The following is a 72089-nucleotide window of genomic DNA, read 5'->3' as shown; positions in this document are numbered from 1 at the left end:
TTCCAGCTCTCTGAGCCTTTTCTCATAGGAGAGACACTCCAGTCCCTTAATCACCTCTGTGGCCCTCTGTTGGACTTTATCCAGTATGTCCATCTTTCTCTTGTACTGAGGAGCCCAGCACTGGACACAATACTCCAGGTGTGGCATCACCAGTGCTGTGTACAGGGGAAGAATCACCTTCCTTGACCTGCTGGCAGTACTTTATCTAATGCAGCCCAGGGTACCATTTACCTTCTTTGCAGCAAGGCCACACTTCTGGCTCACGTTCATCTTGGTGTCCACCAAGACCCCCATGTCTTTTTCCACCAAACTGCTTTCCAGCTGGGTGGCCCCCAACATACATCGGTACATGGGGGTCTTCCTCCCCAGGTGTAGGACTTTGCACTTCCCCTTGTTGACCTTCATGAGGTTCATGTCAACCCATTTTTCTTCCTGAAGGAGAACCCAGAGACTGCTGCAAAAATTCCTGCCTTGGCTGGCTGCCTCTGTTACCTGTGCTATTACAGAGATACCGCTGAATAACCTGCTACAGAAGCAAGACAGTTGAATTGTTGCAGTACCCTCCACAGGTTAATTAGTTCTGATTAGAAATAGACTCTGTTAGCTTTGCTGCATGTTCTTGCTAATGTGGCCATCCTGCTTTAGAGTGCACTGTGTAGACATATAAGATTTCTCAGTGCTAGGTTATATTTCTGCACAATAACTCTATCAATGTAGAACAATATTATATGCAGATTACATAAAAGATCAGCACCTGCCTCCCATGTTCATTCAGCATTCATTCAGCTTTTTAACAATCACTTAGAATAACCAGTTACTAACTGTAGGGAGCAGTTTGATTCTGTTTTTTTTTTTCTCTTCTTCTTTCTTTAGGGAAGGAACAAATAACTACTGTAATTTTCATGTATGGTCATGTATTTTGCATTTACAAACAACTAGAAGAAACATTATCCATAACGCACACAAGGGTATGAAAATAAGCAGCTCCTTAGATTTAAGACTTGTAACAATTGTTTGGAGTATGGCAACCTGATTCTTAACAGTATGAAAAACACTTTTGAAAGATTTGGTTCCTTATTTGTAAACCTAGCTTTATCTAGTAAACATAAGCATCTAATTATAAAAATCAGCATGAGAAAATCTTAAAGGTCTTTAGTGCATTCTAAAATGTTTCCTTTCATTATTATTTCCACAGTAACAAGAAAAACTTTTACTTATATAACATCCCCACTTAGATCAACCAATATATTTCATAGTTTTATTTACATGACTTGGCCAGTAGTTCTTGTTCACACTTCCTATTTCCAACTTTCTGTAACTGTTGTCTCAACTCAGGTCTTTACTGAGAACTTAGATAACATCAATGACTTCAATGGAACCAGAAATCACACGCAGATTTAACTCTAAACACAAATATGTGCAGGCCTGTAACATCTTTCTCTTTTTAAAAAGAGAATGGTTCCTTTATTTATTTCAGAAAAATTAGGAAGTCTGTGCCATTCCTTTTTTATTCCAAACTTCTGAATTCTTTTTTTTTAACCTTTTTAAAATTGGTGAGGTTTGATAGTCAAAATCTTCCATGGAAACAGACCCCACTAAGAAGTGTGTGTTTTAAGGTTATTTTTGTAAGGTGGAAAAAAGAAGACAGAGAATTTATTTGATCTAATCTTCCAAATTATGCAAGTAGTAAAGATTCCTGACCCATGGCTGCAGTGAAAACTGTAAGGAATAATGTTGCTGAAAAGTAATCAGGGCACCTGGGGGCTGGAAAGACTTATAAAATGAAATGTGTTGTGAATGAGCTCCTAGACACTGTCAAATGGTTGGAAAGAGCTTTGCTTCAGCATTTCTCCTAAAACCCTGCAAAGATGACCAGCAAAAAAAATGTCTCTCCTTCACACCATATGAGCTGTTTAGGAGTTAGCATTCAGGCAAAAGTACTTCTTGGTTATAGAATCATCCAGTTGCAAGCCTGAATGGGTTTTATATTCCTAATGAATTATAACTTACTGTCCTTCTCTTACAGCATTTATCATAAACTGACTCTTTCCATCTCCTTGCTTCTCAAATATGAAAGGGAAAAATCCTTTACTAAAAAAAAAAAAAAAAATCCCACAAAATTGTGGAGCCAGATGTTAATGGTGTCCTAATCCTTTTTTCATATAAGAACTGTAATATGCTCTTCACTTACATAATCAAATGCTCCTTCTCAAGTAATTTATTCTTTCTTAAAACCTTAAAAGCTCTTGAGTTTGATATGTTTCATCCTTTTTTTCACATAGAAGAGTTAGTGCTTTTAAACAAGTGAGCATTGGCTGTATTCTGATATAGCTAATATTTTTTCTTTGCTCTTCTTTGTATTAGAACTCCATGTTGTTGTGTATTCAACATCATAAGTAACTCCACCCTTTTAAAAGTACTCTTCCTTGAAAAGAGATGTTCAGATAAGCACTGTCTTCAGATAGCCCCTATAAAAACAGGGGGAGAGTAGCCATTACCTAAGTGAACTTTTTGTTTTATTACCATACACGGAGTCTTACGACTGATGAATTGTAGATGCTTTTGAGGATAACTTAGATGTCATAGGTATGAAATATACAGCAGTAAATTATTTAACTACACTGCTGGAAAAATAGTTGTCTAGCTAATGAATAATATTTTTTCCTTTCTAGGCAAGCAGAAGACCCATACTTTTATTCAGGTACCAGCTTTCCAAGTCAAATTTTGGGACTTGTTAATTACAAGATATTGCATATCCTCCAAGGTATGAGCCTGAATTTAAGATCAGTAAATGAGTAATCTACTTTTTTAAAAAATTTCCTTCAATTAATATCCCTTCAGAAAAAAAATAAGTAAAGATGGAAGTTCATTTTAGAGGCAAAGTTAATCTTTTGTTGGACCAAAATAAATAACTATCTCTCATTCTTCACTCTTTAAGAAGGCAAAGATCTCTTTAAGGTTATGAGTAAAGGCTACAAAACTGGGTCAAAGAGTCTGTGAAGGGAAAATAGTTAATCCATTCCTGTGATGGACTGTGTCTTCTTTAGTAACGCTATTTGTAAAAATTTAGTCCAGAGTTGCCTATAGTCTCAGGCTGATATACACTGATCTGGTGATGCAAAATAAATGTAAACCTGCACAGAAAGAAAGGTGAAGTCAGTGAACTACATTTTGACACCTTTTGCCATAGCCAATGGTTGCTTATTCCAGGAGTGGTTTCACTCAATTCGATAGACGTCATACTAGTAATATATGCCTGCTTTCTGCTGGTGTGCCTCTTGTGCAAAGTACTTCCTAGTCAGAGTGACAGCAGTTGATACATGCTTCACACAGGTGGAAACAACTACACAAGAGAATCAAGTCCTTAATGTATAAACCAAAACGTCCAAAGCAGTTACCTGCAACAACACTTATCAGAGGCATTGTTTTCCCTCCTGTGAATTTTGGTAGAAATTTTAACAAAGAATTGGGAAAACTGAATAAAGTATATCTAAGTATACGTTGAAGACTATGTAGTTTAAGCATTTTCTATTACAAATTTCAGAAACCATTATTGTGCGTATCAGATATTTGGGTCACACTTCTATTTGTATTCTCTAAGTAACATGATAAAGGCTACAGACTGGTAAATATTCCAAAAACTAGTAGAAAGCAGATAACTGAAGCTACCAGAAAACTTTGACTGAAATACAGGACTACTTTTTAGAAGATTTCTCTCAAACTTCTGGTGGGAAAACCTTAAAAAATCACTGTAAGCAGAACTCGGTGATACTTCTATCTACTTAATGTGTAAGTTTCACGTGGCATAGAAGTTTTAATAGCTTTTCTCCTCTGTTTCTTAGTTTATATAATTTATTAATAATATAGCGCAAGTTTTACAAAACTAAATGCACCAAGGAACAGGAACAGAAGAGTCTGGCACAGCATCCCAAGGGAATCTTGTTTTAAATGCTGGTGGGCCTTCTAAGACTCCTACATTCCCCTTTAGGAAGAAGATTTCTAAAGCAGTAGATTCAAAATGCATTATACTTTTATTTTAAAACATGGCCCTACAGTATTCATTTTAACAGAATTTCTTGTCTTTCTAACCCTGGCAACCCTATCAAATTACACTGTAAACAGCTGTGTTGTACCAACAGTCTTAAAAGGAAATCCTGTTTCTTGTCCCATATGAACAATTCTATGAACAGTATTTTTCTGTTCTTGTTTCATTTCTGGAATGCAGTATGACAGCGTGTTAGAGACAATTACAAGTCATGATTAAGAGTATTCTGCATGATTCCCTCAGAACTGCTTCAGATTATTACAACACAAATGAATGGTGCCATGGAGAAGATGAAGGGTATTTTAATCCTTCATTCCAAAGCAATGAAATAACTGTGAAGCCTGTAAGGAGCATAAACAAATCTTTTAGCAGTGATGTATAAAAAATGTATACTTAAGTCCTTGCAGTTTACTAATATTGACATTTCAAGGTCACAGTTCTTTCTAGTAGGGACAGATCTTGCAAAACACAAACACATGAATGGACATAAAAATTTGAAGTGCAAACCTAAGAGCAAATTTTCAACACAGCGTACAGAAAATACACATGCAGTTACAATAAATAGTGAGAATTTCTGTTTCAGTTTTCTGAGTATTTTAAGAGTTGACTCCACATCTAATTTTCCTAATGAATTGTCAAAAAATATTATTTTCATTCTATTTCAAGAATATCTGCATTTTTACCATGTTAAAGGATATTTTTATGAGTTTAATGAAACTTGATGAAGCCTTACAAGTTCCCTCAAAATGACACATGAAGGCTAGGAAAGCCTAAATGCTATATCTAGTTCCAACCAACAGTTAGATCTTGTATCAGCTGCGATAAGTACTACCTTTCACATTACATCTTGGCATTCATTTCTCTGACCTTTTCATCAAATATCATGTAAAAATTACTTCTCTGGTCAGTGGAAATGAGCAATTGAGGTGTAAATCTGAAAGTGTCAAATCTCTTGAGAGGTGCTTCTCTCTCTCCAGTGCCTATAGAGAGAGCCTGGCTGCCGATTTTTTTTTTTAATTCTGTAATTAGGTGAGATGAATCCCCATGCTTCATATGATAGTATGATATATGACCAGTGAAACATTCCAAACAGTAAAGCAAGTAGCTTCAGATCTCTGCATCTTCACATAGTATGTGTTATACAACACAAAAATAAGGAGCTTTTCCTAAGAAACACAGCATGTTATTAGGAAAACAGTAACACAAAAGGTGTATCTGAGATTGTTATAAGGTGATCATAAATGGTCCATGAGTTGAGCACCAGTTTTACTTATGCTTTACTTTGTCATTAGTGGTGATTAATGTAAAACAATAAAGCAATGAGAAAATTGTAGAGTAACAAGGTTTGGGGACAACTGCCATAGACCACTGCACTAGAAAGTTCAGATAAAAAGACTTTTCAGACAGCTGGGAAAATATTTTTTAATATATAGCAATAACAAGGAGATAAGTAATATCAACATGATTTGTCAAGAACAAATTATGCCAAGTTAATTTAATTTCCTTTCATGAGAAGGCAACAAATCTTTTAGGCAGAGAAGAAAAAGTTGTCATGTATTTTGAATTTCAGATCTATCCTGTGTTAAGCCTTGTAAGCAAGTGAGGGAAACAGAGAAGAGTTACTAATCACTCACTGTAAAACTGAAAGGATGTACTGAGTGATGCTACTCAAGGTTCTGTCTTGGATCTCATTTTGCTGGCTTTATCTCTGACTTGCTTTCTGTTGCACTAAATTTCTAGGGAAAGGCAGACTAGGAAGGACAGTAGCAATGCTGGAGGACAGGATTGCAATGCAAAGAGGCCTTGACAGATGTAAGAAAAAGACTGGAAACAAAGATTAGGAGGCAATTCAGTAAAAATATATGCAAAATTTCACACTTTTGTTCCCTGTAAATGCAGCTGAATGAACAACAGGCTGGATATCAGTTGCAGGACATTTGAACAGATGAGGAACAATTGATGGCAATGGCATTATTTAGCCTAAAGAAGAAAAGCATGAAGGGAAACATAACATATTTTGGATATTCACAAAGTAACTACTTATTCTTGATGACTACTGCTGCTGTGACAAAAAAAGTATAGATCAATTTGCAGTGAGAGAAACTCAAATTACAAAGAAGAAGAAGAAGAAGAAGAAGATGACGATGACGATGACGATGACGATGACAACAACAAAGGAATAACTTTCCAATTCTAAGGATAGTGATACCTGCGAATTTCATGGGAACTTGTTGGTCAGGGAGGAGTGGACAAGTCTCATCTTAATTTTTTTTCTAAGCTTATGTGATACCATGACTCTTCAGTTTGGAAGCAGAACTTTGTGAGTCATTTCTCTTGCTTGTTTCTTATGATGGAAATGGAGTTGCGCATCCTCCCAAAATATAAATTGACTGGCGAAAGAAAGTCTTTAAATTTTGAACTATGCTAATGTGATGATCTGCCCTCCTGTTATCTTTTGTGTTGGTTAAAGCTGGATCATTAAACCCAGAGGAGATAGACCTTTTGTACCTCTTTATATTACTATTTCTATAGAGAGTCATGCTTTCCTTGCACTATAAAGGAATATGTGATGACCTATAGCACCTCCTTTTTAATGTTGATCTGGGAGGAAAAGGACTGCTTTTTTTGGCTCTATTTTAGAAAATACTATTTCTAAATTAAACACAAACACATTTTAAAAAAGAGAAAAGCCAGGAAAGCTTCCTTTTTTGGACTTAATCCTACCCATAATTATGTTGGTAATGATTTAATGTTGACTTTGGCAGCAGTATGATTAGGCCTATTATTTGTTATTTCTGAAGACAATTTAATAGGGGTAATGTGCAACTGACAACAACTCATGCTGTGGCACTACCACCACTAACAAATGCAAAATCAAATCCATAGTCTCAAATCTGGCATAAGCCTGTCTTTTACAAGCACATGCAATGCTTCTACTCATTTAAAAGGAATCATATAAACATAACTAAGATTAGATTTTGTTGCAGACAGCAAAGAAATTTCTTGTCTTTTAGGAAGCAAAGTCTTTATTATGGATGGTTTTTTTCATGCTCTCTCTGTGGATAAGCACAGTGACTCCAGAACTATATGGAAATACGACACATTTCAGAAATGGCATTATAGTGATTGCTATCCAGTGGTTTAAAATGTCTGTTAAGATACTGTTGCTTCTTCTTATAATTGTGAAAAAGTCACTGCAAATTTTAGTTCTGATACATAGCTGTGTGAAGTGTTCACAACACTTTCTTAATTATAGTATTGTATTTCAGTAAATAATTAGAATATAGAAAATTCATAGAATTGTCCATTTTATACTCCTTCCAGTACACCTCCCTAATTCCACAGAATCTGCATTGTGCTTCCCTGTGTTTGAGGTGACTAACTAATGTGATTGACTAAAGAGTATAAAATGTTGGACTGAAATGTTTTGTGTGACCAAGCTGAAGTGGCAAAGATGGTTAACATTTCTTCCTTGCTCTGTCACAAAATAAAACTCTAGGAAGCACATTTCAAGGCACAGCCAGTTAGTTGGCAATCACACAAATAAGCACCTAAGATACAGGCAGGTACTACAAAGAGTCAAGCTCTTCTGTGATTTTATTTATTCATCTTTGCAAAATCTACATCTTTAAATAAATAGTTCAAGTTCATTGATTGTGACCAATGACTTCAATACAAAATGATGCTCGGATAAGGTTGGAAAATTTAATCTTTAATTATTAAATTTAATAAGTTCAGTGACTTACTTGGAAAGGAGTACAATTTTTTTTTTTTTTTGTCCTAAATCTGACAAGGGTGAGAAATTTAGGACCTGTCAATAGTTTATTTTGCTATTGCACTTACGTTACTATACCTTAGTAATCATTAATGCTCATTTCCTGAAACAGTTCATTTCAAGTTGTATGACTGTAATCCAGTAACCACAATACTGTTTTCTGCTGAATAAATAATGACAAATATATATACAAATATATGAACATGTATACACATATATGGTCTCCTACTAAAGGAAAGTAAACTTCTCCATTAATTATAAACAGCAAACATGTTTGGTGCTATATCATGTGGCTGAGCATTTGGAACCTGGCCATGTGTAATCTAGTGGCTGTTTAAAAAGAAAATGGAATAAATTAGTTTTATTCTGTCACTTCTTTGCCTTACATCAAAAGTTTAAAATCTCAGGGTCAAAGACTGTCTCTGTGGTATGTATTTATGCTGTTGCTTTCTTAGACTTTGTGTTCTCTTTGTGTCACTGAGAATAAAGAAGATTCCAAGAAATAGAAAAGTATAGAAGAATATAGAGATGTGTAAAAGCAGATTATTTATTGGTAACTTAGCAGTAGAAAAGTTCTATGTACAGCAAATTTTGAGAGAAAGAAAACCCTCATGACAACCAAGTCTTAGGTATAAGCAGAGCTCAAAAGCTACAGCAGTGTTGAAAGCTGGTTGAAACAATGCAAAGTGCTATCCTGGAGGTTGATCTTGTGTGTTTAATTGTATGCATTCTAAGTACTCCCAGCAAAGTCATTGAGACTACTTGGAGTGCTTGAAGAATGTGCGTAAATCTTTACAATAGCAGGGCTCAAAAATCAATATGGTATGCACCTAATCATTTTATATTAAGAAAATACTGGTGTAAAAATATAAAGTGCCTCCTCTGTCAAAATATGAGGCATCTATTTTCTTGATTAAAAATGACTACTTACAGGGCATGACTCTCCAGCCGAAGCAAGCCATCTCCTTGATCACCAAGTAGCTGATAGAGAACAGATTTTAAAGCTTCTTTTGCTTTTTTTGTTTTGGTTAGTTTCCTCTACTATTTTGGAAAGTAGGAGAAAACAACATGTCTTTCTTCTCTGGGAAAATAGTGACAGCTTCAACATTTTGCAGAAACTGAGGGGACAGAGCAATGCTTTACTTTGGCTATGACAAGCTCAGCAACCTGTTCATTTTCTGCGGAAAGAAAATATGAAAAAATGTCAGAAAAACTTGCTAATGATAATCATTGAATATCATCTGTATGTCTTTTAAAAAGGAACTTTTAAGTAACATTTAGAAAAATATCCTGGTTTGGTTTTATTTTTATTTTTGTTTAAATCAGCAAGGATGAGATTATATTTCAGTTTTAAAACAGTTTATGGTACTGGCCTAAACTTGCCACAGTTTGTTGCAATGGTTTAAGTATACAAAACTCTGACTATGCTGAATGGTGAGTGATCTTCAGAGGTGTGTGGGTGGGGTTATGTATCTCTAGGGATCAAACACCTCTAATTATTGAGTTCAAGCTCTGAAATGCTGTGTATTTCTACAAGAAAATTACAGTAAAATATCAGCATTTCTACAGTTGAGCATGAAACCACCTCTCTGTATCAAGGTCAAGTCTTCTATCTAATCAGATATTACCATATTCATTCAGATTGTCTTGAAATCCGTTGTCCCTCAGGGACTGTAGGATAGGCTTAGTGACCCTTAATTATTGTCACAAAGAAAGAAAGTCATTAATGAGATAGTGCCCTTTGGCTTACATACACAGAGCAAAAAGAAAAAAAAAACGAAACCAAGAACAAAACAGCAGCAACAACAAAACCAAAAAAAACACCCAATGCCTCCAAACTGCTCCAAATGCAACGAATTTGAGCCCAACATTTACAACATTTGGGAGTATATATATCAGTCTAATAAGGCAGTTGTCCCTCCCAAGTTCTATTTTGTTCTGATTTTGGGTTTTTGAAAATCAAGGAAATTGTGTGATTTAAAGCAGCAGGGAAAAAGACACATTGTGGGGACCCCAGAGAAATGCCAGGAAGTAAGACGAGAAACATAGCGGGGTCATAAATTTCTGCTAAATTCTAACAGAAACTGGGAAACCATTGGGTAGCCTATGGACTAATGATGAATAGAAGAATTTATAGTGTTAAATATTATCCTCAGTGTAAGGGAAAAGGGGATGAAAAATATAACACTCATGGTACTGTCCCTATAAAATAGCCAAGTGTTTGAGTTTGGAGCTTATACAGGTTGCTCGTGGTTAAAAGTGCTCACAAGGTTTGCATTAGCAACCAGAAGACACCATAGTCTGTCCGTAAGTGGCCATTTGCCATATTTCCAGAGTGTTCTGCATCGTCAGGTGATGAAAGGACAGAATTCAGTTTGGAGTGATATATATATTAACCCTGTTATTGTCTAATTTCAAGTGGTAGGTTGAAGAGGCAATTATGACATGTTAGCAAAGGTGTATTTTATACCTTACATATGTATTTATATATATTTGTATACATATGCACACACATATGAAGACACATATGAGGACACTTGTGTATGCATATATATATATGTATATGTGTGTGTACAAAAAGAATAGAGTGGGCCTAATTTAGAAGCTTGACGTGTACTGTCACCCTGAAATATAATTGTTAAAACAAAAAGTGCAGTTCAGTTTATCAGCCATAGCTTCCTAAACTGAATGAGAGAGAAGTAGGCATCCCTGAAAACCTACCAAGACAGATCAAGTTGGAGACCTCCTTCTCTAAGTTGACTAGTGATTGTGGAAAGAAGGTCAACTAAATTACTGTAAAGACCATAACTGGATTTAAAGCAGACCTGGAAGTGGATTCCATTCTGGTTTTATCATATGTATCATTGCTCTTAATCTTTGTAATAGCTGCTGAATGCTTCTGACGCACATCCCAAATTTGGGTTATCTACAGAGATGGTGGCTTTATCCCAGTTAAGTGTCAGAACTCCCATTAAAGTAAATCAGAGTCAAGGGTTCAATTCAGATTGTCCACACACAGGTATCGAGTGCCCTCTAAGGACATGACACACAACTGGAAGGTAACTTATACCTTTCTGTAAGTGAACCTGACCCCCAAATAGGGCAATCAAAGTCATCCCAAACCACACTAAATGTTTAGATGTGGGCAAGGAAATTAAACCTCCCCCCAGGTCTGTATAGTTATATGCAGTCCAGAAAATGGTTCCATTGACCATGAAAGGATCTTGAACACATATCTCATATATAAGTATCCCCATATAGACTTCTAAATGTAAGCATATGAATTTGAAGTAAATATCACTGCTAGTATCATCTTAAGCATTTTCTAAATGTCAGTATTTTTCACCCTCATATTACAGAAGAGGTATATTTGCAATTACTCCTGCTATACTCCAGCAGAGATCTACTTTATTCTAGCAATGTATTCATCAGTCATTTAACATTCTTTCAAGTTTTGGGTTTAGTAAGTTATTACAGCTAGCTATAAAAAGATATTTCTTGAGTACAAATTCAATGGCTTTTTTTCAGCATTTTCTACACTGAATTTTAATGTCTGTATAAGCACAGCTTGACATATATAGTATGCCAATTAATATCATTTAGTGTATTCTAATATAATGAAAACCTAAAGAAAATAAGAATCTTGTTTAAACACCCAGCTGCTGTTGACTGATGGGCACAGTACTGAGAGGGTAACATACTGCAGGCAATGTCACACTTGGTTCTTTTTGATGGCTTCAGTTTTAACTGATGTTAAAGCTTGAGTTAAGCAGTTTTAACTTCTCTTGCTTGTAAGCAATTTTTTCTCATAGGACAGCATGTTGCCTGTGGCCATTAAGTGAGGTCACTGATTGATGAAGGCAGACCTTTTGATTAGCAAAATGGAAAATTACAATTATCAAAAAAAACCCGGAGAATTATAAAACTCTCAGTCAATGTTGTAATGAATATATAAAGAAAGAAATAAGCTTTGAGGAATACAGCAATTCATATAAATAATTTATCAAGAGTATTTTCCTCATCAGTGATAATTTTACTTTTGCTGGGACAAGTGTTCAAGCTGATGTGAAGGTTTCAGTCACCTTTGGTGAGCAATTCTCAGTGATTCAGTGTCAAGAACGGGAATTAAAATCCTTGTCCTTGCAAGATGCTTGAGGTAGATGATGGCATAAGTACCCATTGGGGTACACAATATTTTTTTGCTTACATTTGCTTATACAAACAGGCCATAAGGAAGAACCTTAGTATTGGTTAGATAACTATGTAAGGAGAGAATAAAACTGAAAAACTCCTGAAAGAGACAGAGGGTAGGAAATTGTTTCGTACCAGATACATTTGTTGTGAAAATTGTATGCTATATAAAACATAGTACAGATTTGAAATATGTCTCTACAGACCATCCAAGAACTATTGATTTTCAGTGATTACAACATATGTAATAAATCAATATTAAAAAGGATACAATCAACTAGATTGAACAAGTACTAATTCCATCACACTGAAGAAAATAGTATAGGGGCAGAGCTTTATACAAGATACGGGCATTCATAATTTGTCTAAATGTATATCTTCATGCAATGTACATATGCACTGGATCTGGTTAGGAATCTTCTTGAAGGACTAAAGAATCTCTGAGCACTGAACACTTCCAGAAATTTAGCCTGTCAAGAATGATCTTGAGTGTGTATTTGGAATTGAAGCAACATGTACTTTTGAATGATGATTTTGCCTTTCTCTTATCCTAGTAAAGTTTTTATAAACTGTAATAGGAACTATGCTTGTCTAACCAGGAGTAGGGTTTGCCTCTACACTTAAAATAATCATTCTATCACGTCATAAATGTTTGAACAAATCAGTTCTGAGAGGAGTAGGAAAAGTAGACATCTAAGGCAATTGAACTGTACAACCTCCTTCTTCTAGGATTGATATTTTCATGCTCGTGTTCTGAGCTTTAATATCAATGCACAACAAACCAAAATCCTCTTACACAGTAAAACTGAAAATGCTATTTCAAAAGAAAGTAGAGGAGAATATCAAGTATTTTAAATGTTACAGGGCTTGCTCATGAGTCTTGAATATCAATAAATCGGATCCTGTAAAACAATCTTGACTGTTTTTCTAATTTTCAGCAGAAGTTGATAGAATAATGCTTCAGTAGTTTTTCTGTTCTTTCTAATTAAACAAACAAACAAAAACACTCCCAAGATTAAAATGCATACAGAGCTCAAGAGAAATTTAATTTAAAACAACTTTACAGGAGGGACATAAAAGTAGTTTACTATCTCGGCTTAAATAAAATTGTATACAATGAAGAATATTACCAAGAGTAGGAGGAAAGAAAATTGCATCCACAAGAAATGAGTGTGTGCCTTGCTGTGTTTCTCTCAGAACCTACGGGAGTGAGTATGGTTGGGGAATGTGAGAAGGATGACAACAAACTACCTTCCTAATTTCAAGAATCCTCACAATGACATCCAGAAAATTTCCCTGCAAGTAGACCTTTATCCTTTCTCTTCTCATGTGCAAGTGTAAAATAATCTTTCCATAAAAGATAATCTCAGCAAAGTTTTCCACTTCTGAAAGTATATACTGGTGTGCATGACAAGGGGACGTTTCATGAGTGGTTTTGAATAAACACTGGGAGAAAACCATGTCAGGCGAGCACCAGACAAAAGCATAGATATACCGTTAAGGGCTAAATAAATGAATGACCTGCGCTGCTACACAAATGTTTCTTCAAGTGGTCCTATTTCTTTGCAGAAAATTAATCAACGTGTAATAGTGAAAGGTTTTCCATATGATATTTTCCTTTCTGTTGAGTACCAATTTAAAGGCTACTACAGCAATAATCTGCAAGATATGGTCTACACTCCATAGGGTGGTAGCATAGTTTTTTAACATAACAGGATCTTGTAAGAAAGGATGAGATGAGAATTAAAATGCTGGAGAGGAATTTTTTAGATTGGTTTTTTTGGTAACACAGGGCATCACATCAAAACCTAGAACTCTACACAGCATATGTTCAAATTCCAACACAATTTTTCTCTGAATTATTTTCCTGTTCAAAATGAAATTTTGGATAGAAAGAGGTGGGCAACAAGAGCTAACCTAACCTGTCACTAACCCAAAGGTGTGAATGTCACTCACCTAGAACACTGATGACCTAAGTTTGTCTTCCTGCTCTGTCTGATTTCAGACAGTAACTTTCAACCTGCATCTTTTATATTCAAGGTGAGTGCCATTACCAGTAAGCTGAGAAGTTAGTCTCTTTCTCTGACCTAATGAATATTCATTTGTATAAACAAAATGGAACAGTCTCAGTAAGAATGAATGAAAGAGAGAGCAATTTTGATTATTCATATGTATTATACTGATTACAGAGGCCAGAAATTCAAAATGAAAGCTAACATTCACTCATTCTGCCAAAAGGGAATCACAAAAAGCATGCTAAATGCAAATAGGCAAACAAAAATGGTAAATACTGATAAAATTACATGTTTTAAAGACTGTGGATGTCTGTAAGAATGTCTTGTTTCAGTAATAGCTTAAGCAGATAGAATTTGTAATTTCCAGCGAATAGATTCTTCTGTAGTCCTTATGCTCCCTCCCACGCCCTTCCTGTTAATTTAAACACTGCTTGTGCTGCTACCGTCAGCTCATCACAGCTGCAAGATCAGCCCTTAAGAGAGCCAGGCAAACTGGATATACCTTTTCCAGGATGCATGTTATATCCACTCATTTGCCTTATATTACTTATTTAGGAAAAAAAAATTACAGCCTTTGTAAGTCTCACAAATGTAACTTCTTGTGCCACCCAAGACATCAATCCCTACTGCTTTACAAGCTGCTTTTGCATGTCTCTGTTTCTGTTTTGGATCTAAATGACTCTCATTACTATTCAGATTGATTTAACCTTTCTTCATAAGCTATCATATCCATTTTAAAGAGGAAAAACTGTGATCCATATATACTACAGTTATGATGAAGAACTGCCAAAATGAAAAAAATAGTGGCATAAGTGAAAGTTTCAATGTTTGATATTGCTAAAAGTCATAAGATTAAAAAAAGTTTTGAAAAAGTAAAAAAAAAAAAGTATTCAATTTAGATATGAGTTTGTTAGTGAAATGTCTACTCTTTTTTGTAGAAACTTCAAAGCAATGAGGAGGGGAAAAACACTTCATTGAAGAACTTTTAATATATACTTACAAAGCATACTCATATACTTATGTCATAACCTGGCAAGAAAGAAATATTCTTAATGTTTATCCCTAGAAAATGCATTGAAGTGCATAATTTTAGGTTTTGAAAATCAATATCTGACTTTAAAAGCTCCCATATTCTATTATGTCAAGTCTCAACTGAAGGCCTGCTCCTTTTCTGTGTTAGTTCCTAGCATTTAGAAGCATAACGTTGCTCTTATTGTACCCAGTTGCAAAAAAATTAGTGGCTTTCCACTACAATGTCACATTCATATTCACCTAGCAATATTCGTTACCCCTAACCTTTCACCTTTGTGGTTCTTATATGTTAAATCTACATTTGTATTATTTGATGTAATACGTAGCCATTAATGCAGTTCTGCTTTAAGGGCCAACCAAAGAAAGTACGTAAGCTAAAAGGAGAGGGTATAGGACTATAAACTGTTCTATGTTAGTTGTCAGTTTTCAAGTCAGAATACTTTAGACACATTTGTAGTCTTTTCCATCACAGTAAATGAGTATTAAGTAGGTCAGATGGGTTCTCAGCGTAAGGGAGTCTGTCTCTGTGTAATGTGGTTCAACTGGCTGTAGGGGGGCGTGATTCATTGTACATTCCACATTGCTTCCAAATATAACCCTGCATTTTTTGTGGGGAAATCACTGTATAAAGAAGTTATTTAAAGAAGATTTAATAATATTGATGCCATATATTTTTCTGCATTGTGTTATATCAATTTCTCCATATTAAAGAATAATCACTGTTTATTGAGATGATGTATTTTTTATAGATTGAATTTATCACTCATTATTATAAACACATAAAATAGATTACTTAAAATCATAAAAAAATACTATAACTAACATTTTTCTCAATATCTAGTATTTAGAATGCATGAGTTTGTATATACATATATGTGTGCTTGTGTGTATGAAAGAGACATAAACAATGAGATACCAGGCATGTGGGGAAATCAGCTATTGTGTTCACACATGCCTGAACAGCAACAAATTTTCTAAGCTAATTGGCAATGTGTGGTGCATTTCAAGGGCAGGAATGAACATTATTAATAAGCTGAGAAGAGACACAGATATTTCAAAATAATAAATTTATTTAGTTAAGCAGATGTTTGATATTAAGATTATCCACAATATGAAGGTATTAGTGTAATTGATAATGTGATTTTTTTTTGAGTAATTACTATTTCAGAGGTACTAAACATTTAAATTGATAACAGTAATTTTTTAATTTTTTTAATGGCATTTTTGCAAGGGAGGTGAGACTATTCTTAGGGGAATGTGAAGAACTACCTGCCCAGCTGGGAACGAGAGGTGGATGTCATCTTTGTGGGTAATTTCACACAGAATTAGATAGCTGAAGAAAGAAAAAAATGCATCTGGCAATAGCCGTCCATGGGGAATGAGTGGATGATTATTGTGTTTGGCTTTTAAACAGTTTTTACTCAATAACTGGTTGTGTCTCAAATGGCTGTGGTCTTCATGCTGAAAATGTTTACTCAAGAAGGGCACCTAAAGTTCCCTGGCCTACGGCTCTATCTCCAAAAGCAGTCAACAACCATTGCCTAGGCAGAGGAACATAGAGCAACACAGTGTGATTCTCCTCTTGTACGTTCTTCCCATGACCTGTCAATCAAATATCTAAGCAATTCCTAAGCGAGTGTAGACATCCAGACAGTTGCGGTCCTTCAGGACTTCTTGTAGTCTTCACCCACCTAACAATTTTTTATCACAAGTCACAGTGAGTTTGTAGTTTATAAACTACATGAGTTTTTTGCTTAAGTTAAGCTTGATAGATTGGTTCTTCTTACGCTGGAGAGAATGCTTATAACTTACAGGCTTAATGTTATTGCATGTAGAGTTAATACATAGCTCTTGCATCGCTGTAAAGAAGGAGTAACTTCATTGTAATCAATGCTAGGAATTTAAAGAGTTTCTATATTTTTATTCAAATATAATCTAACTCAACACGCTACTGGGATCAATATGCCTGTGAAAATTTGAAATGTGTAACTGAACTATACTACTGAACAATATTAGTTTTTTGATCATTTACAGAAAAGTTCTGGGATGTCAAACCATGTGGTAAGTCAAAATGAATGTTAGGGCTGCAGGTGAATGACGAGGTCAGTACTAGGGTCTGGCCTGAGTTAAACTGTAACTGAACAGGACATTGAACAGGACATAGAAAATGACAAGGAGAGGAGAGGAGAGGAGAGGAGAGGAGAGGAGAGGGGATCAGAAGTAATGCAAATCAAGTGATGGGTGATGTCCTGGGGTACCCACTGAGCAGTATTGCTCTTGATCCTTGCAATGGAAATCATGGCAACAAACTCAACCTTTTGGGTTGACCATACTATAGATGTCAAAGCACACTTTTCCAGTCAGGAGGACCACAGGGGAGCGGGTGCTTTCTCTGAGTGGGAGAGGACTGCCTGGTGTGACCAATGTTGGCAGCCATATCCAGCCTGATGGCAGTGGCTTCTTCTCAATCTCTTCCTAACAACAATGCAGGTGAGTTTTTTACAATGCTTAAAATTGCTTTGCTTATTAAACTGTCTTCATCTCAACCCACAAATTTTATTTTTTTTACCAATTCTCTCCCCCATCCCACTGCGGGGGGGGGAGTGAGTGAGCAGCTGTGTGGTGCTTAGTTGCCGGCTGGGATTAAATCACAACAAACGCACAAGCTAACATCTGCGGGTGGGTCTCAGCTTGTTATTGATGACATTTGTGCAAAGAGATGGATGTCCAGAAAAATGAAAAACAGTTCTGTGCAGCCAAAGCATCTCAGCAGTAATTCAACTTTTTGTCCTTTAAAGTTGTATGGAGATCCCCTTCAGTGCTTTTGAAACTCCCACCCTTTTCAGAGACCTTTTTTGTTTAGGTTTTTTACATTGCAGAAATGACATCATGAAATCTGAGAAGTCTGAACATCTTGTCTTGGGCTCCTGTTGTTTCTATAATCATTTACAAATGGTCATTGGACTTGAGTTGTGACTTTGCTAATTCACATTACATAAGTGACATTGCACAACCGCCAGTTAGTCCCCTTAGATACAAAGCTAATGACAAAGTGAAGATTTTCACATAAGATGGGGGGGGAGGAGAAAAAGAAACTTGATTTAAGTTATGAAATGCAAGTGAGTGAAGCTAGGAAGACATTTTCTGGAGCTTTGCTGTAGATAATCATTAACATTTGTCCTAGGTTCTTGGCTAGTGTGCATGAATAAAAATCTCCTTTTGACTTAATTCCTATCCCATTCTACCATTCACCATGCCAAGTATCTTCTGTGAAAAAGGGATCTTCAGCCTCCTTTGGTGAAAAGCATGTTTATAGTTCTACGTACTTTAATAATTTCCAGTTAATAGATGGCTCTTCATGATAATAGTTGCATGGTATTCACATCCTGACTGCTTAGTGTACTCTTATCTTCCAGCTGCAAGTAGCAGCAGTAAATTACCTATCTAATCCACTGCTTCCCTGAAGTATAACTGCTGTCAAGCCTCAATTTTTAAGAAAAAATCAGTGCATGTTTTGCCCCCCAAATTCAGTTTTCACATGCAGTGCTGTGATTGAAACAAAGATTTTTTTTATTTATTAATTGTTTAATAGATTTTAAGTTATTTGTAAGAATGTGTTCACTTTATATTTTCCTTGCTTCTCTGTACTGCCTTTTTATGCTTTTACAGTTTTGCTGTTATTCTTGGTTTTAATACTCTGTAATATAAACCAGTTTGTTTAACTTTTTAAAAAGTCAGTAGAGACATAGCTGGATGGACAGAATCCTCACAAATCTCCCTGATACTGCAGGTTTTGTAACCAAACTTATTTTATCTTTTAATTTCTGCATAGAGAAGGTAGCTCCACAGTGGAATGCACTCACTCGTCTTTTACTACATACATACTCACACAGGTTCTCCATTATAGGTCAAAATGTACTGCTAAGTGTTACATTGTAAGTGGTGCTCTACCATAATTGGGAGTATTTTATACTCTCCAAGCATTTTCAGGTGAAGAAAGAATATGCTGTGTCTCAGGGCTTCATATTCCATTGATTTAGTCTACATGCTAGAACAAGTTATAACAATCCTACTGAGCTCAAGAATTATCATGCAATATATCAATCTTAGCTTGGGTGGGTAGCTTTTGTTTTGTTTTGCTTTGTTTTGTTTTAAGTGAGGCTGAAACAATATATTCCCATGGTGTATCATGCATTCATTTTTCCATATTTTGTTGGAAAGGTTAGAGCCTTAAAGTCATAATGCAGTCTTAGATGTCTAATGCACTTGTATGGACAGATGTACTGTAATTCGGTGTTCTTCATAACTATGGTTTATTATAATTAATAAGAAAGTCAAGGATTCAAAAAAATGTTTAGAGAGGGACAGATTCAATGTCCTTTATTAAACATGTTTCCAATGCAATTTTTGCTCTTTCCTCAGTTTCATTAAGGCAGAAATAACTCCTTTAACTTAAGTGAATCACATTCTATTTTGACCTTCCCAGCAGTCCATTTTTGGTGGATTTATTATTTGTTAAAAATAATTTAGCTGGTTGTAGTGATAAGGGTTTTCAGTACCTTTACACATCTTATCTCAAAAAGTGTGTTGCAGAATCCAACTCATCTGTATGTAAAATGCCATTAGCAAATTGTATGCTGGTTTTGGTTTGGTTTCCTTTTTTCTTTTTTTTTTTTTTTTAATTTGGGGCTCTGGTTTTTTATTTTTTGGTTTTATTTTGCAATTCAGTGTATCTTTGAATTGTAGTGTATACTAGCTGAGAAGCAATTTAGGTGTTAATTAGAGTTCCCTATTTAATATTATAATACTGCAATGAATATTTAATTGAAGTGATTCATAGAAAGATTAAAAAAAGAGTCATTTTGAAAAGGTATCTATAGCTGAGGGAAGAGCTGATGTTTCCCAGTCTTAAAAAAAAAAAAAAAAAAAAAAAAATTGACGCTGAGACAAATTAGAGAAATATCTAGCTCACCTGAGGTTCCTTACAGGCCTACACTCAAACTATGGCCTTCCATTTCCCATGATCCTGCCCTCTTAAAAGCTGTTACAGATTTTCAAAGTAAAGTGAGAGGTTGCAGAGTTGTTACTGCAGGTTATCCATAAAACTATAAAGGTATTAACTATGCTTAGGCTGCCTTTCCAAGATATTTTGTCTTTCCAAGAATGACACTGATGGTTAAATAAAAATGAGATTGTGATTTCCTGCAATGTTAGTAAGAAGAAGAATCATATTGTCTGACAAATAACCAAAGTGCTATTACAGTTATGGTAATAAAGTATTTCTGAAACAAATCTTCACACCTTATATGCTTCCACACCTCTTGTTCTTCCAGGAAATTGCCACAGTATTACCTGCACATGGTTTTCCCCTGCCTCTAGGGAGTAGAGAAAAGGTCTGGGACTGCGTATCTTCTCCAGCAAGGTGCCAAAAGGAAAAAAGCTGCTGAATGTGAACTGTCAGTGTGGAACTGGAGGAGGTGGCTGGAAGGAGATCAGGTGAGGAGTTCATCTGTGATAAAGGATTTCATGGCTTAGAGCAATACCACCCCAGAATGGGGTCACAATTCTTCGATTTCATATTGCGCAGCAGCTTCCACTAGAGAGGAAGGTCTCTAGTAACATTAAATCAGTTGGAGAGTAGGAAAGGAAAGAGATCTACATCCTCCACCCACAGCTTTTCAGGCCTTACTGATTGCCTGTTCAAAGGTTTAGTGATAATGCTTACTGAGATCAGAGGAGGACAGTTTTTGGTCTCAGCGCTGTGAAATGTTCAGATGTCATCACCTACTGTAGTGCCTGTCTGTGCCTCAGAAAGAGTCTGGTTGCAACCTAACTTCAGTGATGCTTTGTGATCACAGTTCACCTCCTGGGGGAGAGCAGATATATCACAGAAAGACTTGTCCCTGTATCACAGTACGTTCAAAACGAAACTCAGACTGAAGTCAGTCTGTTAACTACAGCCAAATTAGAACATTGGGGGAAGAAGAAATTAAGCAGTAAAGCAACTTGGTAAAGACCTCTCAAGGTGGTCATGAAATTACATTTTAAAATCAATTGTGGTAGTAGGTCAAAAAGGAAAAGAAACGGCTGGGTCACTTTGGTACAACATGAGTAAATAGATACTTGCACATTTTACAGAGGTGACTAAGCAACTTCCAAATCTTTCTGAATATCATTTAGCACAAAACAGGCAAAAAGATGGAACAGAAGCTGGACAGCGATTTTCTCTTTCTAAATTTCTTTTAAAAGAATAAAAAAAGAGCATGAATAAAGCATCTTGGATAACAGTCTTCATGTACAGCTGAGAAAAGCATTAGTTATGAGATCTGAACAACAATTTGCAATCATGGAGATGTCTGTCTGAAGCCTTTGTAAGCTCAAGCCCACAGTGTTTTTATCACCCTTAAATGTTGAATAAATCCCAAACATGAAAGGAGTTGGATGCATTTTGTTGGCCGTTTCTGCACTTCCATTCATTAAACACTTTTGAGACAGAAACGTAAGAGTATGAAAAAAAGAAGCAGCTCTCATGCTACATATGACCATATGACTTCATCAACTACTTCTGCTTGTGGGTTTTCCTACATTGTCAGCTTGGACCTTATTTTTCGTGTCCTCTCACTCCATTACCTACAGTGCTTTTATGCTAGATGACTGTCAGGATCCTTTCTGGAATGGGATAACTCCACCTCTGAGAAAACCAAGCAATTGGTCCTGCAGGCAATAAGAACCAGACAATGCCAGGTCTCAGTCCCTCTACCTAACACAGTCCTCAGGCTTTTTTCCAGCATTTCTTACGCCCTAACATATGGCATGCATCGTGTGCTGGGAGCGTAATGCAAGTAGCCACAAAGACCTCCAGTCATTTACCCAGCTAGAAACTGTTCCAACCGCTTTGCAGTGTGGGCACAAGTCAATGCCCAGGAAACTGCACAAGCCACAGACTTTTCTCAAAAGGAGTTTGAACCCTGACACCCTGCTCCAAGAGAGAAGAAACCTTAGCCATATGGACACAAGCTGGATCATGCCACCTAGTCTTGGCAGCGAAGAAGTGTCCCTGGACTGTTTTATTTACTTGTATTTATTATGCAGACATAGCATTAGTCACAACTTAACAGGGATGATGATAATCAAATTATTCTTTTTTAACATATTTTTGTCATTATTACCCTTATTAACATTCTGATATGATCTGGCAACAAATAACAAACGAAAAAGACTACAGTGAAAGAGTAAAACCATTCCAACTGCTGTAGGTAATGCAGGAACTAATGATGTAGACTTGAAAATAGATCATTTCTTTAGCAAAGGGGAGGGTAATTACCCTGCAGAGATGTCATTCTCCTCTGCTACTCATCTTCACCTACCACCTTTACGAAGGTATCATGAGCAGAAAGATGATATCTAATTTTTTTCCACAATGACTTTAAGTTTGATTTGTTAGTTACTGGAATTCATGTGAGGAAAGGAATGGGTCATGAGCTGCTTTCAAGTTATGCTGTCTAATGCAAGACCAAGGGGCTAATTATTTTAGTATTATCTTCCATTATTCAGGCATGGCTAACCTGTGAACTTGGTGTATAGATATTGCTAAGGGATAATACAAGGCAATTATGGCTGTAGCTTTCTGTCTCATAAACATAGCACAAGATTGTATTCAAGAGCATGCTAATTATGCAGACTTAAAGCCCATAATCACAGCAACAGGACTATCTGGAGCATATGCTTTCAGACTCACAGGACCTTGTATAACCCTCATACTCAATACGGCAACTAGCAAGCACTTTCAGACAGGAATCTGCAAGTAATCCACCCTCTATGACTACCTAGGCCTTCCTAGCTCATAGGAAGAGAGCTGGAGCTGACGCATGTTACGTTACCAATGTGCTATGGGAGTGTCTGTATATAAATATCTTCTCACACATGATCTTAAGAAGTTTTAGCAGGAGCTGTGACTGTGTTTTGTTCTATATTTAGATGCAGGTATTCTTTTGTTCTGGAAAAAAAGAAAGTGGAAAAGGATTTATGTCTGTCTTACATTTGAATGGAAGACGTGATTAAATACACTTTCTGTATACGTAAGAGCTACTCTGCAAAGTTTCTCAGCCAGTATTTTCCTAGCTGCCTGCTAACACAATTATCTGTACAAGCATTCTTCTACGCCAGTTCTGATGACCTCTTCTCAGTCAGCGTTAAATCATGGTATTGGTGGTGATGCTATTCCATATTTTTAATACGTATTATGGCGAAACTCGTGTCTCAGCATAGTCAGTGTACTGGGAGGCTAAATGAGAGCTTAACGACTTGTCCTTGCAATGCAAAGCACATCAAAATCATATACTTAAAGTGCAGGTATTCCTGCTAAATTAGAAGTTCACAGTCATAATGGGATGCGCAGCAACAATAATGAACAATGGTTCATTACCATTATCATACGAACAAGTAGAGATCTGGCTTCATGTTCATCAGGTGACCTCAAATGCTGCATGGAGGCCGCAGGGATGCTGAGAAGTAGAAGCTGTCTATCGCAGCCAGAACCATTTTTGGGCCCACATTGTGCTGCCCACTGTTTGAGGGTCCTGTCAAAAGTCTTTTTGTTACTTCTCTGCAAAAACATTTCATATGTAATTTTTTTTTTTTTTTAATGCAAGTTACCCACCCCAAATGATGTATTTTAGACTTACATTTAAAAAAAAATTAAAAAAGTCTTGGACAGATTGCAGTGCAGATGCAATGCTATAGCTCAAGTTGTTTAAATAACTTGTTTGTTTTTTCCATTGGCAGAATGAAATAAACTATCTGGGGATTGCTTCATTTTAAACAAAATATATTACTTTATGCACAGAGGGGTTTAATTAATTCTTGAAATTTTATGGGTTTTTTAGGTTTCCTTTAGTTTTAAGTAAATTTCAGAATGCCATTTACTCCATTACATTTGAAAAAAGTAAAACGTGTCATCTTTTATTTTTACTTTTCCAGATTTCCTATCCCTCCAGGCCTTTTCATTATATTCAGGAATAATTCAGGAAATCATCATGTGGTTAATGTAATGCTACACTACTTGACAAATAAACCACAGACCATAAATTTCATCCACCTGTAGTCATAACCTAAGGAAAACCAAAAAACTAGAGTGGTTAGGTTCTGTTACAGTATGTAGGGGAGTGTGGTACACAGACTCCAATGATTCATAGACAAACAGATTATTTGCACCTGGATACAAAATTTCAAACTTTTTATTTCACTGGGCTATATGATATCTACCTTGTACAGCGATATGGTTGGACACAGTACTGACCACAAGGTGACCACTTTTACAGAACTGCATCTGTGAGAATTTTGGGTCTTTAAGCTGCAATTATTTTTTTTATTCCCATCACCTCCTTTTTTTGTTGTTATCTATTGAATTCCAGCAGGTCAGTAACTGACTGTGATTTCTTTTGCTAAATCTCTAATAGCACAACAAAGCTGTGCTAAAGGAACCTCTTGATCCTTATGGTGCTACTTTGCAACTTGGAACTATCCATGAAAGAAAAATCTATAGAATAACTGTTAGCTCTAGGCAGTTCTTATTTTTCCACCCCTAGCCATTCTTTTTGCCATTCTATTCTTATTCAAAAAAAGTTATACATCATATCTGAATTGTAGATAAAAACTGGAAAGTTGTAGATAAAAACTGGAAAGTTGTAAATAAAAACTGGAAAGTTGTAGATAAGAGAACTGCAAAGATGCTGATTTCCTACCATTACTGTGGCCAGGCTTTGAACAGCTTTTATTCTGACTGCCCATCCATATTTTGCCTTCTAAAATATAAAATTGTAATTTCCTTTTCTTTGTAAATTGTCTTGGTGCTGCACAAGTTATTTTGCCTATTCTATTTAAAAACTGAGCCTTTTGACTTTTTTCTAAACCAAACTTTTGATGATGCAGATGTTTGTTAATACTAGGTATAGATGCTAAATAAAGTTCCCTAGGAGGAATTAAACTAGGTAGCTGGTATTTTATTGTGCTTGGAATATTTACAGGCAGTCATGTTTGTATTTGAAAATATCACTTTTACTTGTCATATTCTTTTCAGCATACAGGAATCAATTAATATGCAAAGTTATTTGCTGGATATGATGGGGGAAAGCTTGTAAAGAATATCTGCTTTGTTTTTTTAGACACAAAAAGACATGAACAATAAATTCTAAGTCTTTTATTATCATATAATTTAAGTGTTTCTGACACAGATGTTTGTATTTAAAATTGAAAATTTAATTTGGCTTCAGATTTCCCAGGAGAATGTACACAATGCTCAGACACTTGGAAAAAGAGAAATTATGTTTGAAAGCGATTATAAAAGAGAAGCACAAGCAATTAAAATATCCAAAACTTTGTTAAATTGTTTATGATTCTTTTAGACCTCTAATAGATTGCTGCCTCTCATTTAGTGGTGCAACTTACTTATTAAGCAGAGGATTCCTTCTTTCATGTTGAATAAAGATTCTAAAATGATATAGCAAATATCATTTGACTAGAGTGGATTCAATTGCTTGTATTGTGCTTTTACTTTATTTAATTTAACATCTTAATCCTGTTAGAGATTTCTAATCAATTCTGTTTCCTTTTGTATGACATAAGCTTCTTTCACTTTATGGTGAGGCCAGCAACATCAACATTAAGCCCTTCGGAAGAGAAAGCTACCCAGTCTAACTCTTCCCATCAAGATCTTTTGTTCTTAAATAGGACCATAACAGAAGAAGCGTGGCCAGCAGGTTGAGGGATGCGATTCTCCCCCTCTACTCCGCTCTGGTGAGACCCCACCTGCAGTTCTGCGTCCAGCTCTGGGGCCTCCAGCACAAGAAGGACATGGACCTGCTTGAACAGGTCCAGAGGAGGGACACAAAAATGATCAGAGGGCTGGAACACCTCTCCTGTGAAGAAAGGCTGAGAGAGTTGGGGTTGTTCAGTCTGGGGAACAGAAGGCTCCAGGGAGACCTTATAGCAGCCTTTCAGTATATAAAAGGAGCTTATAAGAAAGGTGGGGACAGACATTTTAGCAGGACCTGTAGTGACAGGACAAGGGGCAATGGTTTTAAACTGAAAGAAAGTAGATTTAGATCAGATATAAGGAAGAAATTTGTTTACGATAAGGGTGGTGAGGCACTGGAATAGGTTGCCCAGAGAAGTTGTGGATGCCCCATCCCTGGTAGTGTTCAAGGCCAGGCTGGATGGGACTTTGAGCAACGTAAGTGAAAGATGTCCCTGCCCATGGCAGGGGGGGTTCGACTATATCTTTATTTTTCTGTGCATGAAATGGCACAGAACTTTTTTCACTTTGGCCTAATTGGTGAATTACAAACAGCTGAAGTCATCTTCCACCTCTGCCACAAAAGTCCTGGTGACTTGCAGTAAGCCCATTAGACCTGAATCCTCAAAATGATGAATGTGTTGCAATACTTACTAAATAAGTATCTTTGTGGCCTACTACCTTGCAGTTTCCTCAGTTGAACAGTTACACAATGCCAATGGAGAACTAGATACCTAAGTATGAAATTCACAAATGCTGCAAGTTAGGAAGACAACCTCTCATAGAAAATTCTGCCATAAGTTACCAATTAGAGACAGAGGAGGAGGAGGAAGAGTTTAGTTCTGCTCATAATTCTCAGCAATTCTTTCCAACTGCTGGACCAGGAATAAAGTTGGCCTATTTACGTCTATTTGGTCTGCACATGTACCATGTTCTTCTTCTAATTTTTCAGTAATTGTTATGATAACATTATAGAGAGGAAAAATGAAAGGTGTTCTTTTGTTGTCCTTGGTTTTTATAATTCACAATCATTTTACAATTTAAGAAGTTATGAACTCCAGTTCTGTTTAGGTAATATTCACCCAGCTTCTTTCCTTTTTTTTCCATTTCACATATCTCTAAAGCCATTTTTAATACAGCATGGACACAGCCTCAAAATGTAAGCAGCATTCACCACTTAAGATTCAAGATCTACTTAATTTATTATACAGAAAAGCCTATTTTCCATTATAGTCTGAAGATATTCTGTCTCAAGGTTTTCTTTTGAAGGAAAGATCTGATAATAAGACATGTTCAATATTTCCCTATACTCAGATTTTGGTTGAATTTTGGTCTGAACCTCATTACCACAATGTGTCTTGGCAGTATGGGCCATAGACTGAGGGACTGAGAAATGGTCTCACATGTAATAAGCACTGAAGTTAGTCAAGGGTTTGGAAGATTAATATCAAGATCATAAAGGAGTTCTACAATCAAATAAGTCATCAGGAAGTGAACAAAGCATTGTTATGAAATGTTCCCATAAGCCATTTTTGTTTAACTACAGGTTACTATGCGCAGTAAACCAAAGACATACTTATTTATACTATTCATACAAATGATAAACTAAAGATATGTACTTCATTTTAGAGTGAAATAAGTTGCAATCATTTTGGAGGAGGGGGCTGATAAGTTATTAAGCAGTGGATCACTCACTTCCAAGCAAAATAGGTAAATTCTCTGGGATTATTAAAAAGGGGAAAGGAAATTTTTGTTACCATTATTATTTCTATTCTAAAGAACGTCACTATCCCAGAATCTTTTATTCAGCTGACAATCAGAGGAGGTAAGATATTTGAAGATAATGCTTTTTTATTACTGATACACAGTTAATGTTTAATTATGAAGACTTTTATCTCAAAGATTCTTTCAATTCTTTCAAAGATGCTTTCTTTCAAAGATTTTTCAGTTTACGCTTTGAATGATGAGGTTTTTGAAGGTTTATAGATGATACATTGATTGAAATAAAATGCAGACTAGAGTTTCTATTTTAGTCACTTCCCAAACATTATAATGTACAAAATTAAAAAAAAGAAAAAAAAAATATAGCTTGAGAAAATACAGGCCCAAAGACCTAAGGAAGTTCTTGCAGGCCAAAAAGCTAACCTGTTTTTCCACGTACCTCAGGTGGTCTATTAATTGTCCCCCCAAACCTTGAATTGCTAATTAATTTTTTTGAATTACAGGCAGTAAGAGTTTAGCAATCTAGATAACCTCATGAAGACTGGATGGAGTTAGGTTCTCCTGAGAAAATTCAGTGAAAATGTAAGGACATTGAGGAAGATTCTGAAGATTTGAAGAGGATTTCAGTGGACAAGACTTAGGAAAAAATGTAGCATAACAGTGATGGTATTTTTCAGCATCTGGAAAATAACTGTGTCACACACTTGCTAGTGTGAGGGCTACTAGACATTTAAACCAGAAGAAAAAACTATAGTGCCTGCCCTTCCTGTGATAAATTTAAGACACTACATTTTTTCATTTATGACATCAGCAATCTTTCTCATTTTCCTCTGATAAACCAGTGACTGGATAGACTGATCTGCCAGGGCAAGAAATTTTAGGTGACATGAATATTTCTGTAAGTTTTATTTAATACTCTTTAGACTTTCTATGATGGTGCTAATGAGTCAGAGAGCATTCCTTTTAGCTGCCCGTGAGGTCTTCATTACAGGTTTCTGAGAGGAAAAAAATGTCATTTTTAGTTTAAGATACCACTTCGAATAAGGTTGGACTTGAAATGGAGAGGAAATCCCATCTTCTGTTTGCCAAGGGCAATATTTTAGCAATCTAGATGGCTGCTGCCAGTCATGCAGCTGTATGGGAACAAAATGACAGCCTAATCACACATTTGACTGCATGCTGAACTTTTTTTCTGCCAGGACTTTAATCTCTGAACCAGGAGCAAGGTGGAAAAATGTACTACTTATGCCAATCCCCTAAATGCATTTATATCTAATTTGTTGCAAAGATACATTTCTGATTATGTCTTTAATCCATCAGCTGCATTTGTACTTTTTGGTACTTGTCTTCACTAATTAAGTTAGAATTCTTTTAAATTTAATAAAATATCTTCCAAGCTAGCAATTAACATACAGTTCCAATCTGGAAGTAGTACTAGATATGCTTCTTGAGTGTGTGCTTAGTAATGCATAATAGTGCATCCCCTAAAATATCTGTGTGTATATATGACATATTGGTAATCAAACATTTTTTTAGGGAAGGGGAAGCTTGTTTACAGAAAATTTTCTGTCTTTGTTAGAGTCCAAAAAGACAAATTTAATGTTAATATCGAGCATAATGACAGATTAATAAATGTCAGTATCCACAATGTTAGAAGCTTTTGGAGCCCTAAACCAACCCTCTGCTCACTTTCATAATCCTTCTGAGAACCTCTTTGTATTTTGCATTTTCACAATGTCCAGTAAAAATTGTCATGAGTTAGATGTGCCCTAGATGAAGTAGTACCTTTGTTTCTTTAAAAAAAAAATACTGTTTGATAATTTATTTCCTTCTACTTCATGTATTTTATAATTAGCACATGAGTATTTTCTGTCAACTTTTTACACACGTGATTTTAGAAATACTTACCATATTTTCCCAACTCCCCACTTCCAAGCAGCAAACACTTCATCATATCTTGTCTACCTTTATAAGACCATCAGTTCCACTCTGCTTCCTCCTGGGACACAGCAATCCAAGTGAAAAGCATGGATACAGGATAAATGGCGAGTGGCATGATTATATTTTCTTTTTGTTCTCTATTCCATTCTTATAGCTTTTTTTTTCCTCCTCCCTCCCCCCCCCATTATTGAACATTCAACTGTTGTAGTCAGTGCTCTGTCTGCAATGGCTCCTGGATCCCTTTCCCAAGTAGTAAAAGCTGATTTACAGTCTGTCACTATGTGTGAATAGTCAGAGGTGCATTATCTTATACTTACCTAACACTGAATTTTATCTGCCAATCATCTTTAGATATGGCTATCCTAAACAAGTTTGTGCCATTTGTTTCATTTTTATCCTTCTTTTCCAGATAATATAGGGCTATGTCGAATTGCAAAAGTTGCAGTCCAAACATTCAGGTGACCCCTGTAGTACCTGCCTTCCACTGTTGTTAACAGATCACTTCTATACTTTTTTTCCTGTCTTAACCAGTTGCTAGTCTAAAAGAAAACCATACCTCTTACTGCAGGGATTCATTGTTGCTTTAATACATCTGTTAATAAATAAATAAAGGCTTGTCAATTCAAATATGTCATACGAAGTATGTTATCTTCGCCCACAACAATCTTGGCCACTTCAAATGCTCTTCTGTTAGGTCAGTCTATAGAAACATTTTTATGTGTGATATTTAGCCATCTGTTTAATAATTATGTTTATCATATTTTATATTAATTTTCTTGGTACAAATGACAGATATAATTCCTAGAGTTATTCTAGGAGACATCTTAAAGCTAGATGCTACATTTTTTTTGAGACAGGTGTACCCCATCTGCTGCCAGCAGGCTTGGTGTCTGGTAGACTAACCCATGATCAAAAACCCCAAAATTCTGCTGGTGACACCAGGTTCAGAGCCAGATACTGATCTGCTGGCTCTTCCTGTGTCTTTCCTTATCATTCCCTGCAACTGGAAGGATAGAGGAGAACACTATCTGTGTTCCTCATTTTGAGCCTTTCTATCTTGTATACCATTTACATGTTAGATCTAAGCATAGAAATACTTTGCTACTGATTTCAGAAACATTCTCTAGCCTTCAGATTAAAGTGATGTGATGGTTTTGGCTGGGATAGAGTTCATTTTCTTCATAGTACCTAATATGGGGCTGTGTTTTGGATTTGTGCTGAAAACAGTGTTGATAACCCAGGGATGTTTTCGTTCCTGCTGAGCAGTGCCCACCCAGAGCCAAGGGCTTTTCTGCTTCTCTCCCCACCCCACCAGCGAGCAGGCTGGGGGGGCACAAGGAGTTGGGAGGGGACACAGCCGGGACAGCTGACCCCGACTGACCCAAGGGATAGTCCAGACCATAGGACGTCATGATCAGCAGATCAAGCTGAAGGGGGAAGAAGAAGGAAGGGGGAATGTTTGGAGTGATGGCATTTGTCTTTCCAAGTCCCCGTTCCGCGTGCTGGAGCCCTGCTGTCCTGGAGATGGCTGAACACCTGCCTGCCCATGGGAAGTGGGGAATGAATTCCTCGTTTCGCTTTACTTGCATGTGCATGGCTTTTGCTTTCCCTATTAAACTGTCTTTATCTCAACCCATGAGTTTTCTCACTTTTACCCTTCTGATTCTCTTCCCCATCCTATTGCAGGGGGGGTGAGCAAGTGGCTGTGTGGGGCTGAGCCGCCAGCTGGGGTTAAACCACGACAGGTGATAAGAACTCTTGATAAATGATGAGTATGTTTGGGATATAACAACTAGTACAGGCCAGCTTGGTGGAGAAAACCAACAGTACAAGAGCCACATTTCCTATCAGATTGTTAATACTTGCTGTTTATATTTTATTGGTTACAATTTGAATTGTTTACAGATGGTAACTTTTTTTCCCTTTTTTAAAACGGTGTGCCACCAGTGTATATTTTAGTCATGAGCCACTTCTGACTTTGGGAAAAGGATTCAGCTTTCAGATTAAGACATGTAAATCTCTAGACTTGTAAGAAAACTGTAAAATCCATGCTCCTGTAAGTCAATGGAGGAGATGGTCCTGTCAGTGAGCTCTTGAAGAGGGAAGATTTGTCAGGTGGGTAATAAAACTAAATATTTTGCTTTCTTTCTTTTTCTTTGTCTTCCTCCTGCCCACCTACACCCCCCTCCCCACCCCTTTATGCTTTACATATTGTTTGGTTACACTTTGTCCTCAAATTTTGAACTTGACATTTTTGATTTTTCAGGTCCTGACCATCATCAGTCCAAGTATATCACTGCACTCTCTGCAACCCTGGAAGCACAACTGGCAACTAAAAGTAAAAATGGCATGGGCTAATTCAGCACTGCAGAGAAGAAGAAGGTTGGCAGAACAGTTAAGAGAGACCAAAGGAAGCTTTAGAAATCTATCAGTATTAATTTTAGCATGTGGCTGAAAGCTTATTTAAGAATAAAAGAAGAAAAGCATGGAGGAAGATTAAAATGATTTGTCACATAAGTGGCCCAAAAAAGCGTGTGTACAAGTTTCTGTGCTCTGCCCCAGTCTTGCTGCTGTTGTTGAGAGTGTTCAAGCCCTCACACTCTGAAGAACGTGAAGTAAACCCAAGCTTTTAAAATGTTGTTACAATATTTCTTGACTGCAGAAAGAGGGGAAAATAAGTTGTTTTATTCATGCTTTCAAACATCACAAGCCTCACTTTCCATTTGCTGAAACCTGTTTGGTAGTCCCTTCTAGATAAACAAAACAGTTGGTGTTATATATTGCTGCATGCCAGAAACTCCATTAGCAACAGGCTTAATGTTGAAATAATGATTGGTCCATTACAGTACTTCTGGGTTATAATGCAGCAGTTTTGTGCTGTCATTCAAACACATGCAAAGGAAAAGAGAAGTTCTACCCTATAGTACTATGTTCTGCTTTCACTGCTTATACTGATACAATTCTCTGGAAAACAGTTTTATTTTATATAAGTTTCAAAATACCACTTAATGCTTCAGACTAGTGGGCAACAATTTCAAAGTATCCTGGAGACTTAACATACTTCGTGAGGACTCCTGAAAATATCAAATGCCTTGGTTAGGGGATCTGACAAAGCACTAAACAAATTAAAACCAGAGACTACACAAGCATCAGAGGAGCAACAACAGGCAGGTGAGCCCTAATAAATTCATTAGTTAAAACTTTGTCAGTGAAAATTAGGGTACACTGACTTGGCTGCTCCTAAGACTGTCAAAGGGAACCAATTACCTCTAGAGTGACCCTCCAAGTAAAGCAAAAAACCCTCCCCAGAACACATGCCAGACTGAAGGGGGTTAACACCTAAAGAGTTTTAGGACTTACTATGGGATGCAGGAGGGAAGTGCATTTGGAGATTGAGTAAATCTTATTATGGGATGTTTAGGGGAAGGACCAAAGGCAAGGAAAGGGAGGGAACGAGGTGGATCAGGGAGGAACAAGTGGGGAAAAACAGAGGGAAAAGGGGATAGTTTTATGTAAACATGTGCTGGTCAGTGCACTTGAGTGAGAGCCCTGCATCTGGTCAGTGCAGTCTGTCCCACTTTCTTATCAAATCTTAGTCCTACCTCTCTTCTGTGTGGGTCCTGTCACTCCTGCACCTCAAAATAGACAAGCCAGCAAGTAGGAAAGGAGGTCTGAGTACCGGCTGCTGGAGTAGGACCATGAAATACCCACAGCTTGAAGGTCCAGGTGCCAGCAACTGGAAGAGAGAGGTACCTGGGGTCAGGTAGTTGACAGTTGACTAAGACTTTCCAACTGTATTACATTACTTATTATAATGATTATACACACAATATAAGGCTTCACTAAAAAAAGTGAATTAAAAAATAAATTGCTGTTTTGCAAGGCTAAATGCTTGCATAATGTTATTTAATATGTTGATTAAAGAAGAGGAAGAAATAGTAAAAATCATAAAATCATTTCAATTTTCAGTGCTGTTTCAGTATTACTTTGGTCAAACTGCAAAAATAGAGGTAACTGGTTACACTAACAATATGGTTACCAGTGGAGACTGGAAGATATGCAGATTACAAAATGAGTTAGCCAGGAAAATGCAAAACAGTAGAAAAGAGATAACAAAAAGAGATATGCGAAAGGTAAGAGAGTCTAGAAAATTGTCTAGCGATACTGAGAAACACTGTAGCATACATATTCAAGCAGCTGCAGCAGAGTACAAGACAACAGCCAAAGCAGCCTATGGAATTTTGGGTTGCAAATGAGGAATCACACAACAGTTGAAGCACCAAAAAGAAAAGAGGGTTTCTCTCTTTACTGAGCAAAACATGTAATGTACAAGGTTAGGCAGATCAATATACAAAATATTCCCAAGAAATTGAATTAAAAGTTCAGAGGGCAGCAACTAAGAAACAAAAAGACATCTATGATATTAGCCTAATATGATCTTTCAGTTATCAGTTACTCAGAAAAGAAAATTTTCCGTAACTGTATTGTCTAAGATCTATTTCCCATATACCTTGTTCTTCCCACGACAATGTTTTCATCACACATGGGGAAAGAAAGGGATTATTACAAAGTTAAATCATTTTGACTGCATAATGTATTCTCTTCTTTATAGGTCACTCTAGACATAAAGAGGTAGTCTTCATGTCTCATCATATTTCTAAACTACTCTGATACAAATATACCAGCTGTATTTTCTGCTATTATTATTGCTATATGCTTCTATATGTGTAATAATTTTACAGTATACATAAGGGATAAAAAAGAAAGGAAATACTTTTCTATTCCAAAGTTTCATAAGAGATTCCTATGGACGATGTGTTTTTACCTAATCCTTTTAATTTAAATGCATAAAAATTAAGTTCTTCTGTTCCACAAGAGCATTACTTTTTGAATGGCAAGATTGGAAAATCACCAAAGTATTTATAAAAATTATAACATGTTATAATACATGTTTATTACCATATTTTGTGTGCATTTGGGTAGTGGCTAAAGGCCCCATCCAAATCATAATGCCACTATGAAAAGTATTATACAGGCAACTAGTATGGTATCCCTATTTTAATGAAAATCCTGAACTCTCATCTGTGAGAATTCCTTAAGGAGCGATTATTAAGAAGTTCAGAAAAATAGCTATGCCCCAGTTAAATTCAGCTAGCATCTTCAATATGATTCAAAAGTATTTGAGTAAGGTTTTGCAGAGGAAAAAGATGGAACTTAATTTTTAGACTTTTGAAATTACTATGTCAATAGAACAGACTTTTTGGGGGAAGGAGCAGGAAACTCAAGACATAAAGAACAGATTCTCATCTTATCACATAAAATTTATTTGCTTACAGTCTTTGGATTTTTTTTTGCAATCTACAATAATTCATAACGAGCCTTTTGCTAATCTTGAACGTATATGACATTTTGCATACTCTAGGCTATTAAAGATGTCTTGGATATCTAGATGGGACTGATAGAAAACGTTATACTTCTTCTGTGGTTTGTTAGCCATATATAATAAATGGTGAATTCAAAAATCTATTATTTTTTTTTATTTGCCTATTTATCAAAATTCAAAATATTCCATAAAATCATATGTCTGGAAAAAAAATTGTAAGCATATGTGGAAGGGGAGAATGTCTGCTTCATGGAGGTGACCCCATCAAGGACCTCATCAGTGCAAAGGGGATAATAAGCAAAGGGAGAACTGATAAACGAGAAGACACACAGACATGAAGCCGATGATAGACGAGGGACAGCAGAGACAGTGCCAAGGGTGAAAAGTCTCCAGTCACGGACCGATGGGCCATTGAGAAGCTGCGGGCACAGCTTTGGAGAGGAACGGCCTGGGCTTTGTCACTCAGTAGAAGGGGGAAGCAAGAACATGGGAATTTGGGATATGGAGGTGAGTGTAGGAGGGAGCATGTAGAGGAAGAGGAAGGGGAGGAGCGAAGGGAGAATGGGCAGACAGGGTTGTCTATAAGTGTCGGCTGTGTGCAGGCCGTGGCCGGTCCGTCCCAGTCCTGCGCCTCACACCCCCAGCCCAGCCTGTCTTCTCCTTCAGTCAGGGTCTGGGCAGGGGCACCAGGCAAGTAGAGGAGCAACTGCTCACAACACCCCTTAGCAGAAAATGTGCCCATGGTTTTCTTCTTATTATTAGTTGTATCTATTATTATTACCTTTGAAAATGATCATTTGGAGGATTGGGAGCAAAAAAACCTAGTCCATGTAAAATATTAATATTAAGCCCTTTAATTCTAGCACTTTAGGGGAATTCATTCAGCTTTTTGTGTTTTTGAAGTCATCTATTGTAAGATTTATTAGATTATATTCCAAATATTTTGAACAGTAGTTGATTTCACAAGCTCAAATGCATTACTAATTTTAGTTTTTCATTTCCTCGGGTAATTTTAGATATTTCAAAGTCAGTAACCAGCTTCATTTATTCCAAAAGTCCCATCACCCAGAATATTTTTCTAATATTATTTTACTCATATACTAGCCTTTTGCAGAGGAATTAATTTCATTTTCTAGCCATAGAAAATCAAAGCAGGAGCCCAGGGACCATTCAAGTTTGTTCTAGAACAACTAGCACGAATTCACCACATTTGCCAAATGTTCTGGCAGCAATTACATCCTAATCTTGCATTGTTTGAGTAGATCACTCAAATTCTCTGACTGAGCCTTTCCTCACATGAATCTGTTCAATACCCATAGGCACTGAAGGGCAGATGGTTTGCTGGTAATTTTATATTGTTTCATAAGGAATTACGAAGTTATAATAATTTGCACTGCTGTAGTGTCAAGGGATCTTAGTCTCGAATGATAAATTATTCCTGCTAAATGCTACACAAATGTAACAGGTAAAGACAGTCCTTGTCTCAGAGACTAGAGTATTGGCATAAACTGAAGATGCAATGAATTGATGCACACTGATCAAGAAAAGCAAGGAAACATTAAGATCATTGGCGTAATTTTATTACACTGGTAGTCAGCTAGTTGTCAAGTTTAAGGGGCATCATAGCAATGTAAAACCATTACATTTAAGTAAATTATAGGATGAACAATCCAGTGAATGTTTCTTAATGAGAATTATAGCTTAGTACACTCTTCAGGGCCTCCCCGTCTCAAGTAACACTAAATAAAGCTTTGAGTGATCGAGTGAATTATTCCTCACTGAAGTCTTACCGTTTCAGCAAAGAAGCATGTCCAGAGCCATATCGGTTTTCATGCTGGCACAGACTCAAGACCAGAACTCCACAGATGTAATTCCTTCTAACATTTCCTATTCAGACATTTGTTTCTATATGGAACTGTAACAGGAAACCAGAACATACACATATCCCTGCATGACCTATTTTATTAACTAGATCAAACAGACTTGGGTTCTTTTTATCTGTCTCTTATTTCTCCTCAATCTATTCTTTCTGCAAAGGTCCACAGATGTCTTGATTCCCACAACTCGTATACATACAAATAACTGTAAGTATATAAGTATAAATAAAGATCTTGTGCTTAATTATTATGTTTGTTTTCAAGGTACTTATCTTTTGGCGAAAAAATGGAAGGCTTAGAAGGCAAGTTTTTGATCCAGATATGCATGAGATCTGAGATACAGGCAAGATTGCTATGTGCACTGATTGAATTTTTTTGTCAAAAGTAGGTTTCTCCCTTGTAGCTGGATTGAAAATCCAGTGATTTATCTGTGCTTTCTGAATTTATCTCAGAAATGAATCAAGATGAATACATAGTTATCTTGAATCTGGAACAGGAGAGATAAACCAACTTTTTTTGAGAGGCTTATGTGTCAATAAATTATTAAAAGCATCTGAAATATTAGAGTTTTACTGAAGAACAAAGAGAACTGGGTTATTTCATTCATGTAGCTATCTTTAAAGAACTGGTTTATAGGTTTTGTTTGTTTTTTTAAAAAAAATTGTGCCTCTATCTGTCTTTAGATTTCTAAAAATTAGATGGTCGCCTTAGACTGCCTTTAAGGTCAGCATGAGGAACTAAAAAATTATTAAGGGAATTAATCTCCACAATTATATGCACATATTTTAGGATGAGAAGAATGTCTTCCTGGAAGTGTTTCTTTCTTTCTACTAACTATTAAGGGAGTCTATAATGATTAACATACATACGTCATGTTTAGCCTCCCAGGTTAGGGGTAATGAATCCCATCATTATTTTTCTGTATATTTTCTAAGGAATTTATAGGAGTTTTAGCCTTTAGTGTATTACCTTAAATTATTAATTATAATTTCTGTATTGTCTGATGTTCACGTTCTTTATTGCCATCAACTCTATAATTTTTCTCACGGTTCTCTTGTTCGAAAACCTTAAGTAGGCAAAGTAGGTATTTTTCATTGTTTGAAAAGATAAATATTTAGTATAAAATATATATAGAAAATGTTATATTTAGTAGACTTTCCTTCAGTAGACTTCTCTAAATAACATTTGTTCATCCACCATCTCAAGGAATTAATTGCTTCTCTCCTTTCCAGTCTCAAAAAGAACATCTGTAAAACTACTTCACTTCTTATGAACACAAAGGTATGTAAAGCTCACAATATATTTACATTTTATTCTGTTAATGTAATTAAAATGTTAATAAAATCTCACTCAAAACAATCTATCAGAGAAAGAACCCCCAATTTAATTTTCATTGAGCACTCTGTAGGCTGCTAATATTCCACTTTAGCAATAAACTAAAGGATATACATTAGGACGCTGAAATGTTGGATTAATCCACCCACAAAACCCTCAAACACCTCCTGATGTGCATTTTAATATGCTTTTCTGTATGCCCTTTTATTTTATGTCTTTTATTATAATATTACATTTTTGAGATACAGCCAAATATGCTACATAGTAGCAATGTTATTGATAACAGAAATATGGAGAGAAAATACATACTGAGCATGAGGCATTATGATTTGATACTTTTTCCCTAACAATACAATAGAATGAAGAATTTACCAGGCTGCTCATGGTTTTTCTGGTTGGTTGGTTTTGGGGTGGGTTTTTTGGTTTTGTTTTGGTTCTTTATTGTCTCCTGGATTCAAGGTGACTAGTAACTAAGTACTTGATCTCCTGATGTGGGATTTTTATCTCCTAGGGGCTTTAAAGCTGACCACATGGCCACATGGAAAAGGACAGAAAGTTAAAAAAGAAACAGGGTTTGCTTTTAATAAGAAGCTTACGAGGCAAAACAGAGGATAATGATGTCGAAGAAGGAAAGAAAAGAGACAAGGTCATCAGACACTAAGAGTGACTTTGTAACTCTCACAGCAGTTTCTACTCAAAGTGAGGAAAGTTAAGAGTCAGGTTAACACTACAGCCTCATGAAAAATAAACAATTCACTAAAGGAAGAAAAATTTAAAAGTCTTGAACAAAGTAAGGCAATTGTTTTTCCATGCAGTTGTGTACTTCTTGGGTTTAATCTGTATATAGTCACACCAAGAATAAAGAATGTTTTGATAGGGCTCCTATTCTTGGTATAGACATCCTCCAGTTTCTTATTTGATTAAACTGTCTTATATCTGCAGAAGGCATATTGTAATCACTAAAACCTAAATGTGGGAATTTGTTAGCCTAATGTTTGGGCTGGAGACATCAGGATAGTTTGTGTCTAGAAGTAATACCAAATAAGGATTCTAGAGCTAGTAGCTGGATACTGGTCAGAATCAATACTGGGGTTTTGTTTTGCTTTGCTCTTTGAATCAACATTTAGCATCAAGTGGTTTAAGCCAAGCAAAGTAACCCCGTATGCATCCAGCAAAAGGCTGTGGCAAATAGGGAATTCTTTAATGCCCTCCAAAAAGGAAAGGTCAGATACTAATTTAACTGACACATTCTTTTTCCACCTTTTTTTTTTTTTAGCTTTCCTGAAAACACTCTATCTCTTTTATTTTCCCTTTTTTTTTTTTAGTATTATTGCCCATCTCTCTTGTGCACAAGTGTCTTCAAGGAAAATCAATATCCTTATCTGTGTTTGTGGCATCTATGACATTTTTCTTCTCCAGGTGAAAATTTGTGTGGAATTTTTTGGCTGCCTGGGTTCAGAGATGGGAATATCATCATTGCTAGGATTGTCTTTCAACATTTCTAGGAACCATACTGAAAAAAAATAAGACCTTTCCTTATATGCTTTGCTTTACTGATACCTTTAGCCTATCACAGCTGAAAAAAACCCAAAACAAAACAAACCAGCACAAATTGGAGGACTCTTATGACAGAAATACAGTTTTTAAAGAATGCTTTTTTTAATGTAATTTCTGAAAGGAAGTCAGATTTCTGTCTGCTGATTCTGGTGTTTGAGCAGTTAATCTCTGCAGCAATAATAAAATAATTTAGACTATCTATAAAAAGATGGTCACTTGACCCTGTACCATGCATTCTAGTTGAACTTTGTGATTCAGTGCCTACTCATATTTCATTATAAAACTTGGGTACATAGAAGAAAACAAATACTGTCTTTGTAAGCACACATAATCCTTTCTATGTGAATGTTATGCAGTACTCCTACTATTCTTAGCTTATTTCTTCAGGGAAGTGTAGTAAAACCCAAGGTGTGGACTGCTTTAACAGCATGGATTTGAAGAGCTTCACATTTCTGACTCTCTAGGTTTACCCGAGATGGCATGTCAGAAAAAAAAAACAACCCACACCCAGAGTTTTTGATTTTTCTATATCGCCATTGTTTTCATACGTGTATTCCAGCATTCTACAATTTTTATTTCACCTTGAAACTGGCAAAAAACAAAGCAAAGGTTTTTCCACCGATGATTGTCATCAGAAATTTCCCAGAGGAGTCTAAGTGAGAAATTTTTTTACAGGCTTATCACCCAAATTTGCAAGGGAGTCCTGTACAAGACTTGTCTTTTCTGTAAGTTTAGAAGGCAGAACAAACCTGATATATTTTAGATCTCTTGGCAAGTTACATGTTGGGTCCAGCACCTCAATATTTGCTGTTCCTTCAGCTCTGCAAGACATCTTGCCACACCCAAAATAAATTATCCTTAAAGACATGACAAGGAGTTAATTTATTGACTACTTGCTTTTTTTGCTTTTTCCTTTAAGCCTTTTTACAGAAATTTGCTAGTACCTGCCATCCTTATTCATAACTTATTTAGTACCTCTTTCTGTACAATAGAGATGGTTAGAAAATACTTAGCACCCATCCAATGGAAAATAGAAATAGAAAACTCCCTTTTCACATTAAAAAAAAAGGAATTTGGGGAAACCCTTCACATTCTATTTTCCTTTCCAGTGACTGAAGACTGAAATTCCTTGGCCAAGAATGCCCAAACTCCAAATCACAGAATAAGGTAGGTTGGAAGGGACCAATCACCAAGTACCTTCCTTGATTGTCGTGATGGCCAGCCTTCAAAGATGATAGATGGCAGCTTTTCAATGTCATTATCCAGACTTCCCAGCACCTTGAGTGTCCCACTTCAGGTCCCATGAACTTGTATATGGCTTATGGATTGTGAGGTATGCCTTATAATTGCTTAAGTAGTCCTTGTCCATGTCTTCCTCCACAGTGGATTGTTATATTTTTATTTGCTTCATTAAAGTCCTACTTCTACATATACATATATAGCTTATATATCCATATGGGAGGAAAGAAATTTCTGTGACTGACTACAACTTATTTTTCTCAGTGTCATGTTTGCTGAATCAGGTATCATTAACTCTTTTTGATTAAGCTGACAGAAGACGACTGAATGTTCTTAATAACCTGGTATACTAAACCATTTGATAGAAGATCATTAATCTTAAGGTTTGCTTGTTGCAGCAGTGAGGACATCGTGTTCTATCTGGAAATCCAGATTTTGGTTTTCTTGCACTTCTTTATGTGTTTTAGACTCTTATGAAGACTTTGTGACTAACTATTTATAAAGTGTCAGGTGCTCATTCTCTAATATTGGATGCCTTTGTTTTAGGAAATTATACCTTCATTATTGAATCTTAATATATTGCTTATCCTTATTATATTCAGCAGGTTCTGAATCTTAAAAAATGTTATTTCACACTATTAACATATTTTTACAACAAAATACTTAGTTATTAATATAATAAATGGAGAATGCCAAAATAAATGAGAGGATAATTAAACTGATTTGCTCATATTGCTCTGTTTATTTTGAGCAAAATAATGGTGGTTTTGGTCATATTTTCAGTTCAGCAAATCAGAAGATTTAGCTGCTTATAGACAAAGTGCTTTGGACCCTCAATTAGGAAATTGAAAGGAATTTTTATTTGCTAGAGGATATTTTTATTAATTAAACATGTCCAGTAATTAATGATTAGTCTCTAAAGGGATAACCTTTGAGAATATTCATTATCCATTGCTACCAATCTTTGCTTTTAGCTGTCCTAGCTTTTGCGATCACATGTCCTTCAACTTTAGCTTCTCTGTATTTTCCCCAAGAGCCCTTCTGTGGTTATGTGTTCCTTTTCTTCAGCTCCTTACCTAGCATCTATCTTTTACTTTTTTTCCTTGAGAAAATCATGGCTTTATAGCAAAGTACGGGATTCTCTGGGTAACTAGCTACACAGCTGTTTCTCTATAAATACATAGTATAAAAGGTGGGAGATTTTTTGATTGAGTTTTGGGGTGTTTGGGGGGGGTTGTTTGGTTTGTTTTTTTCCCTCAGAATTAATCCTCTACTGGATTTGTGTTGTTTTTTGAAAAATATTCTTTCACTGTGTATCTAACACTGGTAGCAACCTTGTTTGTTTGAAGGGGTTTTTTTTAAATATTTACTAGCTTTGGAAATGAGCCTCAAATATGTTGATCTTAAACTGTTTAAACTGCTTTTGAATCTCTTTGTGCTTACAGTACTTATTTTCTCTTGTCCTTGGTTATTACTCACAGATTTATTATTTAACTGGGCTTTGAAATCATTTGCTTAGGAAGATGTCATTTTACTTTTCCATTATGTGGTTTACCACACACACGATTTATACTTCACTTGCTCTGATGATAGAAAGAAAGCCTTCAAATTACCAGTATTGCACTGTTTTTCTTGGAAAAAGAGATATCATGACTGCCTATCAGCACACCTCCAGGAAACAGACTAACTTTTATGCCTCTCTTAAGGTCAGCAAAACTGTGGATCTGCAAGGATTATTAATAAACTTACAATTGGCTTTAAACATACAAAGTGCTGTATATATCATAGCTCACTGTCACTGTACCCATGGGAACAGGTTGATGATCTGGAGAAAATGGCTACCCATCTCAAAAAAATAATAATGAGGGAAAAAAGAAAAGCCTTCCAGTCAGAATTCATGAAGTTAGGTTTCTGAAACTAATTTCTTTTGTCTACAGTGCATTTCTATAGCAAGTGTTTATTTAAAATCCAAAAAGAACTAGCAAAAGTTTGGAGGAAATGGTTTGCAAATAGTGTGAATGTATTTTTCACTCTTCCAGCTATCAGATCATCTCAGGTGAGTTGGACTGAAGCTGGGTGATATAAACTGATCGCAAGCTGGGAAATCACGGTCTGGAAAGGACCTGAGTTCAGGAGACATTTTTATTTAGTAAAACACTGGGACCCATGCTTAAGAATTCATGCTGTGCTAAACTGAAATGGCCTAAGAATTTGCCCAGTGGTTTCCCTAATCTGTGTTCCAGTAAATTTCACCTTCCAAATGCTAACAAACTGCAGCCTCCTGGTATCATATATTAGTTAAGGTGCTAAGGTGCCTTGGTGTAAAGGACTCTACCGAAAGATCATTAGTCTGCTTACTTTCAGGAAATAAGTACTGGTGTGCAACTCTCTAGATTCATGCCTGAACATGTCTTGTGTGACAAAGCCTAAATATTCCATGCAACTAAGAGAAGAAAAGAAAAAGGAAGAAAAAAGCTGCCCTCCACCCTCAAAAACCTGAGATTTAGAAATGTTGCTGATATGCAACTCTTCATACAGTGCAAAGATATCGAAAGCCATAAGCATGCTATTTTTTTCTTGCACCTCTATAAAGCATTGTACAATGCCATCAACTTTTTTACAGACTCCTAGAAGCAAATTTTGTGTTTTTTCTATAATATATATATAAAAGAACAAATCAATTTAAATACAACCTTCAACAATTACATTCTGGTAGAGCTATTTTGTGAAGATCAATATGTTGCTCTTCCTTGATAATTTTGAAACAAGACAGATTCAGACTTGAAATACAGTGAAGATTTTTAAAAATGACAGTTGTTAACTATGGCAGGTATATATTTCCAATGTTGCATTATCAGATTTTGTGGTGCATCCTCTATCAATGGTAAATTTAATATCATGAATAAATAGTTTTCTGACATATTCTCACTGAAGGGTGATTTAATTCAGGGAAGTCTTTTTGCTTCTATTATATAGATCAGATGATCACAGTAAACACAGTTGAATTACATATCAACAGATAAGAAAATGCATGCAGATGTACCTCAGAATACAGTGCTTTTTCTGTTGTTACTGAAATGCTTGTTCCAAGACATATATACTTATATAGTAAATAGATTTTTATTTTTTAAGAGGTTTTGGTTGTAATTATCACACTGATTTAGGTGAGTCAAAAGATATGTGAATGAAAAAGAAAAATGCACAAACCTCATTGTTAGGTAAAAATAAATTCCCTATCTCTAACCTTTTATAAAAACATCTGTGTGTTATATCTAGTGGAAGGTGGCATTAAATAAAAGAAAAACAATGACAAAAATGAGGTCAGCGCACCCATATCAAAGTGCAAATCTTCACATAATGACTAAAGCAACACATCATTATCATTTTAGGCATAGAGTATTCAGAGTTCCCCAAAGTAATTAGAAATTATGGTGTAATTGACTATTCCATATCTTTAGAAAGATATTAGTCTGACTCTTTAATAAAATCTGCATAAATTATATTGCAAGAACATCCTAAACTGCATGTTGTGACTTTAAAAATATAATTTAATATAACAAAACGTATGACCACTAATTATTCATGTAAGAAATTATCAGTACAGTGAAATTGTGTATTGTTTGAACTGGAAAAGAAATAATTCTGTATCTGAAAAAGCTGTGTTATTCAGGTGTTTGTTCTCCTGTTTTAAATGCAAGTAATCAGTGGGATTTGCCCTTTTCCAGAACTCCTTAAAGAATTAATTTTATAAATGACCTGTGACAAAGAGGATAATGTAAGAACCTATTGCTTGCCACAGTTCACTGGCAGATATTCTGCTGCCAAGTCATAATTTAAGAGTACAAAAAGAAATCATAGGAAGGTTTTTATAAGACACTAGTGGTAGTAGCCAGGTCCCACCTGGGCATTTGAAAATTTTCTTCCAATCCATTTTCCACTTAAGTCATTGATGCATCTATATTTTTACTATTTCTGATACTAAGTATAAAATTTCATGTGAGACAGACATGTGCCCTAATGGCCCTAATCACACAGCCACTCATCAGTGACTGATGTAAGGATCCATTGCACTGTGGTTGTGTCTGATTCAGAACTACAAGGAGGATTTGGTTCCGGCTGCAGCTTAGAAACGTCACAGAACAGCTGTTTTTCTGAGATTTTTTTTTTGCGTGTTGGGCTCAAAATTTTTGTGAATACTGCTTACGAGTTTTGGGCCCGTATAATTATCTACAAGGTCTGGCTAATGAGATGTTATGACCGAAAGGGAAATTTGACTCTGCGTTATGAACATATATCATAAACTCTGGATTTGTTCCAAAGCTTGCTGTAGCTGGTGGAAGATTTTCAGTTTATAACACTCAGCCTTGGACCAGGCCTTCTCCTGTACTGATAGTCCTGCTGAAGAAAGCAATGGAACTCAGAAACTTCAAAAACTGTTCTAAACTAAAATGTTTTTTGGAAGCATGGTCTGAGATCTGTTGTCACAAACTAATCTCATTTTTCTTCTTTTCTGATGCCTGAGAAGGTCTCTACCTCCCTTTCCATTCATCTGATAAACTTCAGTGTTGTTCTCTAAGAATTGGGTTGTATTTCCTGTATTTCTATTTTCTTGCCTTACACGGTAAGTTGGTCCCCCTCTGGACAATATATCCAGTACTAGTTAGGATACAGAAAAAAGAAGTCATCCCTACCTGGTTGTGACCAGAATCTTTATCTTATCTGTCTCAATGGGGAATAGTAGATGGGCAGTAAGAAGACACATTTTTAATGGACTACTTACAGGCATTTCTTTTCACAAGAAAGTACCCCAAATCGTACCAACTTGCATGGGTAAAAGAGTTGGACATGTAAATCAAATTAAATAAATATATAGTGTAATGCAGTGTGGTATGCTATGCTATCCTATGCTATGCTATGCTATAGTGTTATTTATGCAAATCCTGACTGTCACTACACTCCTAAACTGCTAGGAGCTTTTGATAACTTGTAGCAGGTCAAGGGGTAAACAAGGAAATTTGAGATAATGAGGAAAATTAAGGACCATATCAGACACAGATGACTAGAATTTCACCTCAGCCTAGTCCAAAACTAAGCCTGGTTCAGAGAGCAAGTTATCCTTAAATAATACAGTTACTGAACTATGACCAGCACAACTCTGATCTAGAATTCAAGTGTGCTATCAACATAGGTAAATCATATCAACTCCAAATACTTGTGCACTGATCTAGAATCAGTACCTCAGATTGTTAAAAACTATCTGCCTGCTTCTTGGAGAAAATTGTACAAATCTGAGTTAATCTTTTTGGAAAACAGTCACCAAATATCATTCTGTGAGGAATAAGTCTTAAGTTTTCCAGCACAAAAGGCCATTAAAATGACAAAGCAACAGAAACCATGTGTTATTCAGAAACATATTCCTTATGGTTAGCAGAAGAAATCTGTGACATATCTGACTTTTTCCAACAGAAACTGTGAAGGCATTTTTTAGAATAGCATGTAGTAAATTACAGTGGTTTGGAAATCACTTAACAAACTGTCTAGAGCCTCTAAAATCAGTGAATACCCAACCTTTTTTCAAGAAAAGAAATAATAGAGAGTAATTGTTAAGCTATCTGTTTTTCTTCCTTCCCTCATGTGCTATACAAGTCCTAAGGAAGCATCAGTTTATAACAGAGAAAGGAAAGAGTATTGGTAAAGACATTGGACAATGATCTTGTTTAAATGACGAACAGGAAGAAGACATTTGTATGTCTGAAGTAGTCAACAGTAGACAGTATCATGAACAAATTACCTCATAAAAGTGGTAAGGGATACTGTTTAATTAATATGTTGAATGAATATCTCATCGGATTATTTCTTTTGCAATGACAGTAGGGATGAGTTGCTTCCCCTCCAAAGTAATTTCTTCTCCTTACAATGAAGACTGTCCAGTTTGTGCTGTAACATACTCTCTTCACAAGCAAGCAACGGGCACCAGGTTATTCCGTAGCCAGGATATCACTATCAGCTACTAATCTTCACTGGAGGCTGAAATCACCAAACAGAAGACAAGCAATGAGAAAGTTTTAATCCAAAGAAGGGAACAACAGTGATTGATTCTTGTGGTAGGCCAAACCTTGAAATCTGTTGTTAATGACTAATCTGCAGTACTTTTTGAGGAATACTGGTAATCAAAGAAAGTTTCTGAAGTTCTCTGCTTTTGGACAGCACGGGCTATCAAAATTACCTTTTCACTGGTGTTTGCTGGAAACGCTATTTATCTTTTTGTTGTTTAATGACTGGGTGTCTGCTTCTTAATGATTTCCTTGCTGAGCTATTGCAAGTCTTTGTACTTAATGTATGAGTATGAAGTTACTTAAAAATCTCTATTGATTAGTGGCCCTGATTTCCTTCAAGAGTTGCATTTTACAAAAATGAAAAAATTAACTGTAACATTTTAGTGAAAACAGGACAAGTCCCAGACATCATGATCATTAGAACAGAATCTAAAATATACTTATTTATTCTTCCCAGAATACAGAAACAGCAGCAAAAGGAGAAGCTCAAAATGGAAATACACACTAAATGGGAAAAAAAAAAAAAGGAAAAAAACAAAGAAGGAAAAATGCTTCTCAATAACATTTTGGAGAGTAGGGATGAATACAGCTCACTTATTCATCCATATCTTAAACTAAAGTTCCCTTTTATAAGGCACTGAAATACGATAGTGATGTTCGCTTGAACAGAACTCACGTAGACAAATCTGAACAGTTCTTGAAGTGGAAATGATTGATGATGTCTGCTATTACATGAAGGATGGGTAAGTGGCTGTGAATGCCGTTTTATTGACAGTGCTTGAACCTTGACTGATCTCAGAAGAAAAACAATGGATATATAATGTCACTTCATCACACAAGGAGCTTTGAAGACACTTCATAGATGATTTGTAACAATGTTTTACCACATGAATTTCAGATACTACTTTACTATTATTTATTTCTTGTATTCAAATGCAGATAAATGCAATTAAGCATTGATTAACTATTCATGTTTATTGCTTAGAAAACTAATGCCTTTTGAGAACAAATACCATGTATTATTATTTTAATACGTACTTCAGAGACTGAACTTTTGATGTGTGCTTTCCAGCAATGACCACTACCAGCACTCAGTTGCTTTTTACACAAAAGCCCTTTGATACAATTCTAACAACATAAAAAAAAGGATTAAAGTGAAAATTACTTAACTTATTCTCAGATGAATATATCACCACACCAGTGGTACAAATGTTACTACAATCAAAAAGAAGACAATTGTTTCTTTAAGGTGGCCATGCTGGTTTTTGCAGTATTATTTCAGCTATTAGTCATGAATGAAAAAACTAATTAGAAAGTTACAGGAGCCCTTTTTAGGTAAGAACTAGCCTGTACAAAATTAAGTAGCATATCTTGGGGCATCTAAAGAAGTCATGCCCTAAGTTAACACCCTCCATCCATACTAAGCTTCATTTGAATGAAATGCTAAGCTGTTTAAATTTCTCTTACAACCTTCCAAAGGTCAGTTTTATTTTGCTTTGTCTTAATTTGTCTTTAGTCCATGCAACGGACTCTAGTTGTCAGAAGCTTACCTACGACCAAGTTAGCTGGCCATGACCCAGAGAATGAAGCAGATGACTGATAGAGAAGGTAACCTTCTCAATGCACTCGAGCTAAATTATCTTCGCTCACCAGCCAGACTCTTAACTGCATGTACAAATACTGGACATACAATGTCAGTTCCCGCTCCATATCATAAACGCAGTATCTTGCACTCCTGAACTAGTAAAGCATTAGTCCTAATGTAGTCACAGCACAGCAGAAAAACTTGTTTCAGTTAGTTATCTTAAATTTTTTGATGTTATTGGTTAGGATTTTTACTTTAGCCAGTCAGAGTTAATTTGGATGAGAAAATGCTTAGTATTTTGTCAGAAAGTCTTTCTTTTTCCTTGCTTCCTAATTCCCTTCCCTGAGGGACATTGATTCCAAATTATTTCAGGTATCTGGTGGAGTTTTTATTGAATAAGAGCTTTTGCTTCAATTTTAAATAAAGTTTTCAGAAGATTTTAATCTTTTTATGTCACTGAGATTTAATCTGCACACAAAAATGCTTCAGTTTAATTTAATTTAACATTTGTTAAAGCTGTAGATATAGATCCCTACCTCTGTCCTCCCCATCTAATCTCTGGCACAGTTCTGGCTCATGCCAATGAGCTCCCTCCCAGACACTACCTGAGCATAGTTTGGAGGTTATTATGGGCTAAATGCGATTCTTACTAGGTAGACACACCACCTTTTTTTCCCCAATTAGAAAGCATGGTGAGAGGGAAAATGTAGTGCATTTTACGAAAACAGGTGACTGGTTCATTTCTAGTAATGTAGATGTAACTATAGGAGAAATTAGAGATTTAGCATTGGAGAATTTAGATAAAACATTCTTAAACTTATATTGATGTTGAAACGAGACTGTGTTCTAGAGAGTGACTGTTTTTATAGTATGTGAGAATGCAGGGTTCTTTCCTGACTCTCACCCAGCCTTTACTATTGAAGTTTGCTCAATATCAAAGTGATCAGGTTTTGGTTTTTTTTTGTTTGGGTTGGGTTTTTTACTTCTTGTCAGAGCTATGAGTTTAGTCTCAGATTAGAAAATTGGTCTATTCTGTCTCATTTTTCCTGGACTTTCATCAACTGTAATAAGGATTATTGAATCAGAATCAAATATAACATCAACAAAAATAACATCTACATGAAATGGAGTAAAATCCAACAACTTCTATAGCTGAAGTAGTACTCTAGTGTTAGCTATTGTAAAAGCCTACTTTAGACAGGAGAGGAGTCATGATTTACACAAAGAATAGCCAATATCTTAAATAACAAGCTCCACATTGACAGCCACTTTTCTGACTGTAATCACAGTTTTCAGCAGTCCATTCTAACACTTCTGACAGAAAATTCACCTAGCAGATTGAATTTAATAAGGCAAGAACATTCATCTTATTCTGAAAATATCACTTGCAGTGCCATCAGCATTCATGTTAAAGTGATAACAAAATTCTGCCTCTGATAGCATTTCATTGTATTTCATAGTACATAAAATACACCAGAGGCAGGAAAGATTCTGCAAGGTTCACAGACATAGGTATAGTGATCAATAAAAGTCAACATATTCATGAACACCTGTATGAAAAGGACACAGGTTTTACCTTTGTACTTTCCTGTCCCTGCTGTAGTCCCTGGATAGTGTTGGTACCTGAGACTGAAGCAGGTGAGCAGCTACTCTCAGTAACCTAGAAAGGATGATGAGAAAGAAATTGGGTGGCTATCTAACTACAGAAGTTTTGGGTTATAACCCCTTCAGTGTTTATTACTTGACAGGGATAGCACCTGACGCAGCCTTTCCCTCCCAGTATGGATGATCCTAAAGTGATGCAGTTTTGGCATCCTCAATCTATTAACCCAGATTTAGAGTGAAGAGAATGGAAGAAATGCAGCACCATATTATATAATTTGAGGCAGGGTACATGATGGTTGCCACAGCTGGATTGTTCAACAGACAGTTCCTGTACCTGAGCAACAGCTAGAATCACAGCTTCTCCATTGTGCCCTATATTCTATGAAACCTATTTCTTTTCCAGCTTGAATATCCACTGAGGGTTAGGAGACTGCTGTTTAAGATTCATTGTATACTAAGAAGTTTTCCATGCTCTCAGCTTTCTAAAACACTGCAGGTTTGAAAGGAAATAATTCAGTGTGATAAGTGGTGTTATGCCTCATTTTATGTATACAGAGTGTTGTTAGAGTGCTCACCTGAAATACAGGTGCTTTTTTAAAGTGTCTGTTTTAGTGTCTTGCTGTGTGAGTCCTGATACATAGTACTGAAGAGGAACTTTTTTTTGGAACGTCAACCTCAAATTAGGTAAGAGTTTATAACGCTGATCTTAACTGAATAGCTTTCAAGTCCCAATTTATAAATTTGTCATTTGTATCCCAAGTGCAAGGAAGATTTGTAAATCAAAACTTTGCATTTAGGATTTATTAGCATGATTAAAAATGTGTAGACAAAAATGCATTTTACTGACTTATGGAGCTAGGTTTTAACTAGAGATTATGTTTAAAATAATAATTTCTAGATCAAATTCTTCTGTGGGTTTTACCATAAGGTTTTTATAAAACCTAGGACAAATATATTATTCAAACTTTTAAAGGTGTCCATTTTGGGTATACAAACAAAACATCAACAGAAAAAAAATTCAAGCGTCTATGATGTCCATTTTCCCCTTTACCTGGCCAATTTATGGGAATATTTTTTCATATCTTTTGAAATCTTTATATAGTTGTTAAATCTCAGTAGTATTAGAATGATTTTATGAAATATATATGGACTCTTATTAAAAAAAAAAAAAAGATTGTTGTAGTCAATGACTAAATATTCCCAGATCAAATCAGTAGTCCTTGCCTTCTGTATACTACCTGAATATCAGCATTAAAAGAGGTTTTTTTCCTGATTGTAGAACTACAACTGGTATATAGTAAAATTAGGAACTTTAGGAAAAGAAGTCTTTAACTACTTCAGCACTTGTTTGTTCTTAGGATTTCTACCTATCTTGCACTGTGATTTTGTCTTTCTACAAAGTTTTCTGGATTCCTATCAGTAGAACAGTAACTTCCACTTATTCCAAATAGTAAGTCATAGTGTCATAGAATCATAGAATGGTTTGGGTTGGAAGGGACCTTCAAAGATCATCTAGTTCAACCCCTGTGCCATGGGCAAAGGCATCTTTCACTGGGTCAGGTTGCTCAAAGCTCTGTCCAACATGACTTTGGACACTTCCAGGGATGGGGCACCATATCGTTTCTGAGCAACCTGTACTGCTGTCTCACAACAGTCATCGTAAACACTTTCTTCCTTCTATCCAGTCTAAATCTACCCTCTTTCAGTTTAAAACCATTGACCCAACATGCATTGCTGGATCATATCTAATTTTTCACCCGCCAGTATGGTGGACATCAAATCCTTCTCCACAGGGCTGCTCTCAATCCATTCATTCCCCAGTCTGTACTGATATTGGGGATTGCCACAACCCATGTGCAGGACCTTGCACATGGCGCTGTTGAACTTCATGAGGTTCACATGGTCCCACTCCTCAGCCTGTCAAGATCTCTCTGGATGGCATCCCTTCCCTCTAGTGTATAGACTGTACCACTCATCTTGGTGTCACCCACAAACTTGCTGAGGGTGCACTCAATCCTACTTTCTACATCATTGATGAAGATATTAAATAGTTTTGGTCTCAGTATGAATCCTTGAGGGACACCACTGGTTACTGGTATCCACTTGGACATTGAGACATTGACCCTTTGAATGTGGCCATCCAGCCAGTTCCTTATCCATCTAACAGTCCATCCATCAAACCTGTATCTCTCCAGTTTAACAGCAAGAACGTTATGGAGACCATACCAAAGGCCTTAAAAATATCCAGGTAGATAACATCAGTTGCTCCTTCTTTGTTGTGCTGGTTTTGGCTGGGATAGAGTTAATTTTCTTCATAGGACCTAGTATGGGGCTATGTCTTGAATTTGTGCTGGAAACAGTGTTGAAAATACAGAGATGTTTTCATTACTGCTGAGCAGTGCTTACACAGAGTCAAGGCTTTTTTGCTCCTCACACCGCCTCACCAGCAAGCAGGCTGGGAGGGCACAAGGAGTTGGGAGGGGACACAGCCGGGACAGCTGACCCCAACTGACCCAAGGGATAGTCCAGACCATAGGACGTCATGATCAGCAGATAAAGCCGAAGGGGGAAGAAGAAGGAAGGGGGAATGTTCGGAGTGATGGCGTTTGTCTTCCCAAGTCACCGTTCTGCATGCTGGAGCCCTGCTGTTCTGGAGATGGCTCAACATCTGCCTGCCCATGGGAAGTGGGGAATGAATTCCTCGGTTTGCTTTGCTTGCGTGTGCAGCCTTTGCTTTACCTATTAAACTGTCTTTATCACAACCCACGAATTTTCTCACTTTTACCCTTCCCATTCTCTCCCCCATCCCACTGCTGCGGGGAGCGAGCAAGCAGCTGTGCGGGGCTGAGTTGCCAGCTGGGGTTGAACCATGGCACTTTGTCTACTGGTGCAGTTACTTCGTCGTAGAAGGCCACCAGATTAGCCAGGCATGATTTGCCCTTGGTGAAGCCATGTTGCTGTCTCTAATCACATCTCTGTCTTCCATATGCTTCGATATAACTTCCATGAGGATCTGTACAATGATCTTACCAGGTACTTAGGCGAGGCTGACTGGTCAGTAGTTCCTAGGATCCTCCTTTTTACCCTTTCTAAAAATTGATGTGATATTCCCTTTTCTTCAGTCGCAGGGGACTTTGCCTGACTGCCATGACTTTTCAAATATGAAGGAGAGTGGCTTAGCAACTGCGTCAACCAATTTCCTCAGGACCCTGAGATGCATCTCATCGGGTCCCATGGACTTGTGTATGTTCAGGCTTCTCAGGTGGTCTTGAACTTGATCTTCTCCTGCTCCTAGTAAAGGCTCTCTATCCCTGCTGTCTATATTATTTGCAAACTAGAACAGATTATGATTCTGCAGCAAAAAAATTTTAAATGCCAAAGTACTTGCAGTATTCCATGCATTCAGTGATCATTTCTTTGGTTCCTTCTCCCTTGTATATTTCCACTACTGGCAAGGATGACAGCAATTTAGAAATATGAAACTTTGTTAATTTCTAATTGTATTTATCACACTAACTCGATCCTAAATACCAACAAAGAATGAGTATACATTGTGGTAGAAACTGTACAAATACTTCAGTAGGTTCGAAGCGATGACACGTTGAATAGGCAGAACAGACCAAAATACAGGAGAGGTATAATACTCAAGTAGGAACTGTAGTGTTTGACGGCAGCAATGTTGTGGTTAGTTAGTTTATTTTTGTTTCATTATTTATGGAGTGTAGTGAATTAGTTAGGAGGGAAGTAGTTATATAGAAAGGAAAGGGGAAAAGACATTCTAGGGTAGAGGAATATGCCAAAGAATTACACCTTGGCATGAAGCAAAAATTCTTTTAGAAATACAATATTAGAAAGGCACTGGATCGAAAGCAAAACCAGAATTCTCAAACTTTTGTGTTTCTACTGATTGGAATACCTTTTTGACCCTTTTAAATCTCCTTGAAAGACCATGTGATATGAGACCATGTTATTTGTGGAGTTCTAGAGTAAGAGAAACCTTGGTAGGGAAGGAGATAAATAAAGTAATGATAGTTTGTTCTTAAGGTACACTGTGAATATAGACAACTCTGGCCATTTAACTGGCAAAGAATACTGAATTTAATTTATTCCTGTAATAATAGCCAGAGAGGCAATTAGAGACAGAATTCCGTTTTAGCACTCATGTATAGTAACCAAGAATATCCGGAGCAGACAATGTATGGTGAGGTTTATGTCACAGTGGAAAGAATAGGTGTAAAAGTGAGCCAAGAAAATTTCTTCAGCTTTACTTCAGTTCCAACAGGAATACCAGATTGATAACCAACTGATTTGTAAGCACAGCAATACAACCAATGAAAACCGACATGGATTTATTACGTCCTCTAACAAATCTTTTGAATAAAGGAGAAACAGTAAATCTAGAGTTCATCTGACAAAGGACAGCTGATTCTAGGTTGATTACACAGTTAATATAGAGAACTAGGAACTTGGAGGCAAAGTTTACAACATCCTAAGTGTCCAGTTGTGGGCATCAAACTTCACAACAGATAAAGATGGTGCTGATTTGTGGTCCAGAGTACAGCAGGGAGAATGATCATAAGTTTATAAATTATTGCCTGTGAGAAGAAGATGCAAGACTTATGTCTCTCAAGTTTACAGATGGACAAAGAAGGAGAGAAAAAATGAGACGACTATGCAAATGTGTAAAAGGCTACTGTCATAAGGAAGGGAATAATCAAAGGTAATGAGAACAAAGACTGAGAGGTTTAATTCACAGTCAGGGAGATTGATTTAATTTGAGAAAATCTTTCTAGTAAGAAGAACAGTGGATTATTAGAGTGGATTGCCTGAAGAATTTGTGGAAAGAGTCTCATCGTTTATGAAGAGGCTGCATAAACTTTTGTCAGGTATCACATAGATATGTAAGTCATGTCCAGAAGTAGAAGACCAAAGCGGGTGATCTTCTGATGTCAGCTCTACTATTCCATATTTCTACATTTTTCTATTACCTAATGACAAAGCCAAATGTTCTGATAATATTATATATTGAATTCTCCAATACATATTGAATTAGGGATGTATATCTATAGAATGCTTTCAGTAGTGAGATAGCAAGTTATTTACATTAAGATATGCAAGCTGGGACGCTTAGGTATATCTAAGCCAAACTGAACTGAATCTCCTATAGCCCACATTGATCTGTTCAAGAAGTCTGTTGTCTGCATTTTTCTCCCCCTCCCCCCCAATCTCTTTTTATTCTATCAATTTATCCTTCAGTGGAAGAAAATACTCCTGATTAAATTTCTGTGAGAGAAGTTTTGATTTGGGTTGATCCATACTTCCTTTTTAAAAATCTTATGTTGGAAAATTTCTAGCTGTTTCTGTCTACAGGTTAATGTGATCAGCTTCTGCTGTTTGATTTTTGTAGGAACATTTTTGTTGTGCACTTTCCTGAAGGAAAAAATACATAGAAGAGGAAAGAAAAATACCCTATTACAAATGTCTACAAACATTTTTTCATCTTTCAAGATCTCTGAATTATTTAAAAAATGTGTCTCTAGTCTTGAAATTATTAATGTATTTCCTAAGCCTTGTACTCTTTGTGCTTAATGAGGCTGACCATACATGTAATGCTAAAGCTGTGTAAAGATTTATGGAACTGAGATCTACCTGTACAGTTTTATCTCTAGAGCTAGAACACTGAAAGTTGCTTAAGATTTCTTACTTAACATGGTATTGTAATTTCAGTGGAGAACTTGAATTTCTTATCACTGCTTCTCCCAGGGTTTTCTTTAAGTCTATTTGGAGAACAAAATGTAGACTACAAACAGACATCACACACTTTTTTCTTCTTTTTTTTCCCTCCTATAAAACATCTTACATAATTTAATAGATAGAGTGCCAGTACTGCAGATGATAATATGGTTACAACACTGCAAATGTTAAAAAGGCAAATATTCTCTCTTAAAAATGGTCAAAGGAAAAATATAATCATATTGCCTGTTTGGGGTAAGATGTCTCCATGTTGAAGTGCAACAAGTGTCAAATTTCTGCCCTGAATTATCTGTAGAGAAGATGCTTTTTGTTACAGCTGTGATTTGTTAGTTAAAAAAAAAAGCTTCAGGATCTCTAAGTCTGAAAAATCTGTTTTTCAATCTGGTAAATAACAAAAATTATTTCTAATTTGTGAAAATGAACATATAAATTTAACTGTGTTTTGTGTCAACACTAGTTATAATTTCATAGGCAAATGCCAGAATTTGCAGTTATCAAAACAGTTTAAACCAAATGATAGCTGCAATATTATTTTACTTTGAAAACTGCTTACTTGGTCTGGTCTGATCCTTTTGCACATTTTATACCACTGCCAAAGTAGGGTGACTAGTTGCTCTTTCCCTGCAGATATTTTTAGTATATTTTTAAAGTTTCCCTTTGCAATACATTATCTACCCAGAAGGTGATAAGAAAATACAATTTTCTTCTACCAATCTGCAAACCAAATGCTTCTAGTTAAGTTGCAGTATTACGAGAAAAAAACACAGCTTGCACCTACCCACTTAGTTCTTGGATACTGGAATGATGAACTGTAGAACCATAAGGGCATATAAAATTTTAAGTTGCTTCAAAACCTTTAACTTCTCAGCAATGACCTAAGAAAAGTTTTCTGACTTTGTTTTAAGGCAAAAGATATTATTAACCTTTCAGAAAACAAATAGTATTACTTTCATTTCCTCTGTAAGAAATAAGTTTAGCCTTTAGTAAGACTTTCCTGAAAGGAAAAGACACTAAGAGTTGAAAAATCTTTAGAATTTAACTGATAGGAGTTTCTCTTGAGGAAAAAAGAAAAAAAGAAAAATTAAAAAAGACAGTATTTTGCTAATGACTAAAAATGTTATTAATCAATACCAGCCTCCAGGTAGGAGAATTGCAATTAATTTATATTTACAATTATAATAATTGAATATGTAAATTAATTTATCACATCAATTAACAAAGTAGGCAGTTCACAAACTGGTATTGCATTTACATCTCATTACGTTGAGGATTATATATGATTTTAGGAAACTCAGGTTAAGGCAGCAATCATAAAATATTGAGGAGATTCTAACAACATTCATAGAACCAATTTAGTTCCTTTTTTCCAACTGTAGTTGTAATTCAGTTGTACTTTTCTTTCAAAAAAAGCAGATATAGCTACCATTCATCATAATTTCTTAACAGGTATTCTGATTTTACCCCCAAAACAGGTAAGACTTGTCAGTGTTCACCTTGTGATTGCAGGAACCTTTGTTACTGTCCATACAAACTGAATTTTAAACATCATAGCATTCAGCTGACACCGCACAACTTCAGGAAGGTTTTATTCCAAATATTGCAAAAGTCATCTAGCACAATTTAAGGTGTTTGCACCTATTCATGAATACAGCAAGACCATGGTCGAAGCAGACCAGCCAATACCGTTTCCCCCAATTCAGGATATCACACAGTATGTTCAGAAACTAACAAGGTAAAAGCCCATCTCAAAATAGCCGTTGACTAGAAGTGTACCGTTAGCCAAAATGGATGTGGCCAGGCTTTTCACAAAGTTTACTTTCTTATCCACCCTTCTGAAACAGAGAAGTCTCTCTATCAATCAACCTATTTTGAAGTTTAAATAACAGGGGCACGGAAAGTTCAAAGGACTTGTCCCGGATTACTTCAGGATTCTCTGTTAAATCCAGGAATTAAATCAGAACCTGGCATCAAAGTTTACTTCCGTAACTGCAAATCTAGTCTTCTGTTTTTGCTCTTAAGAGGGAAAGATATTTCTTCCTTATCCTATTGTTATCTTCTATGAATGCCTTGTCAACATTTCCATAGAGGATTTTTTTTTTTGCTGTATTTTTATTACCTATTCTTTTACATCTAGGAGAAAAGCTGCTGCCGTGACCCTAAGGGCTATTTTGTCTTTAGGAGTCACAGGTAGAATTGTGTCTCTCTCTCCTCTTGCTGGTGAATATTTTAGCTGTTGCTGAATTTTCTGTTTCTTCTCTTCCAGAAGAAAAGTAGCATATCCTTAGCAAGGCATTCTTGAAATAATGTGAACACATTATTCACAGCTTTAATTTTCAACAGATAGTAAATGCATCATTTTGGAAATAACCTAACGGCACAGTAAAAATGCTTAATTTTAATGGCTATCTGTAGGTATCTGATTACCCTCTGTAAAGTACAGGGTAAAACACACAGAGCACATGACAGTTATAAACCCTCAGTAATTGCTGCAGATGAATTTTCTCTATTTTAAGGGTTAGGAATTTTATTAAATATGGCTTAGGTAAGCCTCAGCAAATTATTTATTGGGCAATAATCCTTAAAACGAATTTACTTTTGCTGGTGGTTGACCAGTTATAGCTGTTTAACAAACCATTCATAATAAAATAAGTACAGGCATAAATGCTGCATAAACATCAACCAAGCCATTTTAAATTAACGTAATCATCTGTTTATAATACTTGGTTTGATTCAGTGATTATAGCAGCCCTTTACAAGAAAAGAAAACCAGCCAGGGGTTTTTTTGTTTAGTTTTATTTTGTATATGTACTTCTTGTACGTTTGTGGGGAATATACTGAGATAAGGTCACACAATGAACTTGTAAGTCACAGATCTGATGGATGCATATTTTTGCCCAAGATAGGTATACGTTACAGCTGTTATCAGCTACTCTTTTGAAAAATGTCTTTGCAAGGAGGACCTTTTCTTGGCTTCTAAGACTTAGCTCTTCTCAACTTTCACATGATCACTGTGGACAGTGAATCCCCAGAAGCTGTGGTGATTCACTTACCTAATACAAATCTTAAAAGGTAGAGTACTACTGTATTAACTATTTTTAGTTCAGTCTATGAGAAGATCTGCTGAATTTTCAATTTGTTAGAAGATGTCAGATGATGAAATAATGTTCCATGACACGCTTTGAAATCCTGAATTTTAACCATTTTGATGGATATTTTCCATGGCAAACCTCCACCTCAGGATGACATTTTCTTTTGAAAAGTTCTGATAAAAATAATTAGTTTGTGGAGCTATTGCCATTGTTAACTTTTTTTCTAAATTATTCTTGAAATTTGGAGCAGGGATTTGGATTTTTTCAACACATTTTTCCCTTTAGTAATTTGGGGTGTTTTGTCTGCTAATATATCTCACAAAATTCTCTAAAACTTTGTGCTTGCTCACATAATTACCTCTTGTGTTCAGGAAAGACTAACTGGAGCAACAGCCTTCCAGATGAGAGCAGGATAGAAGGGAGGAACAGAGCTTTGATATAAGAAAGGTTGATCTTAACTAAAAGACAGAATAAAATTACAAGTTTTAACGTCTCCATCATTTCATGTTTCTTTGATTTTCTTCAACCATCACTGTGAGAAGACTCACTGGGAAAGACAGGCAGGTATCATTCATCCATTTTTACAAACAGGAGAACTAAGAGATTACAAAAGTGCATTTGATTTTAAGAACAAATAAACAAACAGAACCCAAACCAAAAAAACAATCCACAGACTTCTAGTATGATGACTTCTGATCATATTAGCTCAAGTTACATGTTCTTTTCTGCAAAGACCAGCTCATGCTTTCTCAGGGACAAGGTGCTCTGGCATACAACAAATACTTTTGCTTGTGACAAGGACAAGGTGCTCTTGACATAAAACAAATAATTTTAAAAACCACTGACTACATCAGTCAGGGTCAGACGGAAAATAATAGTCCAGTCAGTCTTCCACAGTATATAGAAGATACTAATTTTGTAATGGTGAGCTGCAAATATGTGAGTATTTGTTTCCTCTGGTGCTTTAGTTTTCCTAAAGTCTTCCCACTACATGTTTAATAAAGTAATTGTTCTATAGGTATTGAAGTTCATTTAATGCATAAGACCATAATGCAGAGAGGAGACAAAAAGACAGTTTGAAGTCTTATGGCTTTCAAATGGAATAAAAATAATTAGTAATAAGCTCTTCGGCCATTTAAGTAAAAAGAAGAATGAGCATGGCATTATGAAATGAGAAAGGTAATCTAGGTATATTAAAAAATTAAATTGAACAGTGTTGTCACCTTTGAGGATACAAGCGCTGAGGATAACGTGAAAAAAGTGCAGGGAAAAAACCACTGATGGTTATGTGTGAAGTAGAATGAAAAGAATGCCATGTGTTCAAATTAGATTAAATGGACAATATCTTCTCAGGATTTTGAAAGAGCTGGTACTTGAATATTCGGGTTATTCTGAGCTTGATAACATGAGTGACTTTAGAACTTTTTTTTTTTCAGAAAGAATTACAGATGTAAATGGACACATGCAAAGATTTTACCCATCCAAATGTTTTATCAATGGCAAATTACATTGCTGTAACATGGTATCTTTCTTTAAAACGGCTGGTTTTCTACATGAAGTTAACACAGAGACACTAATCCTGAACCTAGACATCAGCATATTTGATATGGAGACACACAGAATTTATTAGTTCATCTTGAAAAGAGTAGCTGATTAACTATTAGGAAATTTTTGCTCATGCATTCATTGACTAGAGGTGAAGATTCAAACAGGTTTTGATAAAGGGAGTGTTTAGAGTGATAAAGGCTTGCGATTAATCTTGTGTTGGAAAGAGGTTCCTCAAAGACCACTTTAGAGTCAATCATGTTTAATTTTTTACCTAACGCAATAGCTAGGAGCATGTTGGTGAAATTTGCTAATGCCTTACAGTTGGGAAGGCATCAACAGGTAATATAATCTGGATAACTGTGAGGGAAGAAGAAATCTGCTTTGTGAAAGCAAACAAGTTTGGCTTCTGTAGCTTAATAAAATGGAGGCTGAAAGAGAATATCTTCATTTTCTGTGATGATAGTGAATCAGGAAACTTTGGTGGTGGAATGCATGAGTTCAGAGGGAGGCAGGTCAGACTTCCCCCTTGTTATTGCCGATTTGTAAAGAAGTTGGGAAGCTGGGATAGATATGGTTAATTTATTTTAATATTGACTTACTATAATTTATATTTACTATAATTTTATTTATAAATTTATATTGATATAGTATATATAAAATTTGTTACATACTACATTTTAAACCAAAGGAGATGTCATAAAAATATGTATCAAAAGATGAAATTTATAGTTGAATTTCCTAAATTAATACTATAGTTCTCCTGATACTAATGAAAATACTCTGTTACTTACATGGAAGCTTTGGAAATCTTCTAGCCTACCTACCCTGTTGATGCAAAGTTGCCACAATCTCATGCTCCTTCTAGAACTGCAAGATGGGAAGATGGTGTAGACATCTGAGGTAGCCCTGTGTTACATCTGGAAACAGAATGGCCACATTCAGACAGTGCTTGACCTGATCTAATAAATGCTACCTAGAGAGACTATGAAGAGGCTTATAATAAATAAGTGGAATTATGGGTATATTGGATTAGGTCAGTAAAAGCTCACAGACACTTACAAGTATGATCCAAAGTGACGACAAATCCATATGTATATGTGTAAGTGTATATTCAGTCCTAAACAAAAAGGTGTCAGTAGTAATACTAGAAGTACGTTGTTTATAAAGTTCTAAGAGCAATCCTGCTGGCACTAGAAGTAATGAGTTTTTCATTGAATCAAGTACAATCATGTTTTAGAAACTTTATACAAAAATTGCACAGAAGTTAACTTATATGCTCAACATTAACAGACCATCAAATTTAAGAGTGTGGGGAAAGCCCAGTGGGAAAACAGAAAAAGATTAAATTTCTTGTGGTGTGGAACTGGATGAATGTAAATAATTTAGAAGAAATATTGATATTTCAAGAGGAAAAAAATAAAGAAGATGTCCTAGTTATTGTAAATCTAAGTAATTTATAATGGCTATACTCTGGACATGCTTCAAACACTAATCAGAGACTAAAGGTGTATAAATATAGCAGAAGTCTTCCTTGACTGACTTCCAGTGGCAACCACCCGGAGGGAATATTTGATGAAATGATAAAGGAGTTACACAGTTTGAGTTTTGTAATGTTTTATTAAATATGGGTAATTCAGAGTCCTGTATGTTAGCATGCAAGATTAATTATGCAATGGCAACTGGACAAAAAAAAAGGAAAAAAAGGAAAAGAAGCAATTTTTCTGTGAGATCAGTCTTTGCAGAAAATTACAATGAACAATTACTGTAATGCAGATTTCTTGCAAATTCCTCACAGCAGGGAGTTAGTTTCTGAAAGGATACCAAAGTGGATAATGGAATCAAGACTGTGGAGAAAGAACTGCATTGTATATTTTTACAGTTATCCCTTTTTATTTTGGCTTTTTTTCTAGCACCTAACTAAATATAGACACGTTTAGCTTGTGACAAACTTTTTCTCTACAATGACTGCTCTAGCTGATCACAATATTCCACTTTCTTTCCTGAAGAGAAATTTGTCATCTATTTGAGGCAAGAACTTTAACATGAAATTAATCCTGCCATAGAAATTTCCCTTCTATGTTTCTGTTTGACGTCTAACGTCCTCACTGTAGATAACTGTGAAATCCATCCATCCTTCACCATGGTTAGTATACCCTTCTTCCATCCACTAAAAGTTTTCCCTGATGTTAATGATTGTTTCAGCTTGTGATCATTTGCTTGATGGTGAACAGAGATATATCTCCATTACTGTTATTTTCGCAGAGTAATTAAACTGTTGTCATGGTTTAACCCCAGCCAGCAACCAAGCACCACACAGACACTCACTCACTCCTCCCCACCCAGTGGGAAGGGGGAGAGAATCGGGAAAAAAAAGTAAACTCGTGGGTTGAAATAAGAACAGTTTAATGGAACAGAAAGGAAGAAACTAGTAATGATAAAAATAACAATAATAAAATGACAATAGTAATAAAAGAATTGGAATATACAAAACAAGTGATGCACAATGCAATTGCTCACCACTTGCTGACTGATGCCCAGCTAGTTCCTGAGCAGCGATCCACCCCTAGGCCAACTCCCCCCAGTTTATATACTGGACATGACATCCCATGGTATGGAATACCCCTTTGGCCAGTTTGGGTCAGCTGCCCTGGCTGTGTCCCCTCCCAAATTCTTGTGCCCCTCCAGCCTTCTTGCTGGCTGGGCAGGAGAAGCTGAAAAATCCTTGACTTGAGTCTAAACACTACTTAGCCACACCTGAAAACATCAGTGTGTTATCAACATTCTTCTCATACTGAATCCAAAACATAACACTATACCAGCTACTAGGAAGAAAATTATCTCTATCCCAGCCAAAACCAGGACAACTGTCCACATTGGAAGGGAAAATCACACTAAATTGATGTCTTCACTATATATCATCCCCATGCAGTCAAAAGAGCAGGAACATGCTCTTAAAATTCAGTGGGGTGGAGGAGGGGAATAGGGAGGAAGAGCCCTTCAATTTACTTATGATTTACAGTAAAACCTAATTCTATTTATAGAATGACATTCTGGAAGTTAGAAGGGCTTAAAATATTTTTTGTTTGCTTTCCTATACAAGCCATCAGCGTCTGCCACCAAATACACTAAAGAAAAGTACTAAAACCTGCTTGTATCATTCCTAGTGTTTCTTCAAATTCTGTCAAAAAGTCAAAAACTGCTTTTGCAGTTTCTACCAATGCTATTCATACACCCCTAAAAATTTGTGGGTTGGTGTTTTATTTTCTTGAAGAGTGAGTTTTCAATGAGATTAACTATCAGGAACCTCTAAAGAGATTTTTGAAAGCTCTTGTTATGAGGACAGAATTCTGTTCACCTGTGATCCCTGATTGTGTCACTCACATTTTGCTTTTCTAGCTCAGATTTCTCAGGAAGGTGACTATAGGTGGTGAACAGAAGTTAGCTTCCCTCCCCCTATATTGTATAGTAATTTTGGTGTGCATATTTAGGCGCATAAAAAATAAACCAAAAAATATATTATACTAATATACACTTCTCTATTTTCTTGCTATATACACATAGGTATAAAAAGAAAGAAGATATAGGGTTATTCACTGTTATGACACTGTTGTCTGTAATTGCTTATCTTGGTTCTCTGCCACGGTTTAATTGCATTACTGGTTTAACATCCCAAAAGAGAATATTCCCTAGTTGCTTGACATCAAATTTGTGTTTGCATAACATTTCAATTTAAGTTACTGTTTAAGCACATAATGAGCTCTGCATGTTTTAAGATATAAAAAAATAAGATAAAAAAATATAACAATGTGCCTGTTTTGAATACTCTGCGTAAGGAAGGAGGGTATGTACTTTGAGTTAATTTCCACAAGGTATAGAGAGTATAAGACGTACTAAAATGACCCTTTTGGTCTATATGAAAAAGTCACTGTTTTCTTGAAAGTGCCATAACCTCAAGCACATCTACAAACCTTTTAAAGTTCTCTTGTGGAATATAGGCATGAAGAAATTGTATTTATGTTGCATCTTCAAAGTTATCTTTGCTACAGAGACAATTGCAAATGGGTGAGTTGTTTTATTTCTAAATTGAAAGAGTAATTTTAGCTCCTTTTATGTATTGAAGCAACTGGAGACAATAACAAACAAAAATAGCAGTGGCTAACACCCATAGCTTTGCACTGCCCAGCAAGGCCTGATCAGAAGAGAAATCGTGAGGGCTGTGAGGTCTGCTCTTTGCAAAAACCAGGAGTTTGGAGCTGTTTGGTAAACTGGGTGAAGAAGGTGTGCAGCAGAATTGCTTAGGTACAGAATATTTTGGAGAAATAGACTCAAAAGTACAAATGAGGGAAGTGCCTACTTTTGATAATTGTATATCTAGGGAAACAGGGTTTATGTGTATGTTTTTTGCCTGAGGTACTTTATCAGTTTCCCCTATTAGAACAATCCTGCTAGATGCCAAATACTGCTAATCATTATGGACAAAGGAACAGTCACGTGCAAAGGGTAAGTTAAAAAGGGCATTGGTAGTGGATGCCTTTTACTGCTCACTTTGCCATGCTAGCAGTGACATTAAACTGTTACAATGACATGATACATTTGTATTGTAATCTGCCATTAGACAGTGATTGATTTCCTTATCCCTCTATGTATATGGCTTCTAGTGCAATAGAGTCCTTACAAGCACTAGTAAGAACCTCTGTGAAAAGAATAAATATTGTCAATCTGTAGCTGACCTGAATGGCCATTCATAAGCCTGATCCAGAACTCTTGTATATGATGGAGACCACCAGCTTATCCTGTACCCATGTGATTAAGGACTCCAAGGTTGTTCTTGCATTTTCAACCTTTGATACAGGTAACAGTTTGATCTCAGATATTGGTTTTATCTATTTCATGTACTATTTAGGAAAGAAAGGAAAATATTTAAAACTTTGTAAGTATATTTTAGAGTATGTTTGTTGAGAAACAGGCAGATTTAAAGCCTCCTGGGTACGCTTGGGGGCATAGTTGGAGCACTGTCTTCATGTTTTCCTTTTAGTAGCCTTTAAAACTAGGGCTGCTGACACATCATAAGACATTCATTCAGAGCAAATCCTCTTTATGTGTGGCTGATCAAGAATACACTATATGACATTAATAATAAGCTTGTGTAGGAATACTGTTCCTGGGCTTGTGAATCTGGTTATCTCCAGCAAAAATTAGGGGAAAATAAATTATGTCTTTCTTTAAGCACAGTTTTCATCTGAGACTTAGGTCAGATACACTAGCTGATTTTTGCTGGAGAAAATCTAGTGGTTTATTTACTTTTTCTTCAAGGATTTTATATGATTTAATATAGCTCTTAGGATAAAAAGAAACTGGCATGCTGTGTCACAGAGTGGCAAACTCTTTGAGCAATGCTTGGTAACTCACCAAATGTTTCATAATAAGTCACAAACCTCATCCCAAAATAGTAGTAGAGAAAGAATTAATAACTCTCTGCTTATCTCACTTTTCAATGAAAAAGAAGAAAAAAGATTGTGGGTCACTGCAGAACGTTTAATGTATGCGGCATTATTAACAAGTATTCTGTTAGGTTCAGAATTTATGGGGCAGGGGGAGGGGGAGTGAAGCTGTGGAGCCAATACCTGCAAAAAGCATGAAGAGCAGGAATGAACTTTCAGAATAGGAATGAACTTCCAGGAGAAGCTGACTTGTATGCAGACTTCCCTTTGGCAGGATTTACGGATGAGCACTGAACAGGAAGACAAAATCAATCTGATTCCCAAAGAAAGCTCTACATAAAAAAATATCATTTGCTCAATAAAGAAAAGGGAGAGAGTGATGGGGAGGAGTGGGGAGGGAAGCACTCTGCTATTCCTGTCAGTATCTCAAAAATCAGCTTTTATTTCTTCATTGTACCTTACGCTGACATGGATAAAGGAAGCAAAAATCATTACAGCAAAGATTTCAAGAAACAGTCTACATCATTCAGCCTTCCTGTGAACAGGAACATGGACAGAATATTAAGAAGAAAAAATGCTGTCATTAATAAGCTACAAGGAAGTACATGCATACAGAGTACTTCTACATTCACTCTCCGACCATGAGGATGTAAAGACTTAAGTTACAATATTAAGGACGAAAGAATCTGTCCATAGAAGTTGCTCAGGAAGGATGAGACTGAACGGGGGAGGGAAGAGAAGAGAGGGTGATTTCTCCCGGGCGGGGGGTGGTGGTGGTGGTGGTGATAGTGTTAAGTTTTCGAAGCTGTTACAGCTTCATAACTGTGATCGGCACTTTGAAAATATACCTGGTAATAACACAGTGTAATACTCAGGTGGATCTGTGGTGTCCCTAAGCTAATTGGTATGAAAAATAATACACATTTTGAGCCTGGAAGAATGAAGAAGTAGTGTAACAGCATAAATCATGTCACAGCGAGCCACCAAAATCATCTACTGTGAGCACAACTTGGAGTTTATTAACTTGAATACGAGTTTCATTTGGTTCCTGTGTCTGACTGCTAACACTAAGAAAAAATAGTCTTAAAAAGGAAAAAAAAAAACCAAACTGCTTTTGGGCAGAGTTTGTCTGGAAGTACTCAATTTGACAGGCTTAGCACCAGGTGACGAGAGGAGCTACCTTGTAGCCACATGAACACCTAACCAAAGCTTACAGTAACATGCCCCTGAGAGGAAGAAAATGGAGTTGCTTTGGTTTTTGTCCTGATTTTTTTTCCCCCCATTTTGCTACATCTAGCTAAAAGATTAAATAAAAGAATGTTTAATATAATAAGGTCAATCATTGTAGTTTTAACAACATGGTCATGTGGAGAAAGATCTTTGAAGACATTTTTGTGATGAGTTTCAGAAATCTGTTCTTACTTTCTGAAGGAACAACACTAGTGATAAGCATCCTGAACACTTTAGATTTTTTAGTAAAAATTATGTGACCTTAAATGGGTTCCCTCACCGCATTAAAAAAGTGATAGCCTTTTACCCTGGGGAGACTCTTTTAATTCACATGCAATTACTCTTATACCTGTTTATGTTACAGACTTAAAATGTTCACTGTGAAATCTGTATCAGCAAGGAAACTACTCTGGATTTACTGAACAGACACTAGTAATCCCACACTGCTTGTAAAATTGCCGTATCTGGCCAAAAACATTACAGCTGGCAAGATCAATGAATAGCATTTAGGCCAGACATAACTTAAGACTTTTTAAAGTAATAAATTCCTATTGTGTTTTCTAGCAGAGAAATTCAGGCCTACTGTTAAAGAAAAATCTAATGTATTTCTTATGTTTCTTCAATAGAGACATTGGTCTACATGTTTAAATGTTTGTCAGCACTATTCCCTGCTCTGTTCTGGTATGTCACTTAATTTTCTTTACACTCTTTTGCTTCAGTTCTCATAAGAGACAATTCTCCTACAGGAGCTGAATGAAATCCCTTGGTATGGCTCCCTGCTGATATTGATACTTTAACAGTCTAAAAGATGCTCTCCCCACATTACCACAGCTGGTGACAGGTCAGGGACTTGCCTTGCTTTTTACTGCTTTCAACAGAAGTCTAAGGCTGTCTCCAACCTGTCTCTTCCATTTTCTTATATTTCTTACATTCCAGTAAGAATGTGATTTATTTATTTATCTGCCTACTTAGTGAGTGGGGGAGGGAGGCAAAAGGAGCATTCCTTGTGGAAAGAAAAAAAGTTTGGCCTTGAAGAAAATCTCTCTGTTTCACACTTCTCTCATGAACACTCCTTGAATGAAAGGTAATAGATCCACAAAACATTAATGGCCATTCTGGGGGCTTTGTTTCATCCCAGCCAAGCTGCCATGGAAAGACCTGAAGAGGAAATAACTCAGAGTTGTTATTTAGATGTATTTTTGGGGCTTTCACATGTAAGGGAAATGAGAAGAGATACTGCGGTAGGAGCTTAATGATATCTCATGTACCTGTTGATGAATACTACTCCCATGGGAAAATATTTTATCTTCTCTCTTCCTAGTGGGGAAAAAAAAATTAATTCAGGTTTTGTGGCTGCTAAAGAAGAAGTTTAGACAGACATTTTGAACTGAAAGGAGACAGGAGAAGTATGTATAAAATGCTGTCTTGTATGGGCATATTTTTAAACTTCAATTTCTCAGCCTAAGCAAGAGTAGGAAAGCAAAAAGGTGTGGTAGATAATATTTATGTTATTCATTTCACACATTTAGGGGATAACCTTTACTTGAAACCAAGGAAGGGGTAGGATATGGTAAAACCTGCACTGATTTCCTTTGGCACTACTATATTGATATCCAATATGTCTGTTTAAATAGCCATGCTCCTTGTACCCGTACGTTTGTTGTAAAGAAATCCAATAATGAAATTTTTTTAATCAGTGTTTAGCATATCTTATGAAACAAAATGTGCTTTAATGCAAATTAATTTTATGTTCCACGTAATGAGTTTCAAAGATAATAAGATATTAACATGGTTAGAGAACTTCAATGAGATTTACTTGTCAGTTAGAGTTTTCTGAATTTGCCTTATGATGGCATGGACCGGCTCTAGAAATGGTTTAGAAAACCCTGCCTGGATAACATTGGGTTGTTTCTGGATTTTCTTTCTATTAACAGTCTGTGAATAGGAAACATGACTCTAAAGTAAAACAAAATACTATGAGAATCTCAGAGCATCCATTGTCACTACAAACTCTAACTTTTAGGGTCTAGCACTGGATTGGAGGAAAGGTCTGGATTTAAACAGCATTTTAGTCATAAAAATGTAGTTTTGCAGATGTTTATTATCATCTCAGGACAATGAAATGAAGCAGCAGGTGCTCTGCAAAGTCTTGCTTTGTGTCTGTTTAGATGAGGAAGCTGATGGTCTCAACTGGGAGACAGAGTTAATACATTTTGCTAACTATAGCCTATGTAGCAAAGGCAAAGTGCTGTAAACCTAGAAGAAACAAGGAAAGAAAAAAGAATGCATATCAGAGGTAGCTTTTGTTGTTTGTATATAGAAAATATCTCTATGAACATAACTGATGTTTATACTGTGATTTGTCTCTTTGCTGCTGGTAAGAGCAGAGAAGCAACACTGAACATAAGGGAACCTCCAAATTTTTTTCTGTTTTTTCTTCAGCTGCATTTCAAAGATTCATTACACAATCCTAGGTAAGCTGTAACAGAAGTGAGTGTCTTCTTCCTTAATGCTGCAAATAACAAAACGGTGTGTTATGTGCGTCATCATCCTTTTAGAACTAAATACGCAGAAGAAACTGTTGAGTATATAAAGGCAGCATCAGAAAATTAAATATAATTGTATCGCAAATTGTTTGAAAGGAGGAAGAGTGAGTGGTGAGTGGCTTCATCCTGAAAGTCTGTTACTTAGAGTAAAACAAATAAAAAAGAAACCCTCACTTCCCAAAACAACCAAACACAAATTGACACATCTTTTATTTTGCTATGCCTGAAATTGCTGACCAGGAGGCAGTGTGGTGACCTCTGCTCTCAGCCGTGATCATGGCATCGAAAAGTGTCATTGTGAGAAATTGGAAAAGCACAGAAATTCCATCAATGACTGAGTGGACACACACAATACAGGATGTGCCTGTTATGGAAAAAATTGACACATTACTTATAAGATAAATGCAACAACAAGGCTGCCACCTGGTACCCTGCTTTTTTAGTTATAACTTTTTTTTCTTCTGTTCAGATGTTGTATAACTTCTAGTCACCACAATTTGAACAGTTTTAAACACTGAAAAGAATATATATATATATATATAAGCTAACACATATGAAGAAGCTAGCTGTAAGTGCACTGCTAAGACAATGGCTTGTGGGCTGCACTGGGGCTGTGTAGCACTGTTGTTCATTTATTATTGGATAGCGTGCTGTAACAACAACTTAATTTACAAAGAATAACATATCAGGGACAGCCAGTGGTGGTACTGATAGTGGTGCACAAAGATTTCATTTACAACATTAAGACACAGTGTAAATTGTTCATGTACTCCAGGAAAAATGGTTGGACATATTCTTGTTTAGAACTACCTAAGAAAACCCAAGGGTTTTGAAATGGCATTTTTCGGTCCACATTAAGCTAATATTTGTCTTTTATTTCTGTTATACAACCACGACATTTTTAGGTGATACCTGATATCCTATTCTTTTCATCATTCATGTCTTGAATATTCTCTCTCAAAATGATAAATATGTTTGCAGTAGTGGTCTTTAATGATAATTACAGAAGACAGATGTTAAGTTTTTGAGACAGGATTATAAAATATGCTTTTCTTAAGAGTGAAAGTATAACAAAAACACTTAAAGTACTCTAATCCCTATTAGAAGTAGTTTTCACTGCATCTCTACCTCTTATGGTCTGACACTACTTTGTTCTGTAGCCTTATAAGAAGTATAAGTTGACTTACTTTTTTACTAGTAGTGCATTTGAGGTGTGTAAGTACATTAAAAGCATGTGTATCTCAGAAGTGTGCTAGATGAGCTCACTTGTCACTCGCTGGTGAAACTCTTGTTCTGCCGCTTAAACCAGTGCTTAAGCAGCACTGACAAGACTGAACCTCTCCAGTCACATATAATACAGGACAAGAAAATACTAAGGTCTGCTTTTTGCAGATGTACCTCAGGCCGCCATCGCTCTGGTTAACAAGTAAAACCAAAGTGATTATAGCAGATTGAATAAAAACCTGAAAGTTGTTCAGAACATTTTTCAGTTTATAAAAAGGTAGGAAAATTTATGTTCCAGTGTATGGGAAGTCCTTAAAGAAAGGATCAGAGGTACTGATATCATGAATACCCTTTATCTGCCCTATTTTATAGAACTATATTACATGGTGTTTTGTTTTTGTGTGGTGGGGTTTTGGTATGGGGTGAGGGTCCGCAGGGCCGGCTCCTGTGAGAAGCTGCTGGAAGCTTCCCCAGCTCCAAGCCGGACCCGCCTCTGGCCCAGGCCGAGCCCCTCAGCGACGGCGGTAGCGCCGCTGGGAGAGCGGAGTTCAGAGGGGAAACCTGCGGTGAGTCGGGGATTGGGATGGGAGAGGAACCCCTCTGCGGGTACCGAGGTCAGGGAGGAAGGAGGGAAGGAGGAGCGGGGCAGGAGGGGATGCCCCCGCAGCCCGCGGTGAGGCGGCAGGCTGTCCCCCCCAGCCATGGAGGGGAGCGGAGGCCCCCCAAGATGGCCGCCACTCCGTGGGGAAGCCCGCGCTGGAGCAGGCTGGGACTGAAGATCGGCCCATGGAAAGGACCCACGGCACGGGAGTTCGTGAGGAACTGCAGCCTGTGGAAAGGGACCCACGTTGGAGAAGTTGGTGGAGGACTGTCTCCCGCGGGAGACACCCCACGGCGGAGCAGGGCCCGAGTGCGGAGTCCTCCTCCCCTGAGGAGGAAGGAGCGGCAGAGACAAGGGGTGGCGAGCTGACCCCAACCCCCATTGCCGGGGGGAGGAGGGAGAGAGAACCGGGAGGGGGGTTGAGCCGGGCAGGAGGGAGGGGTGGGGGGAAGGTGTTCTAAGATCTGGGTTTACTTCTCGGTATCCTTGCTTTGATCTGATTGGTA

The sequence above is a fragment of the Buteo buteo genome, chromosome 25 (assembly GCF_964188355.1).
Source record: "Buteo buteo chromosome 25, bButBut1.hap1.1, whole genome shotgun sequence".
NCBI lineage: Eukaryota > Metazoa > Chordata > Aves > Accipitriformes > Accipitridae > Buteo > Buteo buteo.
This window is presented reverse-complemented; position numbering follows the sequence as displayed.